A 70,575-nucleotide genomic window follows, 5' to 3' on the forward strand; every position below is an offset into this window, starting at 1 on the left:
TGTCATCGTATCCTGATATCCCAGCTCATGCTGTTCATCACTGGATTGTCAGGTCCAGACTCGATTATTTACAGACCGCCGCCATATAGCTAGAATATTGCTGAGTGCGGCGTAAAACTAAACTCACTTTTCCACTTACTCTTCTTAGCATGTTCTCTAATCACATGCATCTGAAGAAATAACATACGCATATATGTTTGAACACGCAAATTTTATTGAACAACAGATGGGTCTTAATGTCCATATTGATATCAACATTGTTGGCCAGGATGCTGACACGGCTTCATCTGCAGAAAGAAAAGGGAGCTACAGGTCACTAAACACCAGACGTTAAGAACATGAAGTACCGCCAATACGAGTGAGCAGAACGCTGTATATTATCATCAAAGGTCAGGTGGTTTAGTGTTATCCAGTTCGCTTTACATAGATGTGTCACGATTGTCTGCCCGCACAATCACCAGCATTGGTTTCGCCTATTGTTAACGAAGCGTAATTGACATGCATGTGTTCCTTTACTGAAGCTACCGTCAATATGCGGGTATTTACCTGTGCTTGCCTTATCAAAACTACGGTCAACATGCTTTTACTTACCTGTGCTTGCAAACTGAAACTACCGTTAATATGTGGGTACATACCTGTGCTTGCCTTATCAAAACTACCGTCAATATGCGGGTAATTACCTGTGCCTGCAAACTGAAGCTTCCCTCATTATATTTGTACATACCTGTGCTTGCAAACTGAAGCTTCTCTCATTATGTTGGTACATACCTGTGCTTGCAAACTGAAGCTTCCCTCATTATCTGGTACATACCTGTGTTTGCACACTGAAGCTGCCACGAATTTGATGGTACATACCTGTGTTATATTAATGAGACAACACGTACCTGTGTTCTTACACTAAGAAAGCACAGACACGGGGAAAGGTTTGGAGATGAGGTACACACCTGTTTGACCCCGACTTCCGTTAGCAAGCACTAGAACAGGTTTCAACCCGTGTCTGGTCAAGGGCAACGCCTGTGCAGCCAGACAGCTTTCTGCAAGTCCTGTTCCGTGTCTCCGTTATCAAGCCGTCGCAAGTATTCGAACAACTACCGCTAGCCAACCATTCAGACCATCGAGTAAGAGCTAGAGCAAATACAATAACATCTTATTAGCATGGTACAGAAAATATGTCTGACCGACGATGGTGTGTTCAAAGTATAGCCATGTCTAGATAATCGCCATCGTCCGTCGTCCAATATTAGTTCTGCGACAGGACGAGATTCAAGACAGTAATTCTTTGGTTCATTGGAAGTGTCGAATTATTCTGAGTGAGTGAGTAGTTTAATTGAAGCTGAATCCGGCGTGACATATAATGGAACGCCAGGTGATACAGGAATCTGATACTGACCACGCCATGTGCCCACAAACAACAGCGCCCACGTCAAATCAGAATAATATGAAAAATGAGTGCAAAAAAACACTCTTTGAAAATCAATTTGGCTCAATTATGATTTAAACTACACAGCCGGATGGCCATTTTGACACCGCTCTTTCCCTCCTTTTATAATAGCCATACCGATATGAGAAATAGTTGTGCAAGCATGCAGCCGTCTGATGAAGTAGAATTTGTATGTGAGTAAACATTGACACATTTGTCCTTTGATACATTACCAGTGCGTGTGTTACATTAAATGTTGGTGCTGTGTTGTTTATGTGTTTTGTGTCATTGTTTTCTTATTTGCATTACAGTTTTGAACATTAAAAGCAATCTTACCCTTCAGACGTGTACTAAATTACATTTGTATATTTCACTGTGTAACATGTTTCAGATTGGTTCTTTAGTCAAAAGAATAAGGCTGCACACACGATGTTTACTTACTTCCACGTGTCACGTATATACCTATGATCCATTGCCTTGATACTCTCTCTCTCTCTCTCTCTCTCTTTCTCTCTCTCTGTGTCTCCCTCTTCTTCCTCCATGTCTCTCTCTTCCTCTCTCTCTTCCTCCCTCCATCTCTCTTGCCCTCTCCTCACATGCAGTTCTGCTCCATCTCTGTGTCTCTCTACCTCCATCCCCTCTCCCACTTCTTCCCCTCCATCTCTCCCTCTCCTCTACCCTCCCTCAATCTCTCTCCTCTCTCCCTCGTCCTCCTCTCCATCTCTCCCTCCCTCCTCCTCTCTCCATCTCTCTCTTCCTCCCTCCATCTCTCTCCCTCCTTCCACCCTCCTGTAACCCTTCTGCTCCCTATCCTCCCTCCATTTCTGCTCCCTTCTACCTCTACTCTCTGCTCCCTCCTCCTCTGTTCTCTCTCTCCCTCCTCCCTCCTCTCTCTCTCCATCCTCTTCCTCCCTCCATCTCTCTCTCTCCTCTTCCTCCCTCCATCTCTCTCTCCTCCTCCCCCTCTCTCTACCCTCCATATCTCACTCTGTCCCTCTCTTCCATCTCTCTCCCTCCCTCCATCTCTTTCCATCTCCCTTACTCTCCATATCCTTCTTCTATCCCTTACCCTCCATCTCTCTCTATCCCTTACCCTCCATATCTTTCTCTCTCTATCCCTTACCCTCTGCACACATGCAGTTCTGCTCCATGCACACTGCTGTCCTGTTCTGTTCCAAGGGCTGGTCACAGGCGTTGTTGCCACAGTCTAGTAGTTCTCTGTTCCGCGTCTCCACCAGCGACCCCTGCCCACATGACACCGAGCATGGACCCGGCTTCCAGCACCCCCAGGGAGTGTAGCATTCTGACATAGCAGAAGATGATATAACAATGAAATATGGCATAAATGAATACACATAAACAACTGACGCACTGTCTGTGGTGAACTCCGCCTGACATCCTTGTTCCTTAACTTATGTTGGGAACGGTTATTCCTGTAACTCCCTGCTCATGATTCAGTAACTAAGCAACTGGTCAATCCGGACTATTACGCTAGAAATATGCATCGTCCGGTATAAATTGAGCGAATGAGTTTAGTTTTACTCCGCACTCAGCAGCATTCCAACTATATGGCGGCGGTCTGTAAATAATCGAGTCTGGACCAGACAATCCAGTGATCTACAGCATGAGCATCGATCTACGCAATGGGTATACGATGACATGTGTCAACCAAGTCAGCGAGCCTGACAGCCCGATGTCGGTAGTCGCCTTTTACGACAAGCATGGGTTACTGAAGATCAATTCTAACCCGGATCTTCACAGGTTCGTGCTGTATAAAATTTCGTCCGGGATAATGTCCCAGTGATTGGGAACTGGATAAACCGTCTGAATGCAAGAACATGATTACGTGCAATGGTCTCAATAAACTCATTGGCAAATGTTCTTTCAGTCACAATAAGGCAAGATAAGGTACCTGTGATGTAGCCTGTGTTGGAGCCTATGACGTTTGGAGAGGGTCACAGACATTTATAATGCAAGTCATTAACCTTAATGCACAGTTTCACTGCACCAACACACTGGCAAACCGAGTTACTTCACTTTACCTAATGCATTCGGGTGAACCTAGGTTCATCTCATTTGATTTCATACTTATGAGAGATAAGTAAGATACCTAAGATGTGTTCCGACTGATTTTGTCACTTAGCTCCAAAAGTTTTAACCCGGCTATGAGGGGGCTACCGGAAAATACTTGCCCGCTCCTAACCCAATCAAAAGCATTTAATGTAATGCAAGATAAATTAATCAATATGTATACCTTACCAAAAACTAATAGTGTCATCCCACGTGACCACGACCCTTTATCTTGATCCCAAGTACTCTGCTGATAAGTATTAGCGGTTCAAACAGTTCCAACGGTTTATCAGTTACATCATGCATAGAACTTAATTCCGAGTGTATCGATCACATCAACGACAGCGATTAGTCGCTGACTAGTCCGATGGCGTCCTGACACGCCACAATACTTGTAGCAGGTGGGTAGGGAGGTTGTAATGGATGGAATAGTCGTTGCCGCGGATCAGGCACTTCACGGACAGTGGACAGTAAACAGCTCCACAAATACTTCTTGGAGTTTCATGAGAATGAACAACTTGTATCGCTGTAGGTAAACTATGGCTTGCTTTCAGACAGTTATCTATTAAAGCCTAGTTTGTTGTGTGTTATAGACGAAAATGATGTGTACAATTTCCAACACACCTGGCGCGGGGGTTGTTGAAGTCGTCGGCATTTCTGTAGTTGTTGCTGAAAATATTGTTGAACACGTTATGAGGGAAAGAAATACAACCGAAATATAATGAAACATGTAATATTAATGCTCATACTGACTTACCTCGTCTGCCTTCCACGGACGTTTGCTAATTAAACTGAAATAAAAGGGTTTTACGAAACTGGATATCAAGTCGTCAAATCATGGCACCCTTCATCGTGCTACAGCCTCGAAACAGATGAATGGTACCTGCTGTCAGCTGGTTTCAGCCAACGGAGTGCATCACTCTCCACCCCCACTCCCCCTCCCCAAACACCCGCCACACCCCCACACCCACCCACAACCATACTACCCAATACCGTGACAGAGCTTGGAGGGTAAACTGACTCCTACGAAGCCATTACACCCAGGTCAGGATCACAGGTATGACTTTCGATGTGTTTCAAGAATTCTTTTCTTATACTGGATCCTATTTTATCTAGATGGTTAGTTTTCTTGTTCGATAAGCAGAATCATAAGTTCATTCGACAATTAAAATATTAATGTGTATTAGTACTTGTGCAAGCAGGGTCGCCAGCACAGGATACCGTGTCGATTATTGTGTCAGGTCCGTCGCATGTGCGCCCGGGAATTCCTTTGTTATCGCACGTGCGATTCCTGACCCGATCTCGCATAGCCGCTTCACAATTACAAGGTCCCTCCGACGTATCCCACGCGGTCCATACTGAAGTAAAAACAAATAGCATACAAATAAAGTTAATGCACTTCACAGAATAGTATTTCACAATCCATTGGCATTCCAAATTCTGTAGGCGAATATGTCCCTAGTAATATGATGTTCCAAACATATATATGAACTCACCTCCATCGTCATCAACCACAATGAAGTGCTTCACGTCAGACTCCGGTAGAGGTGCTTTATCGATGGCGGTTAACCTCACCACTATTGTTCGACTGGAATCACAGTCCTGAAAGAGATGGAGAATGAGTGGGTTATCATTGGAAGGTTACATTGACAATAGACGAGGGGAGGTAAAAACTTCATAGAACTCAATCTTTAATTGGCAGCATTAGAACTGTTTTGTTCTTATTTTTCAATGCAGTCAATCTGTACTTTGATGCACTTGGTCTATGTGTCCTGCTACTGATACCCTGGAATAAGAACTCGGATGATCGAATAAAAAAACGGGCCAGCCTTGGCCATCTTGTGATCATCATCACACAGGTGTGAATATAAATTATAAAGGAAATAACAATCACCGGGGCCTAGGTTTGGATTGTCTGGAGGATAATTCAGTTACTCGAATCCACATTCTCGAACAGCAGCCTTGGCAAATCGACACTGTAATAGCGTAATCTAATGGAGTAGCAAAACATTCTTCTGGGTTGTTTTCTTAATTGCGGTCTTCAAGTAAAAATCCCTAAACATCGTTGAAACGCTATTGGTGCTGTGTATGTGCTTCTACTGTATGGACTTGAGTGTGGTGTTCGAATCCTAGCGGCGAGTCCAGGTTTCATCCCGAGTTAACAGCTATGACTGAACGTTATCAGCATCTGCATTAATAACTCCTGCAGGTTCTCGAGTTGATTCTGATTCTGAGCATTAAGATATCATGGTACCATCTTGTCGAGACCTTGAACATGTGTAAATGTTCAAGGAGTAATTGTGTAATTACTTCCATTTGAAATGGCCCACTCTCCAGCAATTTCGTTCCCCATTACTCGACGACCATTCAGGATTAAATCTTGGAGGTGAGCAAGCTACTGTGCCATTACTCACGTTTTAGGGATTGTCTATGGGTTAACTCGGATGGCCTTCTTCGGCTCTCGTCTAAGAGTGAGTGAGTTTAGTTTTACGTCGCTTTTCGTAATATTCCAGCAGTGCCACGGTGGGGGGCACCGAAAATGTGTTTCACACATTGTGGGGCATAGAACTCGGGTCTTCGGCTTGACGAGCAAACCCCTTAACCACAAGGCTACCCCACCGCCCCTCGTCAAAAAGAACAGTTAATATGAACACGCAATGGTATTATTGTGAACAGTTTATCAATGTCCAAACAGGGAATGGTATTATTGCGAACAGTTTATCAATGTCCAAACAAGCAATGAACACATTGGAACTGATCTGAGACAGCTACTTCTGTGAAGGTTTTCACCACCAATCGTATTAATATCCTGTCTAACCAAGGTTTGGCGGTACACGGTCAGACAGGACTTCTTTCCACAATCATATAAAAGACCCAGCATTTGTAGGATTCATCTCATCCTGCCTATTAACAGTGAGGAATTCCAGTTTACACGTCATGATGAAGACCCGGGATCAGTTGTCACCCCTCTCTAGGTCTTGATTTTTGCTTTATTTGAGAATAGGTAATATAATGTAATAAGGTACAGTTCAAACAGTACAGTATCTAAACCACTTATACTGTAGAATGAGGACTATTTTTATGGATATACAACTTCTTTATTGTGTATAGGCGACGTTTCGACATAGATTCTAATGTCGTTGTCAAGCAAGTGGTGCATGAGAAGTAATTTTGGGTGATATATATATATATACATGAGTTGTTTGTACAACATATGAGGGATGAGGCGAAAATGAGTTGTTTATATAATAGAAGATGATGATAACACAGGATTAAGTAGGTTGATAGGAAGCCAGTAAAGAAGATGTACATGGTTGTATACATAAGAGATTAAGGATGTTGATGGGCAGCCAGTAGGGAACGACATTAATATCTATGTCAAAATGTCGCCTATACAGAACAAAGAAGTTGTATATCCAGAAAAAAAGTCCTCATTCTTCATATACCCAACTTCTAGAATGCCAATCAAAGAAGTCACTTATACTCAAACTGTAATAAGGTAACATGCATTTTGTTTAGTCTTGCAATAAAGAGCACAACAATTAATCTGTAGTTCAATACATGCAATCAATCAGAGTGTACTTACAGAGTTATCAAAAAGTCAATTGGGACCTTCAGTGGGACCGTATTACTAGGGTAAACAATTGAGAAGACCCCTCCAGTGAAATCATCTGGGGAAGTAATTCCAATTCCGCTGACGGTGTAGTTAATTGTGATATCCCCTACATCCGTACCAAACCGACGCAATGTGATAGAGTTGTTGGACTGTCCTTCGTAGATGTTCTCCGGAACAAAATCGAAAAAAATCAAATCTGTAATTCCTGTAAGAACAAAAAGAATTAGTTACATTACATCGATGCCCCGTGTTGCTTCACGTTAGTACCTCCATGTCAACAGGTCAACTTAAAACATTTTGCCACGAAGTCTCCAAGTCTCTCTGCAAAAGCTGGAAACTTGCTGATGTGGCGTAAAGCAATGAATATTCACCCCAACCACAAGCACATGCTTCTTGATGGCTGAGTGGGATTGTGTTCCAGTTTTTGGTACTTTTTACGAAACACAATTTAACAGCTTCGGATCAAAGATGTGTTGCCACTAAAGTTGACGTACTAGAATATTGTTTATGACACAGTTCTAAAACAGATTTACCAGGGCGCTGCGTCTGGAAACTCATCCATTTGGTAACAGTATTACCAAATCTGTTTCTGTCAACATTGCCAACCTACTTACAACAAGAAGGTCGATGCAGGAAATCTGTTCCTGTCCAGATTACCAACCTACTTCAGCAAGAAGGTCGATGAAGTAAACCTGTTCCTGTCTAGATTACCAACCTACTTCAGCAAGATGGTCGATGAAGTAAACCTGTTCCTGCCCAGATTACCAACCTACCTATGCAAGAAATTCGATGAAGTAAACCTGTTCCTGTCAGGATTACCAACCTACCGACGGCAAGAAGGTCGATGAAGTAAACCTGTTCCTGTCAAGATTACTAACCTAAATTCAGCAAGAAGGCCGTTGAAGTAAATCTGTTCCTGTCAAGATTACCGACCTACCTTCAGGGAGGAGGTCGATGAAGTAAACCTGTTCCTACCAAAATTAGCTACCTACCTTCAGCAAGAAAGTCGATGAAGTGAACATGTTCCTTTCAAGATTACCAACCCACCTACAGCAATTAGGTCGATGAAGCAAGCCTGTTCCTGTCCAGATTACCAACCTACCTACAGCAAGAAGGTCGATGAAGTAAACCTGTTCCTGTCAAGGTTACAAACCTACTTATGAAGTAATTCGATGAAGTAAATCTGTTTCTGTGAACATTGCCAACCTACTTACAACAATAAGGTCCACGAAGTAAACCTGTTCCTGTCAAGATTACCAACCTGCCTATAGCAAGAAGGTCGATGAAGTAAACCTGTTCCTGTCAAGATTACCAACCTACTTATCAAGAAATTCGATGTAGTAAATCTGTTTCTGTCAACATTGCCAACCTACTTACAACAAGAAGGTCGATGAAGTAAATCTGTTCCTGTCAAGATTACCAACCTACTTCAGGAAGAAGGTCGATGAAGTAAACCTGTTCCTGTCAAGATTACCAACCTACTTCATCAAGAAATTCGATGAAGTAAATCTGTTTCTATAATGATAATAATAGGCCATTTATATAGCGCCTTTCCACGTTTCCGTTGGTTTCTGTCAAGATTACCAACCTACCTATAGCAAGAACGTCGATGAAGTAAATCTGTTCCTGTCCAGATTACCAACCAACTTCAGCAAGAAATTCGATGAAGTAAATATGTTTCTGTCAACATTGCCAACCTACTTACAACAAGAAGGTCGATGAAGTAAATCTGTTCCTGTCCAGATTACCAACCTACTTCAGCAAGAAAAATTCGATGAAGTAAATCTGTTTCTGTCAACATTGCCAACCTACTTACAACAAGAAGGGCGATGAAGTAAACCTGTTCCTGTCAAGATTACCAACCTACCTATTGCAAGAAGGTCGATGAAGTAAATCTGTTCCTGTCCAGATTACCAACCTACTTCATCAAGAAATTCGATGAAGTAAATCTGTTTCTGTCAACATTGCCAACCTACTTACAACAAGAAGGGCGATGAAGTAAACCTGTTCCTGTCAAGATTACCAACCTACCTATTGCAAGAAGGTCGATGAAGTAAATCTGTTCCTGTCAAGATTACCAACCTACTTCAGCAAGAAATTCGATGAAGTAAATCTGTTTCTGTCAACATTGCCAACCTACTTACAACAAGGTCGATGAAGTTAATGTGTTCCTGTCAAGATTACCAACCTACTTCAGGAAGAAGGTCGATGAAGTAAATCTGTTCCTGTCAAGATTACCAACCTACTTCAGGAAGAAGGTCGATGAAGTAAATCTGTTCCTGTCCAGATTACCAACCTACTTCAGGAAGAAGGTCGATGAAGTAAATCTGTTCCTGTCCAGATTACCAACCTACTTCAGGAAGAAGGTCGATGAAGTAAATCTGTTCCTGTCAAGATTACCAACCTACTTCAGGAAGAAGGTCGATGAGGTAAATCTGTTCCTGTCAAGATTACCAACCTACTTCAGGAAGAAGGTCGATGAAGTAAATCTGTTCCTGTCAAGATTACCAACCTACTTCAGGAAGAAGGTCGATAAGGTAAATCTGTTCCTGTCAAGATTACCAACCTACTTCAGGAAGAAGGTCGATGAAGTAAATCTGTTCCTGTCAAGATTACCAACCTACTTCAGGAAGAAGGTCGATAAGGTAAATCTGTTCCTGTCAAGATTACCAACCTACTTCAGGAAGAAGGTCGATGAAGTAAATCTGTTCCTGTCAAGATTACCAACCTACTTCAGGAAGAAGGTCGATGAGGTAAACCTGTTCCTGTCAAGATTACCAACCTACTTCAGGAAGAAGGTCGATGAAGTAAATCTGTTCCTGTCAAGATTACCAACCTACTTCAGGAAGAAGGTCGATGAGGTAAACCTGTTCTTACTAAGATAAGCAACCTACCTTCAGCAAGAAGGTCGATGAAGAAAACTTTTTCCTACGAAAAGGTTTAACAACCTCACTACTTCAATAAGGTCACTTATATAAGTTACCTGTTCCTACTAAGATTAGCAACATACTTTCAGCAAGAAGGTCGATGTAGTAAATCTGTTTCTGTCAACATTGCCAACCTACTTACAACAAGAAGGTCGATGAAGTAAACCTGTTCCTGTCAAGATTACCAACCTACCTATTGCAAGAAGGTCGATGAAGTAAACATGTTCCCACTAAGATTAGCAACCTACCTTCAGCAAGAAGGTCGATGAAGAAAACCTGTTCCTACCAAGATTACACCCTACCTGACTGTAGCAGCATCTGAGGATGGCCTGCTCTTCTGGGACTATATCCTGTCACAAGTTCAAAATCATCAGAGTATGCGACATCGCTTTTCTAGATATAGTGATAGTCGTTGTTTCAACATAGCTAACGTGAAAGCAGAGGTTTTTTTTTTTTAACTTCATCATCTGCTAAGGTGATAATCGCGTCTGAAGCCAAGCGGGAATTGCACCTAGAACGTTAACCATACATGGTTTTGCGTATAAGTTGATGTTGCTTTTACTATCGACAGTGTTTGTGAATAAGCAAATAGAAAATTTCATATATTAAACATGCTATAATCGACTCACTTTTACTAAAAAATGCACCTGCTCTTTATTGTATGCTATTAGGGCAAGATCCTGTATTACACCCCTCTTGAATTGTACCAAAGATTAGTGTTAGATGAGATGATCAAAGCATGTCTATGCTCATTTAACAATTGTCCATTGTCCATGAAAGCCACTGATAGGTCAAAACTGAACAGCATACTATTACATTCACGTGTATGAAACGCAATCTTTAATTCGGTTTCGCATATTCTGTATTTGGATGGTTACGAATACTTGGAAAATAATTCTGAAAAAACGTCGTTGATGAAAGTAGTAACTTTTGGTGTGAATAAGTGAACCAGGCAGGTTCAGTAAAAGTTGACGGGTCAGTGAGCCTTACCGCCCGATCAATTATGGCTGCTCACTCGACCAACTCATACTGGGGACCAATTCTGATCAATCGTAATATTTATCATTTCCGAAAATATTGTCACTGTCTTACACTAATATTGATTCGTCAATGCGACAAACCGCTTCTTCAACAAAAATGAACTTTGTATGCTAGAGCTAAAGAGACTGAGTAGAGGAGATATTGTCCATCACCACGTACCCGGGAGAAGATCTGCTTGATTACTGAGTTGGGGCTGAGGCAAAAATTAAGCTTTGCCGGCAATCACTGCAGCATCCCTTCTGTGTTTAAATTATACACACTCAACAACACAAATCACTGAGTGAGTGAGTGAGTTAAGATTTAACGTCACATCGGCATTATCTCAGCCATATCGTGACGAGAACAATGTAATTCATATCAATAAAAAATAAATTGAGAAAATAAAAACCTGTCATCGAAGGACAGTTAAACTACTATAATATCACAGCTCTTAATTTAAAACTAGTACGCTATCATAAAACTGTATCACTATAGACAACAATACAATATAAAACAGGGCTATAGATCACCAGCAACTGAAGGCTGATCACCATACTAGGGACACACAAATCACTGTATTTCGAAAAGAAATCTTTAAATACAGAACTTCAGTGTAAAACAAAAATGACCATCCTCAGAAACACATTTGGTATGGTTAAAGTGGAAGTACTCGCCTTGGGCGTTAATGCTGCACACACAAAACACCACCGTCAGCAGGGCAACATACGGACACAGCATCCTTGCAAACTGAAACCAATGTAAACTGTGTGAGTAGAAACACTTTCAAATACAAGCATACAAATGTACCCAACATTGTCAACAAGTCAGGTATACCGAGTTATTCCATAGCAAGGTTCATGGGCCTTACCTTGACAGATGCTTCCTTACTCTATCTTTCCGAGGCTCACAACTGAATCCCGTGGAGAAGCCGGGACTCTTATGTATTCAAATACGTATTTAATAACAACTAGAGGTTTCTGCGTTTGCTTGATCACATTTCATGGTGCGATCAATAGCATACGCGGATAAAGGGATTACTGCTTAAAGACAAAAAGCCGCGATGTCAATTAATTTAGCGGATACGCCCATCCTAAATTAAACGGTATACAGAAGGTTGTGTTTGTGGAATGTCAGTGCATTTTAGTGCTTTGTGATTATATACTAAGTTAAAAATCAAACATTAGCGATTTAACGCAGTGATCATACTATTGCTGACACTTCATGTGTTTATGGCTCCAGGTCCTGCACGGTGTATTTCAGGGAACAATAGGTCCCAGCACCCAGTGAATCTCGACTAACGTCAACCGGTTAGCCGCAATACATGTACCTTCAAACATTGGCTTACGTGGTCCAGACATTATCACTCATCGTTGTTATAACGCTGAATCCACTTCAATAACACTGGGGCTTCTTTCAGGGCATATAGTTGTCATATTTCTGTTTGTAATACGTATACATTTAGCTTATTAGATGAATTAGAACTTATTGCAGTATTTGAACATTTGTCAAGGAGTTGCCAAGCCAAACCAGATGAATCTGACAGGAAACCAATAAGCCATATGGTGATCAGTGTAAAGCACGCTTAACACGATCAGTGAATAACACCTCTTCCGCCACACCCATTGATGATCCTAGCCAATGTCCCATGGATTGCCGGGAATATTCGGGGAGTCTGATCAGATCCTGTTTAGCATAAATGTGTCACGGCGGGTTTGATTTAGAAGGCAAAACTGTTGTATCAATCGATCAGTGAAAAAAGGTGATAACGTAAAATTGTACTTTGATGATCCAACCTTTCATCTCTGGTCGGTGTTCATGGTCTTACACCAGGTTAAAACCAAGATATTATGAACAAAAACATTGTACCTGTTTAATTGAGGCACTCATTGTCAGTTGATAAGCATAATTGTTTAAACTTTGCTAAATGGCCTTAACACAACCTTCAAATAACACATTCTTGTTCCACCGCTGGTGTAATGTGGCAGTGTTAGTACACATTGTAAACCTGAGTTGCTACTTACTGTGTGACGGTCACCTCACCTCATCTCATCTCACTTTACATCTAGACCAGCAGTTGTGTGACGATCACCTCATCTTATGTAATCTCACTGTACACCTAGACCAGCAGTTGTGTGACGGTCACCTCACCTCATCTCATCTCACTGTACACCTAGACCAGCAGTTGTGTGACGGTCACCTCACCTCATCTCATCTCACTGTACACCTAGACCAGCAGTTGTGTGACGGTCACCTCACCTCACCTCACCTCACCTCACCTCATCTCATCTCACTTTACATCCAGAAGATCAGCTGTTTTACGATCACCTCATCACACGTTACATCTCACTTTAATGACACCCCCAAATATAATAAGCAATAACTATATATTTACAAAATACGATTACGTGTTATTTTAATAAATTATTATTTTTGGGATGAATAAATTCTCAGCTTTCTAAATATATAATTTTTAAGTAGTTTATGAAGAGCGCTTAGCATTACGCAGCACGAGGAAGTGGCTCTTCACGAGTGCCGGGTACATGTGGAACTGGCAAGTATATACAGGGAGACAGGAGGGAGGGAGACCACAGGTTTGACGTACGAGGTTGTTACGTCATTGTATCAACCACTGTACGGTAAGGGCCAGCCATGTGTCCATGGTCAACTTTTTAACTTCTCCCTCTATTTTTCAGGAATTAAATGACAACCAGACTGGTGCATATTGCACACGGGGCCCCCCAACTGGATGTACGAGAGCCTGTCACGGATGTCCGACTAATTTCTGGCGATGATCCGCATTTATTTAGGGATAATACATTCTTGTATATCACATGTACTGATAAGAGAAAAGTAAACATTTTGAGCAGCATTCATAATGGTTGTTGCTTTTGGAAAAAAACAAGATCTAAGTCATCACCAAACAGCTTCAGAGAGGTACGAAATCCCAAAGTAGTTCAGCTCTACAGTCAGCACATGGGAGGCGTGGACCATTCAGACAAGCAGTTGCAGTACTACATGGTGATCCACAGGTGGGAAAAGGTGTTTTTGTACCTGATGGCAGTTTCGTTTAGTAATGCGCTGACAGTCGTCAAAGCTGCAGGTAAGAGGGTGAGTTCTGAAAGGTTTAAATTGGCTATTGCAACCATGTGCCTGGAAGGTTATTTGCGTCAAGGAAAAGCACGATCTGGACGTCCAGCAGCCAACCTGGAGCGCCAGGCAGAGTAACAGCCACATAACTCCCAAAGGTAAGATCTTCTTTCAACATGGTCAGTTTACAGTTTACTGTTACTACCTTTATTGTTGTTGTAAAAACAAATACCCAAAACAATTGATGCAAATCAAATGTAAATATGTTTGCAGTGTTTTTGTGTCTGGTTATTCTGCGCGGTGGGGGTAGCCTAGTGGTTAAAGCGTTTGCTCGTCACGAAGCCCATTTCTGGTGTCCCTTGCCGTGATATTGCTGGAATATCGCTAAAAGCGGCGTAAAACCATACTCATTCACTATGGTTATTCTGTAATTATTTATTTTAGTAATTATTCAAATGCATATAAAGGATATATATTTACTTGCAGCCAACCTGGAGCGCCAGGCAGAGTAACAGCCACATAACTCCCAAAGGTAAGATCTCTTACAATGGCTGTGTGGCTTGTTTGTTCAGACCTTCTAGAAGACCTCAGACCACCTACTTTGGCAAAAGCTGCAATGTTTACATGTGCCCTGTACCGTGTTTAGAAAGGTACCATTCGTTTATAAATTATAAAATTCAGTGCAACACAGATCTCCATGATTGAAAGGTTGTATATCATTGAGATAGATTTCTTTCAACATGGTCAGTTTACAGTTTACTGTTACTACCTTTATTATTGTTGTGAAAACAAATACCCAAAACAATTGATGCAAATCAAATGTAAATATGTTTGCAGTGTTATTGTGTCTGGTTATTCTACGCGGTAGGGGTAGCCTAGTGGTTAAAGCGTTTGATCGTCACGAAGCCCATTTCTGGTGTCCCTTGCCGTGATATTGCTGGAATATCCCTAAAAGCGGCGTAAAACCATACTCATTCACTATGGTTATTCTGTAATTATTTATTTTAGTAATTATTCAGATGCATATAAAGGATATATATTTACTTGAAAACATATTAGTCAATAATTTTTAATCATTCAAATGCTTCATCACCTTATACCAGCAAATATATATCATAAATTCCTTCTAACCCATTTCGCCGCGCCCACTTTCACGCCCCTGTCAACAGCTCATTATCTTGGGTCGTCCTTGCCGCTCGATATGAAAACGTAATTTGTGTCCGACACAAAATAATTTAAGACATTGTTCAGTTTTTGCCATCAATAATATACTCATAATCATCAGTACATCAACATTTGGTATTTCGTCTTAATAAATCTTCAAATAATTGATACTGACAAACTTTCATTTCGTGTTGCTAAATTTAATCAAAACTTCCGCTTCCGGGTCACGATCAAACTAGTTTAGAAATATGCGAATTTTATCATTTAAGCCAGTATGATTGATCTTATATACTTTTTCTGTATATTCTTAAAGATATATAGACGAATTACATTGCTCCAAACGTAATTCTCTATAATGAAGGAATAAATGAGTTGACGTCTCCCCGTGTGTGACATATCCGACAACCTTTGCCTGAATAGTGTCGTGAACATGCGCCATCATTCTTACCGTTTATTTAGCGTTCCAATAAACTGAAATACGAATGAAATATTAACTTCACTGGTGTTTAGATACCAATATTTGAAGTCGTGTACAGCACAACGCGGCTTGTTTGATCTTGTTACATCTGCTTGCAGTACGACACGGGTAAATCTGCTTGCAGTGCGATACTGGTAAATCTGCTTGCATTACGACACGGGTAAATCTGCTTGAATATGAAATATATGAAACCCCCTGAAACCTGAGCGGTAGCATTCGTTAACGTCTTTTAGTATATCCTGCATTTTCTTATGGCATGGCTCTGTAAAATAGGATAAATAAAGTCATTTCAGTAATTGACATGGTGGCCTCGAAAATACAATTGTATTTAGAGGAAAATTTGCGTGAGATATTTTCTTATGATTTATAATAATCCTTCTCGCTGGTGTCTTCTCAATCAGCCAGCGCTTATTTCACGATTCCTCATACGAAATTCCCGAATCCACCTACATGCACAATCACTTAGTTCTGGTTGAAAAAAGGTTGAAGAATCCCCTTTGAGCCAGCACAATATAACACAGTCAAATCTAAACTATTTAATAATATTTTGAGCAAAAATGAGCAAGCTACAATGAATGACAATACAGATATTTAGTACAATGCAATTGAGTCACAAATCTAAAATAATGAGTCACAAATATGAAATACTAACTCACCAGTCTTGGCGTTTACCATAAGAGCAGATTTTCCAATTGAAGGTAGTTCACTATGAGAGCGTACTGTCAATCTTGAATGTAGGTCAGATGATGGCAGATAGACAGACGACGACGGTAGGCAGGTGACATCAGAAAGATGTACACAACTCCAGGGATATGCCAAGTCCCGTGTAATTCCGTAGTCCCCTTGTGTTTGTCAACACAACAACCAACCGTTATATATACTGACACAGAGTCTAGAACATTCTTTATCCACTGAGAACATTCACGAAAGGCCTCGTAAACACGACATGATGAAAGCGTTAAATAAGATAGTCAATGGAGGCAACTCTTGAGCGCTATCATAAAGGCGTACCGCTAAAAATAGTATTGCCATTGAACATATATGATGCAAAATGTGACCCACAACCCACGCTCAAAGCTTTAAACATTGTGACCCATAATAACTATCACTCAATCAATGATAATATAAATTACAAAAAACACACTCTCGTAACACTCCCCCTTAAGGAAAAGCCTGAGATATTCATTGCAAGATAACTAACATAATAAGATGACATGTAATAATATGAAGAACATGAGAAACTTCTTGCAGAATTACTATGATATAATGCAGATATAAACATACAGCATTATCAAGCATACAGACTGGAAAGTGCATCAGCACAAACATTGTCTTTGCCTCTAATGTGTCTAATCACAAGATTGAACCCTTGCAAGGTCAAACTCCACCTCATAAGTCTTGTATTCTTGTTCTTCATTTTACGAAGAAAGGTCAAGGGATTGTGATCAGTAAACACTTCAATTGGCAAAGAAGTGGTACCTAGGTACACTTCAAAATGCTGCAACGCTAGCAAAAGACCTAATGTCTCTTTCTCAATGGTAGAATAATTTCTTTGATACCGATGCTTGTCAAATTTCTTGGAAAAATAACAAGCTGGGTGTTCAGTTCCTGAATCATCCTCTTGAATCAGGACAGCACCTGCACCTACATCACTTGCATCAATTTGTTTCAAATGCTGTCTGACAACTGCTATTCCACTGGAATTTAACCTTTTTCCCCAAAAGGTTGGTAGGTGAGGATACAACAGCTGAGAAATTTTGACAAAACTATAATAGACTGCCATACCCAAGAATCTCATGAGTTCTCTCTTAGACTGAGGTACTGAAAAATGTACAATAGCTTTAACCTTAGCATGAACTGGCTGTACCTGGCCGTGCCCTACAACATGCCCAAATTCACACTTTGCAAGATTCACAGTCAATTTTGCTTCATACAGTCTTTAAAAGAAAGCACGAGTTCTCTTCAGATGGTCTTCCCGTAATTGATGACATCATCCATGTGAGCTTCGACACTATCAAGACCAGATGTGACATTGTTGACATGTTCTGGAACGTCGCTGGTGGGTTCTTCAGACCAAACGGCATCACTTTGTATTGATACAGTCCATCTGGTGTAGCGAATGCCGATACTTTTTTGCATGGCCTGTGAGTGGAATCTCCAAGAAGCCCTTCAATAAATCAAACTTACTTATATATCTAGCATGACCAATGCGATCAATGCAATCGTCCACTCTCGGAATAGGGTAACAATCAGTTCGTGAAAGTGCACTGACAGCTTTCATGTCAGCACAGCAGCGCCAACCACCTTCACCACTCTGCGGCACAAGAACACATGGTGAACTCCACGGACTGTCACTTGGTCCAATAATGTCATTGTCCAGCATGTATTTCACTTCTTTCCACAGAATCTCACGTTTCACAGGATTTATACGATATGGGTGCTGCTTTACAGGCACAGCATCACCTATATCTATATCATGGCTAACAACATCCGTTCGGCCAGGCACATCAGGAAATATGTGAGAAAACTCATGAATCAAATCTGACATTTGAACTTTCTTGTCAAGAAATATATCTGATAGTTTCTCATCAAGGTGAGCTAACACATCAGAATTTCTTGACTTTGGTGAAGCATTATCACTAAGGTCATCAAACTTCACATTGCTAACACCATCATCAATATTGTCAACATGTTCACCATTGTCTTTAGTACAATCATTAACCGTAGAGAGTGTGGCAATACAACTGACCTCTTTGGTTTCTAACCTGTCATGGTATTTCTTAATCATGTTTACATGACACAATCGCTTTTGTTTATGAAGGTCATGCGTCAGGACGACGTAGTCTGTGTCACTAACTTTTTTGTCAACAACATATGGACCTTGATATCTAGCTTTCAGTGGTTGACCAGGAATGGGAAATTTCTCTCTTTGGACTTCCTGTTATAGTTTTGTTTCATTTTTGCTTGTGAAACTTTCATGTTTTGTCTGGCCAACTCACTTGCTTTTGAAAGTCTGTCCCGAAATGTAGACACATAGTCTAAACGATTGATCTCAGGATTGTGATTGAGCCATTGTTCTTTTAGATGTTTGAGTGGCCCGCGCACACTATGACCAAATACAAGCTCAAAGGGGCTAAACCCTAAACTTTCCTGAACTGACTCCCTGAGAGCGAACAACATCAAATGCACACCCTCATCCCAGTCTTTCTCTGTCTCAAAACAATGTCTTGATAATATTCTTCAAAGTTTGATGAAACCACTCTAAAGCTCCCTGTGACTCTGGATGGTAAGCACTAGACTTAACTTGCTTAATACCCAACTGGTACACAGCTTGTTGAAACACCTTAGACATAAAATTTGAGCCCTCATCAAATTTAACAACATCTGGCAAACCAACTAAGGTGAAAAACTTGATCAAAGCCTTGACAATCACAGGAGAAACAATCCTACGAAGTGGAATTGCTTCAGGAAATCTGGTAGAAGCACACATGATAGTGAGAAGATACTGATTACCAGACTTAGTCTTAGGTATAGGACCAACACAATTAATGATAGCTCTACGGAAAGGTTCCTCAAAAGACAGTATAGGTTTTAAAGGAGCGGTAGGAATTTTCTGATTTGGTTTTCCAACCATTTGGCATGCATGACAGGTTTTACAAAATTCAGCCAAATCTTGTCTCAAACTGGGCCAAAAGAAATGTGCCAAATATTTCTCACAAGTTTTGTTTACACCCAAATGACATGCCATGGGCTTTCATGTGCCAATGAAAGTACATGCTTTCGAAATAATTTTGGTACCACAACTGGATGATACAATTTCCATTCATCCTCCGCGGGAACATCCGGCGACCTGTATTTCCTCATCAGAACACCTTCCTTGAAGTAATAACTCTTCTCGTAACACTCGTATGTTTGAAAATAGGCTACTTTTGGATGATAATGTATATTTTTCTATCTAGTATTAGTGTGCTAAATATTGGTTCCTTATTTCGTTGTCCCTTACTTAATGACACACCGGCTGTTTGTTACATCATATATGCCAGGAGGTAGCGACATTAAACCAAATTACTGATATTTACAAGGGCATATAAACCAACAGTTTTACACCTGACGGTTTACATAGAAATGTATTCTTTCGTGCTCTGTGTATACCTGATATTGGGAGGAGCGCACCTCGAAATATTCCCCAAACAATGCTGGCGGTGTGAGGCCTTGCGTTGTCGTGCTGCAAAATGACCCCTCTTGGCTGTTGTCGAACAAAGGGCACCCCAGAAGGTCTGGAAACTTCATCCCTGTATCGCTGGACATTCAGATTTCCTCGGATGATAACCAGTATTGGTTTTGAACGCAGTTTCATCTGTAAAGAGCGCTCTCTTCCAGTCACGTCTCTGCCACCGAAGTACAGTAACTGTTCGTGTCCAATCAAGTCTGCGTTGGCGGTGTAGACGGGTCAAGGCCATTTGAGGGAGGGGTGGTAGGTTCGTGTACCAAGCATACCAAGTCGTCAAAGGACTGTTCGTCTGCTGATGGCGTGTCCTAGTGCTGTCGCTGCCGTTGACGTCGCCGTCACGAATCTGTTTTGTTCTGGAAGTGGATCTGAGGGATGTAGCGGTCTTCGACCAGTGTCGTGACGCTTGGTCTTACCGATCTTGGACGGTCTTGTGTGTGGCCTGTTTGCTGGTAGCGGTTTATCAATTTGCTGGTGCAGGCCTTGCTGCAGTTCTTGCCAGCTAACGTTGTGAAGTCTCCATATTGGCCATACCAATTGCCCAGTTTTTGAACAGCAGCGTTGTTATCAAGACCATGTTACGTTTTGGCGAATGTTTTCTGCTTGGGTTCAAACCTGTACCAGCACGGTGTTTTCGTTGTTTTTTGTTGTTGTTTTTTATGTAATTACTTTAAAAGTTATAACTTCTTTTGCCCGGTAATGTATGTACAGAACATGTGTTCAGTAGTCGAGCAAATGAACAGACGATATTAACAATGAACCAGTGCAGTATATCTTCATGTATATATTAGAGGCTTCCACCTTAAATGGGGTCGGTGGGCTAGCCTGGTGGTTAATGCAATGTGTGAAGCCCATTTCTGGTGTCCCCCGTCGTGATATTGTTAGAATATTGCTGAAAGCGGCGTAAAATTAAACTCACCCACTCACTCCACCTCAAATGTACTAACTATGTATATATATATATACTGTTCGTCTAATACATTGGATGTGTACAGTTTACGGAAGGCTTGCGGAATATCTTGCCATATTCTCTGCAAAACTGATGCCAAATCTCGAACATTATCTGGTGGACTTGGTACGCAGCGTGGACGTAGCTCATTTCATCCCACACGTGCTCCAAAGAAGAATTAACACGGTGAATTTGGAGCCAGCATTTAAACATTTGGCTGTGAAAGAAAAGCCATAGCAACCGCACCCTAGCTGTGAGTGGACGTGCAATATCCTGTTGGATAGCCAATATTGCCCCATGACGTTGAACAAACGGAATCTTGCCCGAAAGTCTGAGAGCTCACACCTGCCAAACTGCCCTGGGCAACAAATATCTGGTTTTGCTGACGAAGTCCACCCCAGATAGTCACGGGAACACCCAAAAGTGATTCCACTCCATGATACAAGCTTCAGCATAACGCTTCACAAGACGCCACTGCCGGAAAAGCAACACCTGGACTCAACAACAACAGTCCTCCACAACAACCGAGGTTGACGGATAAGATTTCGGCACCACCTTTGACGGTTTTCTCGATGACGTTGTGTCAGAATAGGTCTTATGATAAGAAAACGGGGCCGTATGATGTAATCGGTCCATGAGTGTGTTGGCATGGGTACGTCTATCCTAGAATTGTGTTGGGGAGTGGTTACTGCAGACTGGAACCTGTGACGGGGATGGGTCATCTGTGTCCATCTGTACAGTGTTGGCCTTGTGACGTGAGGACGTCCTGCACGGAAGCGAACGACAATTTTTATTATTGTTCTGATAACATCTCAACAGTGTTGGAATGTTTGGGTGACCGTGGAAAAACGCAACCACATGACATTAAGACATTCTCCGATAGACCATCCCAATAGTCTTATGACGTTGTGACATTCGCCGATGGACCATCCTAATAGCCTTATGGCATTAACATTCAACGATGGACCATCCCAATAGCCTTATGACGTAAAGACATTCGCCGATGGACCGCCCCAATAGCCTTATGACGTTAAGACATTCCCCGATGGACCATCCCAATAGCCTTATGACGTTAAGACATTCGCCGATGGACCACCCCAATAGCCTTATGGCGTTGTGAGACATGGTATGCTTTATTAGCCGGGTATATTTCGAGCGATTAACCGCCAAACAATTAAGCTTCCCCAACCGACAGCAGTTTTTAACATCCATTTGCCCCATTCGTAAAGCATGTGGACAAACGTGTCCGTGTCGAAACTCATGCCAGCACATGAATTTGTGTACAGTTGAATTCATTGATTACTGTGTTCATCTAGTTCCAATATATAGTCTGGTTTCCGTTTCTTTTCGAGGCTAGTATATGTTAGACTATAACGTAGCAGGGTTTAAGTATAACTATTGCAAAACCGAACACTGCGATAGTTGTCCCTACATCACAACAGAATCGAAAGCGTGTTTTATCTATAGGAATTATCGACATAGTCTTTTAACTCTATCAATACAATGTTAAGTGAGAAAGAACATATTTGAGATCAGTGGAATACTATGGTATTCAGTTCAGTTCTGTAGATAGTTTTGACACTGCTACCATAAAGTCTTTGTTATAATTATCTCACTTTCTGTGTGAAAGGCAAGGTTGTAAAGGTGTCAGACGATGTAAATAACTTGATGTGTAAGAGGACATTGTATTAATTCTCATGTTTTGGCATATGAAACTGTGTGCATTTCATCTTCTTAGCGATTTAACCTATCATGTGCACTGGTAGAAGAAACAACATACACATAAACGTTTAAACATGCAAATTTTAATGAACAAGAAATGGATTCCAATGCTCACACCGGCATCAGCTATGTTAGTCCAAATCTGCAACAGAAAGAAATGGGAACTATAAAACACTAGATACGGGCCATAAACACTTTACCAAAGAGACTTGGGGTTGCGAATTCCCTTCTCATGGCAGTGTTAGGGTTTGCTTGTTTTGGTTTGAAATACTAGATTCAAGACAAGTCTTGATCTTTTGAGACCATCAAATGCCTATTAGACCTTACCTATTACTATCGAAGCCTTCAACCGCCAGTGGGGATATTGGGACAAAAACTCATACAGACTTTATTTTACCTATTACTATCGAAGCCTTCAACCGCCAGTGGAGATAGCGGGACAAAAAGTTTAAGAGTCTCAGTAAAGCCGGCTTTGAAGGTTTTTTGGTTGACCATGGAGGCCATTTGACAAAATCCTATGCAAATCACTAGTTTGTGACTTTGATGTTCTCGGGTCTTCCAGGTGAACAATACAGTCGGAATCCTACAATCGACTCTGTGCTACAGCCTTTTGAAAATCTACAGTGACGTAGAGAACAGTGTGGTAAGATAGCCCCTCTTAAGTATATAAGGGTAGTTAACTCTTGCCTTTCATCTGACATTTCATCTGAAGTTATAAGAAGACCAGCATCGTATGCGATGATTAATCTGCCTTGTTGAAAGTTGTATTACCGTTGATGAGAGGTAAATATCACCATCAGTGTCTTTATTGCTGCAATCACTGCTCTCGATGATGATGATGATGATGATGACGACGACGACGACGACGACGACGATGATGATGATGATGATGATGATGACGACGACGACGACGATGACCACGACGATGATGATAATAATTCGTATTTCGCACACGGGCTGCTCTTCGATACTATTCCTGACTTAATACTGCCATGTTGCTGCCCTTGTATTCATATGTGAAGTACATGTAGTTCTTTTTAAATAAAGCAGCTAATTACATCACATTTCTTTGTTGTTGTTTTTCTTGTTTCCCACCTAGTTTTTTTAAGAACATTTTTTGGTTCAACTTGGAATCAACACGTAACATTACGACTGAGGCATTTAGTACTTAGATTATATAGATTTATATGAAGATGCATGGCTGTGTTCCTACAACCGTAAATGAGGAGGATATGCCCGATTACAGTTGTCATTGATGAATATATGCATTGTATGCACAGTTTCTGTGGAGGAAAGGCGTTTCAATACGTACGTTTCGAGGTTAAGACAAGCATGGAGCAGAACAGGCAACAGTCCGTGTTTCCTTGATGATAGACCCGGTGGTGCAAGTCCTTTTTCGAGACTGTGTTTGGATGCCATCACAGGTTGCTGAACATGGTCCACCGCACGCCCACTGAGACCATTCCGTAGTTCCTGGAGCAATGTCAGAGAAAAGTTAAATCTTTGAAACATATAGCGATTCCTGGACTTTCATATATTAACTGTCATCATGTAAAACAAAGAGCAAGCCTAATCCAGATGCATTCTGAACAACGAGGCAGTGTTTACCTTCGAGAACACTTCGAGTTATCCGAGTTTCAACACAAACATAAACGCAAAGGCGTTACTAAAGGATGACAAACGTAAAGTGATGACCAAAGAATGAATACGAAGGAACCGAATATATTTTGCGACACAACCGTAAGTTCGCCATTTTATAGTTTGACACAAAGGAGTTTGACAGTTGTGATGTGATGATAGTCGCAATCGTCTCTCGTGAAATACTCAACATTTCAAACGGCATCATACATCTCCTGCTTATGATGCTAAGTTGATGTCGCATTTAATTCTCGCTATTCCCCATAACTCTGATTCGAAGTTTAACATTGTCCGTGATTGTTAATATGAACATTCGAGTTGCCTTTGGATGTGTTTGTGACGTGTTGGGGAGGGATTTGCTGCTATAAATCTATTCATCATAATACCTGCAAGTAGTTTGGCTCAACGTGTATGGTCTGTTATAGATATTTTTATTGAAAACTAAGAGTGAGCTTCCTTGAAAGTCGATTGTTGTTTGTCTCTGTGTCCAGTTTATCGAACTATTGAAGTTTCTACATCTTCGGTAGGTTGTATGCTTCATTTATGTCGGATGGTATACATAACCTAAACCCTACACTTACAGATACACTGGGTGAATAGTGAACTCTGGCAAGCACGGATTGGGAGTTTAGTTCAGCCCCACTCCATACGGCAAGAGAAAAGAGGTAGACCATTACACAGAGACAACGACCATCACATAGAGACAACGACCATTACATAGAGACAACGACCATTACATAGAGACAATGACCATTACACAGAGACAACGACCATCACACAGAGACAACGGCCATTACACAGAGACAACGACCATCACACAGAGACAACGACCATCACATAGAGACAACGACCATTACATAGAGACAACGACCATTACATGGAGACAACGACCATTACACAGAGACAACGACCATCACATAGAGACAACGGCCATTACACAGAGACAACGACCATCACATAGAGACAACGGCCATCACATAGAAACAACGACCATTACATAGAGACAACGACCATTACACAGAGACAACGACCATTACATAGAGACAACGACCATTACATAGAGACAACGACGATCACATGGAGACAACGACCATTATACAGAGACAACGACCATTACCTAGAGTCAACGACCATTACAAGGAGACAACGACCATGGCATAAAGACAACGACCATTACATAGAGATAACGACCATTACATGGAGACAACGACCATTACATGATGACAACCACCATCACATAGAGACAACGACCATTACATAGAGACAACGACCATTACATAGAGACAACGACCATTACATAGAGACAACGACCATTACATAGAGACAACGAACATAGAGACATCACATGGAGACAACGACCATTATACAGAGACAACGACCATTACCTAGAGTCAACGACCATTACATGGAGACAACGACCATGGCATAGAGACAACGACCATTACATAGAGACAACGACCATTACATGGTGACAACCACCATCACATAGAAACAACGACCATAACATAGAGACAACGACCATTACATAGAGACAACGACCATTACATGGAGACAACGACCGTTACATAGAGACAACGACCATTACATAGAGACAACGACCATCACACAGAGACAACGACCATCACACAGAGACAACGACCATTACATAGAGACAACGACCATTACATAGAGACAACGACCATTACATAGAGACAACGACCATCACATGGAGACAACGACCATCACATAGAGACAACGCCCATTACATAGAGACAACGACCATTACATAGAGACAACGACCATTACATGGAGACAACGACCATTACATAGAGACAACGACCATCACATAGAGCCAAGGATTAAAACCTCACCACGTTCTATATGATATATCCAGTCACATCGGCATAGAATATTGTCAGTATATACATTATAGTATAACACTAAACACTATATTCACGTTATAAGGTAACACAAAAATACGGTCATGTGTTACACATGATTATCATGAGATGTGATACCGAGGCTTGGGCTGGAGATTTTACATTTGTTTCAGCTGTAGGCCCGAGTCTCAGTGACAGCCGTAACGTTATCACGTGGAGCTCTTTGTTTACATAATTTTATTATATTGACATGTCTCCATACGAGGATGTGATCATCTGCTTTTACGGTTTTCATTTCAGTCAGGTGTCACAGGTTACTTGTGGTGAGAAGACTGAAGAACATGATTTCCGTGATACAGTCAATAGCTAGTATACAGATGTGTTTGAGAAATTCACATGGTTCACTTTGGGGAAATGCACACCAGATGTATCAAGTCTAGTGAAAACTGTGTGTGATAAAGTAATCTTTGACTTAGGTGCACTGTGTATGAAACTAAAACGTCTTCAAATTGTCGCAATTCACAGCCTTTGTTCGATAAAGAATGTATCTTTCTCAGACATGAAAAGATTTTATATGGTTTGGACATTGTAGTGACAATTTGCACGAAACAAGTATATGGATTATTAAGATAAACTACTTTCAAATCACCGTAATTCTCAGCATTTTTAAGTTTCTAGTCTTTTAAATCGTAACACATTATTCCAAATATCACTTTAAATTGTTGGTGTTTCCGTTTTCAACAGTTGTCTCATAAAGCAACTACAAGTAATAATAACTCTGTATATTGTAATGTTGGCAATACGTATGGTGTTGTTGAGTACGGTATCAGTTCAGTCAACAATTACACTGGCAAATTATATAATCCATATATAAGCTGTATGTTACGGCAGTGACATTGTGACGGTATATAATGTCACCGTCGTAATGATCCTATCACAGCCGTGTTCTTCTACGTCAGACTCTTCAGGTGCATCAAGACAGAAGTACAGCAGAGTATTTTTGTTAACAACCCTGCCTTAATAAAAATATCAAATGTATCACAAAGTGATTGTTTGTTTCATTACTGATTAATGGATTAAACCATTACAGACTGAGGTGATCAGTATGCTAAAGTGTGTGCAGTCAACCACAAATGTTGTTGTTATAAGCTGTGGAAGTTTTGGGATGAGGAAGTTTTGGGAGGATACCAAGAAGTTGACATTCAGGTGTTTGGCTAGTGGGAAAATTGTATAATCGCATTCGTAACGGATACAGCACCATAGATAAAATCTTTGCCTTACAATTTGTAATTGTGCCGTATGTTCAAAGGAATATAATTAAATTATATGCGGATGGATGTGGAAAGGGTTTTGTCGCTTCTTTTATAATCATTTTAAAATTTTAGACTACGTGTATGTTAACAGGGATACATTGTGGTGTACAATAAGACTAAGAGGTAAAACCCGTGAAATGATGTTCTTCAATCTATCTACACCAGTGTCATAGCATGTATCAAGTTTAACAATGGCATATCTGATTTGGATTTTAAATGTTCACTTGGTCTACGTCAAGGGTGTATGTTTAGTCCTTTTTTAGTTCTTTTGTATTATCATTATGAATCAACATAAAAAAACTGAATGGTCTTGTACGTTAGGAGTTTCAGTTTATTTCTGACATTATATTTGGTTTAAAAAGAGATTAGGTAAATGGAAACAAGTTGTTCTGAATTTTCCTTGACTGTAAATACAGACAGAGTGTTTAGTAAGCCTTTAGTTTTATTATTCTAAAAAGGTAGTCGGTTTTCTAAATATGGAAAATGATTTCATGATTTTGTACAAGTTAAGTGTGGTTCTTTCTATAAATATTTAAGGCCTTTATTTAGTAATTCTTTATCATGGAATAAACACTTGGAGAATTTATATCTACCGGCGACACAAATTACGTATATTTTTTAACATTTACTATTTGAACTGGGTATATATTTACGGCACATGTAGTAAGGGGTAAACTAGGATGTTATCCAATGCATATATTGCGTTTGAGAGGTGTGTGAAATATTGGTGTAAAATAATGAAAATGCCTAATCGTCAAAACTTTATGGTTGAAACAATTTCAAACAATGACTTTGCAGAAAGATTAAGTTGGACTGGGCTTCTCAGCTTTGTTGAATGGTGCGAACACTTTTGGATACGTTATGCTTAAACCTGCCTTTGGTGTCGAATTACTCGCATTGCCTCCATCTCGAATAACAGAAGAGCCTTTGCTACATTTAGAACAAAAGTTCGCAAATTGGCAGATATATTGGGGAATACAGAAAAATAATAGTGTATGATTTGTAAATTAGCTTAATAAATAGATGAATATAATTTTGGTTTAATTTGTAACAGGTATTGCTCATGGCCCATTGTACAGCAACTTGAACGTGGTTGTATATACTCATGACAAATTGTACTGTTACTTCAACGTGCCGCCTCCGTGGTGTCGTGGCTAGAGCGCCCGAGGAAGGTCGCGGGTTCGATCCCCGACCGCGTCATACCAAAAGACTGTAAAATATGGTACTTGTGGGTCCCTGCCTGGCGCTCGGCATTAATGGGTACAACAAGGACTGGTCGGCTCGGAGTCAGTATAATGTGTCTGAGTGGGGATATTCATGTTTCACTGCGGCATGGTATCTCAGTGATCTGGCACTATAAAACCAGCTTAAGTCTGGGCTAGTACAAGCAGCCACACATACACATACACACGCATGCACGTCGTCATATGTCATATACGCGACGCTAAACCCCATTTCACCTTAACTCACATCACTTCCACGTGGTCGTATGAACTCATGAGTCACTGTCCTGTTATCCAGACAGGATAATCACTTTACTCGTGAATTCAAGCAAATATCTGATACATAAAATCATGTTGTTGTTATTAAAAATTTCGTCAATACACTGTCTAAAGTTCGTTCGATTTATCCAACATCTCGTCGACCAAGACCCATTGACACATTCAACAGACACCCTGAGAAGCTATGGTTAAATTCAAAAGTTATGAATTTTGAATCGACCGTTTGGACTTTCAGAAGTCCATAAATGTCACTGAGGATAGTCAAGACTGGGTTAGCTTGCATAGTGTTCTGTGTCATCAAAGTCTATCCGGTGCCGCCAACATCCGTGGAGAATAGTCACTCTTCAATGTAATACGACCAGCAATTAGGGTTTGGTTCGTGGTGGCTGTTGTTTAACGCCGCACTCAGCAATATTCCAGCTATATGGCGGCGGTCTGTAAATAATTGAGTTCGAACCAGACTATCCAGTGATCACCAGCATGAGCATCGATCAACACAATTACGATACGATGAAATGTGTCAACCAAGTCAGCAAGCCTGACCACCCGATCCCGTCAGTCGCCTCTTACGACAAGCATGGGTTTTTAAAGACCAATTCTAACCCGGATCTTCACGGGTCAGCAGTTAGGGAGTGCCTTGAACACGCCATCAGTACAGCTATTAGGCTTGCCGGCTTGCCGGCTTGACATGGTGGAGTATATTCCGATACTAATCAGATCGTGGCATGCAACGAAAACCTTCCAGTAGGACTGGTGCAGGAGGTGAGGGCATAAAATATGAAGTGCAATCAACTCAGTTGGATCTAGCCGGAGGTCTGTATTAGAATATACAACTTATTTCCACTCCTAGAGATGAGGCACAGACCGTTTTTGAAAAACAACTCTTCTTTTATCTACTCCCTTATATTCGTTCGTGTACACAGTAAACTAAAATATGTACTACTATATCGTATTTCCCACAAACCTGGGGGTGGCTGTTGCCAGGGTTGCCATGGTTGTGGGTGTGGCGAGGGTATCCATGGGTGTGGTCTTGGCCAGGGTTGCCATGGGTGTGGTCGTCTCCAAGGTCCCCATGGGCGTGGCCAGGGTCTCCATGGGCGTGGCTGTGGCCAGGGTCTCCATGGTTGTGGTTGTGACCAGGCAGACCAGGGTGTTGTCGTTGGTGTGGATGTGGGAGTGGTTGTGGCTGAACCAATGATGAGAGACATATACACGAATAATACACAGAAACAGATACCCTCAAGGTGAAGTGAGTGGGTATGGTTTTACACCGCTTTGAGTAATATTCTCGCTGGGACAACAGAATTGATTGATTGATTGATTGACTGAAGTATGAAACCAACCAAGTGGTAACGTCACAGAGAGAGAGAGGGTAGGGAGAGAGGCATACGCTTGGCGCTTGGCTAAAGATCTCCTGAAATCTTTAACGCGACCTATTTCACCACACCTTACCTCTTGCAACGAAATGAAATAACGTATATGAATTTGGCATCTCTGTAACCGGTTGGACCAGCAAGGTCGTACGCTTTATGTTGTTATAACTACTCTCAGTCCTGCTAGTTTCACTGTTCACACACAAAACCAAAGAATACATGCAAAATCTTCACCGAGTTATAACAGCTAAGACACACAGCTCATTCACTGTGGGTGCAGGAGGTGGGTTAAAGGCTGTAGTGGAGGAAATAGTCATTGCGGCGGATCAAGCACTGAGTTGACATTATCTAGCTCCACACAGAACCATCACCAACCTACAACAATTGGCTATCCCCGGAGTGTCATGAGAATGAACAACTCGCTGGTTATAAACTATGGCTTGCTTTCAGACAGGTATTTGAAGCCTGGTTAGTTGTGTGTATCACAGACCAAAATGACGTATACTATATCAAACACACACACACCTGTCGTTGTAGTAGTCGTCGGTGTAGTTGAAGTTGTAGCTGAAAATAGCGTTGAACACATGATGAGAGACATAAATACAAGTGGAAGACATTGGAACTTTGATGATTAATGCTTACACCAACGTACCTTGTCTGCCGTAGACGGTCTTGAAACTGACGTATTGTACCTCGTTCAGTAGGTTCCATTCAAAGGGAGCGCATCACTCCTTCCCATCCCTAACCCCCACCCCCACTCCCACCCTCAAGGTGTTGGCTGCCAGTCGCATCCCAGTTGACACCGGCTGTTCCATCATTTGCGGGCTGTCCCATCAATGTTGTTCTGCTCGGGGCGTGTTGATGTCGATCGTTATATATTATTTTAAAAGATATTTTACGCAAAAAGGGTTGATAAGTCGGAGAAACCACCCCTACTCGGGTTTACTAGAGATTGTGAACACTGAGAGTCGTGGTTTCTCCTATACATAAACTATGGCTTGCTTTCAGACAGACATTTGTTAAAGCCTAGTTAGTTGTGCGCATCAAAGTGAGTGAATTGAGTGTTACGCCGCACTCAGCAATATTCCAGCTATATGGCGGCGGGTGTATCATAGACCAAAATGACGTATACTATTTCACACACACCTGTCGTTGTAGTCGTCGTCGGTGTAGTTGTAGTTGTAGCTGAAAATAGCATTAAACACATCATGAGAAACATAAATACAAGTGGAAGACCTTGGAACTTTGATGATTAATGCTTAAACCAACGTACCTTGTCTACCGTAGACGGTCTTGAAACTGACGTATTGTACCTCGTTCAGTAGGTTCCATTCAAAGGGAGCGCATCACTCCTTCCCATCCCTAACCCCCACCCCCAAGGTGTTGGCTGCCAGTCGCATCCCAGTTGACACCGGCTGTTCCATCATTTGCGGGCTGTCCCATTAATGTTATTCTGCTCGGGGCGTGTTGATGTCGATCGTTATATACTAGCCACATAAAGAAACTGTGCATTGTCAAAATATGATCCCAGTTGATAAGTACGATAACAATGTCAAAGGTACATATAAACTTTAATGGAGGGATCATGAGACCATAACAAGTTGGGAGAATTTCAATTGAAAAGTCAATCACAATGACGTCACGAGTCCACAAGCGGGACAGGGGTCAAACGACCATGTCACAAGCTCAATAACGGGTATGTCCACCATCGGCATTGAGAACAGCAGTGCATCGACGATGCATAGAGCCTATCAAACTTACAAGGAAGGCTTGTGGGATGTCACGCCAGATTCTCTCAAGTTCTGTTGTAAGGTCAAGGACGTTATCTGTCGGATGAAGAAGACGGCGTAGATGTCGATCCATCTCGTCCCAAACATGCTCTATCGGGGAGAGATCCGGTGAATTTGCAGACCAAGGCAGTAGGTCAAGGTTGTGGTGTTGCTAGAAATCCATAGCAACCCTTGCCATATGAGGGCGGGCATTGTCCTGTTGGAATGTTAACCCAGGGCGATGACGTTGCAGAAAAGGAATTGCCACAGGTCGAAGAATCTGATCCCTGTAGCCCACACCAGTTAAGTTGCCCTGAACAATCACCAAAGGAGTTCTTTGGCGTGCTGTTATTCTACCCCAAATCATCACGGAACCACCACCAAAGCGATTCCTCTCCAAGACACAGGCCTGTGCATAACGTTCTCCCACGCGTCTATAGACACATTGACGTCCATCACTATGGGAAATGTTAAACGTGGACTCATCTGTAAAAACAACATTTCTCCACCAAAACAAGGGTCTGCGGACATGATTTCGGCACCACGTTCGGCGAGCTTGTCGATGACGTTGTGTCAGGATAGGCCGTATGGCGGGACGTCGTGGTCTGATCCCGTGATGACGTAAACGTTGTCGAACTGTGTTGGGGTCGATACGGCGAAGTCCTGAGATGGTTCGGGCAGTCATCATTGCAGTCTGGAACCTGTGGCGAAGATGGGTCACCCTTATCCATCTGTCCTGCCTTGGCGTTGTTACACGTGGACGTCCAGAACGTGGCCGGTCGATGACGTCATTTGTGTTCTGGTAGCGTCTAACCAGTGCAGAAATGGTGTTCCGGTGGCAGTGGAAATGTGCAGCCACTTGTCGTTGAGACATTCCCCCACGGACCATCCCAATGGCCTCATGACGTTGTGCAGACGTGAGCCTTGGCATGCTATACGTTTCAATAGCCGTTTAATTTTTTGAACGATCGCAAGGGCAGGGGTTGAGCTTTCCAAAGTGGCAGTATTGTGTGGCATTCATTTGCTCTGTTTCTCTTTCCCGGAATGCACGGGCAACAACGTATTGCACGTCTCAAGGACGAACCCACTGACGTCACGGAACGTGGCACGCGCATGCATGCTGGATACATGTCGCTAATCTCTGAGTTTAAATCCTTATGTGTCTATACAGGTTTGATAAATTTGGATTTTAAATTTTTGTATGCACAGTTTCTTTATGTGCCTAGTATATATTATTTTAAAAGATATTTTACGAAAAAGGGTTGATAAGTCGGAGAAACCACCCCTACTCGGGTTTACTAGAGATTGTGAACACCGAGAGTCATGGTTTCTCCTATACATAAACTATGGCTTGCTTTCAGACAGGCATTTCTTAAAGCCTAGTTAGTTGTGTGTATCAAAGTGAGTGAATTGAGTGTTACGCCGCACTCAGCAATATTCCAGCTATATGGCGGCGGGTGTATCATAGACCAAAATGACGTATACTATATCACACACACCTGTCGTTGTAGTCGTCGTCGGCATGGTTGTAGTTGTAGCTGAAAATAGCGTTGAACACATGATGAGAGACATAAATACAAGTGGAAGACCTTGGAACTTTGATGATTAATGCTTACACCAACGTACCTTGTCTGCCGTAGACGGTCTTAAAACTGACGTATTGTACCTCGTTCAGTAGGTTCCATTCAAAGGGAGCGCATCACTCCTTCCCATCCCTAGCCCTAATCCCCACTCCCCTCACCCCCACCCCTAACCTCACCCCAGTAAACCGTAAGGCTAACTGAGCTATAGTCTGTCTCACAGTCCCTGAACCACATTATTTTCCTACAGCTAAGCCCTCTCTGCAGTACTAAAGCCCTGAATAGAGCAAGTCTAGATTTCCTCAGGTTCTCTGAATCTTTGGTCTCCCTGGGGCTCCTTTTCGATTTAAATGGGCTTGTTTGTTACTATCAAAATTATATATATTCAGAGACTAAGAATTAGTCTAGCTGAGCTACAGCGCCTAGCACAGTGACTGAATGACCAGGTTCACAGGTATGACTTTAGAAGTAGTTCATCAATACTTTCTGTCATATCTGGAATTGGGGATACTCTAGGCCCCTCTGGTCATTCGACAATTAAATGAATGTGTTTCCGTACTTGAGCAAGCAGGGTCGCCAGCACAGGATACCGTGTCGATTATTGTGTCAGGTCCGTCGCATGTGCGCCCGGGAATTCCCTTGTTATCGCACGTGCGATTCCTGACCCGCTCTCGTATATCCGTTTCACAAACACAAGGTCCCTCCGACGTATCCCACGCGCTCCATTCTGAAACACAATGTCATGCATAAAAGGTATATGCTATGTTTCAGTACGGCAACATTTAAAAAGTACAGGGATGTACATTATACCTCCAAGTAGCTCGCAACTGTCATTGTATATCGTTCCATAGCAATAGTTCGCAAATCATTGCATATGCCTCCCAAACACTTTCACAATAGTTTCGTTGTTTTGTGTAAACCTTTAATGACCCACCAAGTGCATGCTCTCTTTTGTAGGTCAGACCAGTTCCAACTGAAAGCAATTTCTTACAGAGTGGCGCTACCCGTGAAGATCCGGGTTAGAATTAATCTTCAGTAACCCATGCTTGTCGTAAGAGGCGACTAACGGGATCGGGTGGTCAGGCTTGCTGACTTGGTTGACACATGTCGTATCCCAATTGCGTAGATCGATGCTCATGCTGTCCAAACTTGATCATTTACATACCACCGCCATATAGCTGTAATATTGCTGAGTGCGGCGTAAAACTAAACGCATTTGTCTTTCGCGGCAGTATGTAGGCCCAGTCGCTATGGTAAAGTGCGCCTTTTAAGAAAGACTATCTACTGTAAAGCCAAATCCAACTGTTTCCCCATCGGGGAAGAGAGTACCCAGAGGGCTACAAACACAGATGTGTAAACTGATCCTGTTAGGCTGATGCTCAAAGCTGCCACAACCAATATTTCAGCTATGTCACTGAAAGAAGAACCTACCTGACATTTCAAATTTGCATCTTTATCAGTTTACGATTCCTATGGAGATATATTCCTATCATATGGAGAAACATACACGCACGCACGCATGCACGCACGCACATGACAGCAATGTGGTTCTCATCGTGTTCTTATCACATCATAATGGTATTTCATTTCAACTCACCCCCATCGTCATCCACCACGATGAAGTGCTTCAGGTGACTTTCTGGTATAGGTACACATTTGTCGATGCCGGTGATGTTCACCACTATTGTTCGACTACTGTCGCATACCTTAAATAAAAGTGGAATTTGATGAGTTATGATTCACATGAAAGGGGCACATTTAGACGACCATCTCTCTATTCTTATGTATGGTGACAATACCAGTTTGCTCGTTCCGCTTAAGACCCAGGATCATTTGGACCCATGGAGTGAGTGAGTTGAAATTCAACGTAGCATTGGAATTATTGAAGTGAAACAGCTACTGACCCGTGGAGCTATAGTATACGATGTACTTGGCGTTATCGTTTGATAAAGACGAACGAAGCCCAGTATTTCTGTCAGGATGTACTTACGGAGTTATCCTTTAAGTCAATTGAGACCTTCAGTGGGTCCTCGTTATTAGGGTAAATAGTTGTAAAGTCCCCTCCAGTGAAATCACCAGGGGAATTCATCCCAATTCCGCTGACGGTGTAGTTAATTGTGAGGTTTCCATCACTCAAACCAAACCGACGCAATGTGATAAAGTTGCTGGGCTGTCCCTCGAAGATGTTTTCAGGAACAAATTCGAAAAAAATCAAATCTGTAATTCAGAAATGATAACAGTAACAGGTTTTCATGTTTGTTAAGTTCAGCTGTAAAACTGAAGGCATTTGTATTAGTGCCACAAGTGCTACAAACCACAGGTTTAGAATAGTGAGTGTGAGTGAGTTTAGTTCTACGCCGTATTCAGCAATATTCCAGCTATATGGCGGCTGTCTGTAGATAATCGAGTCTGGACCAGACAATCCAGTGATCAACAACATGAGCCTCGATCTACGTAAGTGCGAACCGATGACATGTGTCAACCAAGTCAGCAAGCCTGACCACCCGATCCCGTTAGTCGCCTCTTACGACAAGCATGGGTTACTGAAGATCAATATTCTAACCCGGATCTTCATGGGTCCAGGTTTAGAAGAAGAAAACCCCAACCACATACAGTGATTCATGCTCGAATCTTTACTCGATGGATCGAAACTATCTTTATTCATAAAGTGGAGACATTTGGCCAGCTCTGTGAAGCTCAAGGCCATCAAGCGCCAAGTGCTGCGATCGCACCCCACTAATAACCGGGTGCTTCAGCCGAAATGACGAGTTTTAGCCTGTCTTTAGACTAACTCTTAGTCTCTGAATATATATAACTTTGATTGTAACAAATGAACCCATTTAAAATTGAAAAGGAATCTATACTTGGGGCTTTCTTGATGAGTTGGACTAGGCAGCGCTTCCTGGGATATGTCCCCTTGCTGCCTGAGCGTAGAGGGGTGGGGTTGGGGGTGAGGGTACCTGCAGCTGGGCAGATAATAACCTTTAACGCCACGGAACAAACAAACCTCTCTGCTGCATCGTATTTTAATCTGTAAAACATCTTCACGGTTAAACACACAATATAGTGGTAGCGGAAACAGTCAGCTGTTGATCACTGGATTGTCTGGTCCAGACTCGATTATTTACAGACCGTCGCCATATAGCTGGAATATTGCTGAGTGCAACGTTAAAAACAATCAAAGCAACCAACCAATTATCGTGTGTTTGCCGTTGTCTGAGGCGGTATAAACATATTTTATTTCCCAGAAACAGTAACCTGAATTGGCGAACAAGCCTCTTAAGGCCATTGTCTGAAGCCATTCGAAAATATCTGGATGAGCATAGTGGATGGTAATATACTGGTTCCACTTTTGCTGCCGATTGTTCTCTTTTTTATAGGGTTAACTTTAGGGCCGTTAGGGTCTTCGAAGAGTTATAAAAGTGGAAAGTATACGTCCCCTCCCATTGGTAAATCTTGCTTTGAGTATGTCCAGATTGTTCAAAAGGTACTTCTTGATTTCCCGTTGAAGAGGATATACACACACTCTTCAAAAGCAATTTTAAAAGAGCTTATTGCGTTAGTTTAGGAGCAATTAATTCATGTAATTTCAATGGTAACAGCTGAACATTCACACGTCTATAGACAAAGATACAAGACAAATCTTATGGATAATAACTTCTTTATTTGATTCTCACGACGTTTCGGTGCTAATTCTTGTCCCTTCTTCAGGTGAATCATGTAGTGACCATGGTGAACAGTAAGGTGTGTATATACTCTTCAAAATAGAAACTTTACATGCTATTTTGGAGTTAGTTTATTACCGAGTGCATATAACTGCTTCAAACATGATGTCATTGCTCAATTACAGTAAAATTACCACTTTATTAATTTCCAAAACATGAATATGCAGAAAGTTTTTGGCAAAACCACAGAGGGCTATTAAAGCCACTTGGTTAGAGTCAAATGTCAGTATTTGGTGTCACCATAATGAGCATGGATAACAGCTTGGCAGTGGCGGCCAATAAAAGAAAGGTGATGCCGAATGTTTTGATACTCTTGCTGAAGTGCTGCGTAAAGTTCTTGTAGTGTCTGAGGTGACGGATTACGCTGGCGCAAGCGTCGATCAAGAGTATCCCATAGATGTTCAATGGGGGACAAATCAGGTGATCGAGAAGGCCATGGTAACACCTGAACGTTGTTTTGCTGGAGGAAGTCCTGGCAAACACGTGCAGCGTGAGGTCGAGCATTTTCATGCTGGAAAGATCTACCGTTGACGATGATGAAGGAGGTGACGTGACGTTGCAAAATCTGGTCTCAAAGCGAACCCCATTCAATGCACATGCCACGTGCACAAGAGCTGTCTGGCCATTATGATGGATATCTGCCATGACACTTCCACCACCAAATTTATCGACCTGTTGTACACGGTTACCGGCGTAACGTTCGTTCCGACGTCTGTATACACGTGAACGTCCACCAGTACGTCTGAGAAGAAACCGAAACTCATCTGAGAACAAAATTGTCCTCCATCTTGCCCGCGGCCATCTCACTCGTTTTCTGCACTATTGTAGACGTTCAGCCCGGTTACGTTGTGTCAAGACGTTACGCAGAACTGGTTTTCTGGGAAAAATCCGGCTTCCTGTAGCCGATTGCGCACTGTCTGGTCGGAGATTCGGTGCAGTCCAGGAAGATTTGCGTTGTTATGGATGTTGCGGTCGTGGGGCGTGAACGATGATGTCTCAACCGCATGTAGCGATCCTGGGCGGCGGTGGTAACTCTAGGTTGACCTGAACTGGTTCTGTCATTAACACTCCCAGCATTGTTGTATCGGGCCCCATAGGTTTTAGATGGTGTGTCTGGACACGCTGAAGTTCCTTGCCTCTTCATGCTACGATGCCCGCCCTTGTTATCGTCCGATTGCGTTGTGTCGTTGAGCTTCTGTCAGTCTTTGAATTCTCTCTTGTCTTCTATAGTGGCTTAAAGAAACACATGTGGAGTACCCTTGATGTGGCTTTTAAAGCCTACAGTAATAGTTTTCAGCTCGGGGTGATACACAATTTCATGATGCATGTTAATAGTGCGTTTTAGCGATTCACTACAAACGTGATTGTAACGTTACGTTTTGTTTTAATGATTCATTTTCAAACGTTTTGTCGTCGGCAACCATCCCCCATGTTGGGATTCAGCATGGATTGGTTTTGTGTCAAATATTTTTCCTATACAGTTTGTTTTGTTTTTGAAGAGTATATATCACTCTACCGAACGAGAATATCCGATCCGAACATCAACAAACGAATGGTTCGTTTACATTAACAAACGATTGGTATGTTTACGTTAACAAACTATTGGTATGTTCACATTATAACGATTGGTATCTTTACATTAACAAATAATTGGTATCTTTACATTAATAATTCACTCGCCAACAACCAAACGGACTTCACTAAACGCAAGCTCACAGAAGCCATTCATATCAAACGCCACAAGCCCACCATCAACCGTGACCAAGGATACTTCATTCCATCAGCTTATGATCCACTCCTCCACCAAGCCCAATCTATTGTATAAACCTCACATCTATTGTTCAAACATCTCATTGTAACTACATCTCTGGCTTCCATTCACTATCCTTTGTGTACTCACTGGCTTCTTCAGCTTACTGCTTAGCCAATCATGGCAATTATGTTGTTTCCTTTGTCTATTATGTTGTTTCATTGTTATATACAGTATATATATGCAGCTCCTACACTTCATGTATCACCCTTGCTTGACAACGGTACAAGAATCTGTATCGAAACGTCGCACTCACCAAATAAAGAAGTTGTTATCCATAAAACCTGTTCTATATTGTACGTCTCAACTTCTAAAATGCCACTCAAACAAGTCATTAACAAACGATTGGTATGTTTACGTTAACAAACTATTGGTATGTTCACATTATAACGATTGGTATCTTTACATTAACAAATAATTGGTATCTTTACATTAATAAACGACTAGTTCGTGTATATTTACAGACGATTTGTTCGATTACATTCTCAGACGGTTCAGTCGGCTTTTTCTGTGTGAAGGAAAACCCTTGTCCCTGTAATACAAAGTTTGTTCTTATTCAAAACAGCAATAAGCCAGCAATGTCACCGGGGAAAACCAGAAATGGACTTCACACATAGGAAATCGAACCCACGTTGAAACAAACCCCTCTATCACATCGCTAGTGGCAGAGACCATATATATGGCCAGAAGAAGGAGCTGATGGCTAATGCTAAAATTTGGGGGGAGGGCCCTCCCATTACCAAATGGCCTCTGCTGGTACACGTGTCATTACCGGTCTAAATGTTGACATGATGGTTTTAAGCTTAGTGTTTACAAGTGGAACATGAGGAGAGTTATTATTTAACGTCATCATCGGCAATATTTCAGCCATATCGTGACGAGAACACATGCCCATTTAAATGGAAGATATGTATATTATAAAACCTGTCGACGAAGGACAGTAAAATAACAACTAGAATATCATAATTACAACTAAAACTAGCGTGGAAAGTTAAAAACTGATAGCACTTTTGGACAATACAATATAAAACAGGCTATAGATCGCCAACAACTGAAGGTAGAACACCACACTAGGGGACCATTGGGACTTACAGTACCTTTGCTACCTGCATGGACCCTGGTGGATTAACACCATCCCTTCAGCTGTTGACGAGTGCAAGAAATGTTAGCTAAAATTAAAATAACCAGAATACAACGTTTAAAATCCTGGTAAGTTTGAATTGACTTTGAATGTTTTTGGACTTACGTACCCTCATCAGGGAGGACAAAAAATTACGCTACTTCAACCCCTTTGAGGATACAGCCACTAACAATCTAAGTTGATAATCTGAACTATCAATTATAAAACTTTATCTATTTACAAAACATATATCAAAATTCATTTAACATATCTATCTCTTTTAAACAATCAATGATTAAATGATAATTAACATTATTAAAAAGGTTCCTTACTGATTAGATATTGAAATATTTATCCCTAATGACGACGTGATGAGAGAGGTAAGGTGGAGCTTGTATGTACAAAAAGTGTCTCTTGTCATCAGTGGTCAAGTAAACAATACACACTGAAATGCATATTCTAACTCGACATTTTTTATACTCGATTCTGATTGGCTGAAAGCTCATCAAAACCGTACTTAAATGGCAGTTTTAGGACCGCTAATTAAAGTGACCGATTGACTGCGTATGAATACAATGAACTCGTTGAAACTTTGATGTGTTCGAAGTAAAAAAGCGAATGGTTTGAAGATGAATTACTTGAGCCTTATCCCATAGAAGAAGCTTCGAAGCAGGAATATTGTACAGGTAGCGATAATTCGTTTCACAATTGATAAATTGAAAAATATAGATCTAGCGGGTATGACATCGACAACACTCGTCCTAACCTGCCCGCTTCCGTATAGGCCGTAATGTCCAGTCCTTCCACTTCCACTGTCCATGTTTCCAACTTAAAAGCCGGCATGTCAGGTCTTTCCAAATTGGGAATAGTAGCGAGGCTATCAAAAACTACTTCCAAGTTAGCGGCTACCAAACTTTGTGAATTAACTGTTGAATTGGGGCGAGTCGATTGTCATACAGTAGGGGAGATTAATAATTCGTTTGAGAAACATCAAGTAATTGTACTTGCTCACGGTAGAAACTATATTTTTGTAACCTGTTTATCCTACTTGTTTTCATATATACAAGCATATTGGTTCCCTGAAATAAAAGCATTTTATGTTGTTGAAAATGTCCTATTTTGTTCATTACACAACCTGTCTCCTCATGATCAACTGGACGATTCCGAGCAATTTCCATGAAAATGGCCCGTTCATTGTGTTCTTGCGCACCAAAGATTCCGGTTTTAAAACGGTTAACGTGTTAGAATGAAGATAAAGGTACTCTGTTGTCAATTTCACTGTCCTTTATCGTTGATATAATACCGTTAATTGCTCAATTTAAATTACATTTAGCGGTCTTAAATCAACGATAAAGGACCGCAAAAGTGAAAACAGGGTAGCTTTATCTCCTAATTGTGACGTCTATGCATATCCAAATACATTATTCCAAAAATTCGACTTCACAGCAAATCAGTAGATGTGTTTGATTTTTTTTAAAATGAACATGTTTGCGGACCTGAAGTAATACCAAATCGATCCACACAGAATTACTACTTTAAAACAACCATTGTAGATTTAACATGTGTAAAAGACAAATAGTCAACGGCACAAGTTACTGTACTTTGAAAATAAACAAATGTAAATATGGTTCAGATTCTACAGTTTTGTGTGTGAATCCTGGAGTCAAACGGTAGAGAAATATAGGAATACTCGCCTGTGCTGTTAGGATCAGCGCTAACCCGGGAGCCCCACAACACCGTCGCCAGCAGGATAGCATGCAGGCGCAGCATACTTGGAAACTGGAAGCGATGCAAATTGTGTGAATAGTCATACTTCCAAATACATGCATGCACATTTCCATGGCGAATTTTCTGGGTTTCAACTTGTTTTAATGTTCGGCACAGGGCTTGTTCTGGCCCCATCATCAGGTAAATTCAAAACCCAGAAAATTTCTATGTTCGACAACATATTGTTTTAAAGATTTGCATGAACGGAATATTGGCAGTTACAAATGACACCAGGTGTTCGCGAAAAAGGTTAACATGTTCTGCCATCAAGTATCACTCGCCATTCACACCATTTGCCTAGATCTATTCGCAGCCCCTAACATAGCTCTACACATGGCATGCAATGACTGCCTGTTAACAAACCAGACAATCAAGTGATCGATGAACTTGAAATTCTTGAAAGATCAAAGGTGCCGGCGTACTTTATCAGGCGAGAACATACACTTTTGCGTTACGTCACACCGCATTGACTTTACTACGCTATTTTAGTCTGCCCCCTCGCAATCAACGACGTCACGGTGCATGTCAGTTGCCATTGCCAACTACAGTGTCCTACGGTACAACTGATTCTGTCGCACCCGTTTCTTGGTTTGCGGTAGAAATGCCTCAGCTCGACTTACAATTAAACAGCGACACGGCAGCATGAGCTAATTCAAACCTATGTCCACAGACCAACAAGAAAATATCTGGTGACCAGTCAGCTTCATTTGGAAGTACTGTTCCAATCTTACGTTGGCAGTAAAATGCGACCCACATATTGCCCTATATGGTTCACGATAATAACAGATGTAATTGACATAACATAGAGAAGATATTTAACCCGAAACGTAAACCCTCTTCCAACTGTTAATCTATTGTTTTCCTGGTAACGTGCGTCTAAGCGTAGGGTGGCAGACACGTCAATAGCCCTGAACGAGGATTGTTAATGGTTGCCACCGACACTGTCGCTTTTCTGTTTGATTCTGCCTGGAGTTAATCGTCAGTAAGGGTTTACTCCCAAAGTTAGACGTCCCAAAGTCAGACAAATCAATCAGGCGTGACTGTGATTACAACCTTGTCTTACCCACTCATATAATGAACCTGCCCCATACACTAATTAACGAGATGGTTTTCACATGGTACAGAAATACTTTGATCAGCATGCCACCAATGTTGACTGGCTTACTTCAATCCCTGTTTTCCAAATGTGTACTCGCAATGTTCACAATATAAAATATAGAAAGAAGTACAGGTGTGCATGATTAACATTCAATTATAACTGGCAAATAATAGGAAAAACATTATCCACTCTACCAAATTCAACACTTTCACAAAAACAACCTTCATCCAAACGGCAAATGTATCACTTGCCAAATTCCTGAAACAATAGCCAACACTATCTTTAACTGCTCAAAATATAATAAGCAAAGAACCCCATTTACCAATGCTTTGAAACTGTACCTCAACAATGCTAACTCTTCTGATCTCAACATTCTTACAAAGCCCAAATTAATTAAAACAATCACTAAACATCTTATTCATACAAAATTATATCAATCTAGAAACAAAACCAATAATACAATAATTCCACTTTTTTACCATTTTCAAAATTGCTATAAATATGTATATATATATATGTTCTTTTAATTTTAACTCCTTTATTAACCTTTTATTATGTTCATCATTATTCACTTATTGTCATTTTCCATAATCACTTTCTCTTGTGTTTGGATTAGTGTGTTTGGAGTAGTCCATTAATTAACGAAGATAACAGTGTAGTGAACCTCAGTACAACTAACCATAACCTTTGTTGTTTTAGCGCGTCTAACTTTTGGGACATCTAACTTTGGGGAGGTCACCTCAGTAAGTATTAAATTTGACAAAGAAAAAGAATACAGTTCGCTCTAACCCCAGGTATAATCCAATAAAGTATAGGGTTTGCCCTGAGCTATTATGAGGTTAAAGCAAACGTTCTCATGCTTTTAACTATAATAGTTCCGTTTAAAACTGTAATTCTTAGTACACTATACATGATGGTAGAGCGATTTGCATTTCTTAAATATAGCAATGTATTTCAAATGTTTGTTTAGTATATACAGTTTGAATTATGACTTATTAAACCTTACCTGAAGAGGTGCTTCCCTGTCTGTGTCACCCACAGGCTTACCAACTCCAACACCGTGAGAAACCGGTACATTTATATACATTCCAACTCGCATTGGGGAACGCAGGTTCTGGGCGTGGTTGATCACAGCGATATGGTGCGGTTCACTAAGGTGAATGAAGGGATTACAGTGTAAAGACAATAAGCTTCCATATCCATAAATGCAGGTGAGTACGCCCTCTTAAATAAAAGTGTTGGAAATTGCATTGACGGTTATATGGGTGGTGTAATTATAATCAACTACACTCGAAAATTAGACAAAGAAAACTTAGGCTGTCCGTATTGTTTTCTGTGTTTCTGTATCTTCCAGTTGCCCTGAATTTTATTCCGAAAGTTACGACTGATGAAATATGCTCTTAGCTTTGCACACACACACACACACGCACGCACGCACGCACGCACGCACGCACGCACGCACGCACAGACAGAGGTAATCTTGATCTTTCTCGATCTGCATTTGTTGAAACATACAGGTAAAACGTTACATATTTGTATTCTCCCACTACCTCTTGATGGTTGAAGTTGGAGATGTTTTGCTTGTTTGTTGTTTAACGCTGCACTCAGCAATATTCCAGCTATATGACGCCGGTCTGTAAATAATCAAGTTTGGACCAGACAATCCAATGATCAGCAGCATGAACATCGATCTACCCAATTGGGATACGATGACATATGGCAATCAAGTCAGCGAGCCTAACCACAGGTCGAAGTTGAAGATGAGAAACACATAATATAATACGGATAGCCTTACACAATTGTACAAGATGCTGTTGGCACTTTCATGTGTTTATGGCTCCAGGTGATTTATAGGTTCTATTTTAGGGACAATAGGTCCCAGCACCCCGTGAAAGTCGCCTAACGAGGAGTGTTTCATTTAGATACCAAAAGTAATCATTGACAAGAGCATTGTTTCCAAATACAGTACCATCAGAATATGTACAGTTGATCATGAAGCCGTAATTTCATAATAATGGTGGGCGGTGGGTAGCCTAATGGTTAAAGCGTTGGCTCGTCACGCTGAAGACCCTGGTTCGAATCCCCACATGGGTACAATGTGTGAAGCTCATTTCTGGTGTTCCCCGCAGTGATGTTGCTGGAATATTGCTAAAAGCGGCGTCAAACCAAACTCAGTCAGTCAGTCAGTCATAATAATGTACCAACATTATTGTATTCATGTAAACATGTACTCATTCATTCCATGCAGATGGAGTTCCACTCACTTAACTCACCCAATCAAAACAAAACAAACAAACACCCATCCACTCATACATTCACACGCACCAATAGGACTGCACGGTATTACCGGTATATCGGTATATCGCAATACGCTTTTCAAACGATACGTATTGCAATAAGTTTTTCTATAAACCGGTTTAATTGTTCTCGTCACGGTATGGCTGGTTAAATATTAACTCACTCTCTCACAAAAACCGGTATATTGGGTAGAGGACATATATGGAGTTTTTGTGATTTTCAATGTGGTATAAATTAAAATCTACACAGACTCTCATTCACATTTTTCCCTTCGTTATTCAATAACAAAAGGACGTACTTGTATTGAGTGTAATACTATACATTGTATAAAAGAGAAATAATAGAATCCCTGACTCCTCAACCTAATTTTGGGATTGTTGTTATCAGAACCATACCATATATGTTTAGGGTCTTATAATGTAGAAATAGGATTGACATGACCAATTAGTGTAACTCACTGTCAAACACTTAAGTTCCCAATACATCGCAATACGTATCGCAATACGGTCCCCTGAATCGCAATACATTTGCAATACAATTTATTTGCCAATACACAGCCCCCAGTCACCAACCCACCCACTAGCTAGTACACACTTACTCATTTCTCTGTACAGGAAATCAATAATTCGTTTGCTGTGTAAAATCACGCGTCGTAGTTTAACTGTTGCTTCATTTAAGAATTTAATATCCCATTATAGTCTGGTAGGGTGGGTACAGCATTCAAGTCCCGTGGAAGTTTTGTGGATGAAAGCAAGACGTTGTGTTTTTGTATTCATCAGACATGCTAGTTATATAAAATGTTTGGTTCCAAGTTAAAATATGGTGCAAATAGTACTTTTGAGCACTGTACAAAATGGTTGTGGAAAAGGTTGCTAAAAGGTCAGAAGGTCATAATGGGAGAGTTGAATAATTAAAGTTTGAGGCTATTAACTTTATCCAAGTGTGTTTTCTATTTCATGAAATATTTTATTAAAAGAAAACTCCAAAGCATATTTTTTTAAATTGAAAAAATATATATAATGAACGCTCCTCTCTCAAAAAATGGCAGCTAGCAGACGAATTTAAGCAGATGTAGGTTTTGTGCATTTTGTAAGTATATGATTGCTTCATTTCATCAACTCAATGTAAATCAAGTTATTAAAGAACAGTTATGTAGGAAACAAAACGAGATGTTTATTTTTGTTTGGTGAGACTGTCAGTAAAGGAGCAGTCCTTATTTCAAAATGTAGTTGGTCAATATCAAATTATGATTTATCAATTTCTTATTATTACGCTTGAAGTTTTTCTTCTAAAAGCAGAGTTCTATGAAAATAGATAAGAATATAATGAAATGATGGGGAGAAACACTATTTCCTGCTTCACACACTCTCAATTAAATCCCTTGAAATAATGTTCAAGTCATCGGATCGGATCATTCTAAAATGGTTATAATCTTTGAAAAGAAATATATACAAATAAATGGGGAGAAATCTTTTATCAGCAGGACAGGAGAAGACACGGTGTCCATATTTAGCTTGTTTGACTTTTGGGGATAACAAGAAGGTGTTTATTCCCCTGATCTGAGAGATCTAGATGGTGAATAGCCTGAAGAAGATCGGAGAGGTAGACTGGAGCCGTGCACTAGTATGCGAGACAGAATAGTTTGAAGGAGATTCTGTGTTTCACTGGCAGCCAATGAAGGTCCTTTAGAGTTGGTGTGATGTGCTTTTTTCTGGTGATTTGGGAGGTAATGCGAGCAGCTAAATTCTGTATGCATTGGAGTTGTTAGTGACACAAGATGGAGATCCGGCCAAAAGGCTGTTACAGTAGTCCATACGAGATGTGACTAGGCTGAGGCAGAGAGTTTTTAAGGCATCTTTGGTAAGAACGGTCTGGCCTTTGATATTGTGGAGATGGAAGTAGCAGTTTTAGTAACATACTTGACCTGCCCTGTCATAATACTTAGATCTTGATCAATGACAACACCCAGATCCTTGACAGCGGAAGAAAGAGGAATGATTGCTCCACAGAAACACACACTAGTAATGTCACACTGCTTGCGTTTTCCAGCCCGTCCCAGAAGAATGGACTCTGTTTTCTTAATTTAATTTCAAGGCATTTGATGACATCCTTGAATATCTTCTGGCAACAGTCTGATGTCTGATAGGGGACGCTCTAACTGACTCTGTGTTTGGACCAAGCACTGATCCTTGAGGGACTCTGCACTCAAGCCTAGATGCGGCTGACACAGACTCACCAACAACAACGGTTTGAATCATGTCCTGTAGATAAGATGCCAGCCAGGATAAAGCTGAATCCAAGTTCCGTATCAAGTCTTTTGAGGAGTCTCTGGTGATCAATCGTGTCAAAGGCACTGCTTTGGCCAAGTGATGTGAGCAGGCCCACTTGTCCTGTGTCAATACCACATCGTAGGTCATTCAAGATCTTCAGCAGAGCCGTCTCTGTGCTGTGGTGTGCTCTGCAGGCTGATGGGAACACCTCATAGAGGTTATGCAAGGAAAGTTTGCCCATTAAACGACTGGAGACTGCACGTTCAATGAGCTTGGATATAAATGCTAAGTTTGAAACAGGCCTGTAGTTTTTTTTGATCCTCCTAATCAAGGCTTGATTTCTTCAGATGTGGCCTAACTAGAGCTGACTTGAGTACACTTGGGACAAAACCAGATGAAGTAGAAGAGTTAATAATCACCACTATTGTTGATATCAGTGAAACTATCAATATGAGTAAGAGGCGTGCCATCAAACATTTTTGGAGTAATTTCAGCTTCATCCACAGCCGCAGAAGACGAAATTTTGTCATGAATGTTCTTGGATCTTTTTGTAGAAATAATCCGAAAATGTCTGTGCTATGACTTCATTGTCATCAGATGTCGAAAGTGTCGATTCAAAGTGTTTACCCAAGATATTGAACAAAAGTTTGAACAGCAACTTTGGACTTGACTCGTTGGCTTCAATCATAGAATTGAGATGTTGATTTATCTGATGACCGTTGTTGAGTGAATTTTTGCTGAGATATACATTTGGCGATGAAGCTCCAGGAAAGATTGTTTTCCCCTTGTCTTATTTCGCTTGTCGAACTTCAGGTGTGAAGTCCCAAGCAGATGTTTTAGTGACTGGTATGACTTTACCTTCACTGGTGCATGTATGTCTATACAGCAGCTCAGATAAAACTCTATTGTATAGCAGAACGAGACTCTCAGCATCAGATGGTGGCTCAAGTAAAAGGTCTGAGTTTAGCAAATTGTCTTTAAAAGTATCCATATCCAGGGATCGCATGTTCCTACAGCGAGTAATCTTCACATTTGGAGTGGGTATTGAGAGGTCCAAACTCACAAAGATATGGAAATGGTCTGAGCCGTAGATCCTATACAGATACACAACTGACACACGCGTCTGAAGCACGGGTAACTATCCAGTCCAGAGTGTGTCCACCTCTGTGGCTTGCCTCAGACACGAGTTGTACACAGTTGTGGACTTCAAGAAGATAAAGTATTCGTGTAGTGCCATGGTTATCCTTGTTGTCAAAATGGAAATTGAAGTCGCCTACAATGATAAGAGCTACTTCGTCAACTTATCCAGTCTGTGCCGAGACGGTGTCGAGCAGTAAATGCTGCCAATGGTGTCCATACAAAGAACTGACTTTGACGCCATCTTGTGGACTCAAGTAAACAGAAACACAACAGTAAAAAGCTTTGTCTATAGACGTTTGAATTTTCACCTTTTACCATTGGGATTACATGGAATAATTGCTCTTAAACTAATGCAAGAAATTCTTCTAAAAATGGCTTGTGTGTTTCTTTTTTTGAAGAGTATATTTCCGGATCGCGGTTTCAATGTAAAGACCTCTTCTATAGTTGATAAACAGGGTTAAAAGTATATTCCTTTCTCATTGTACTTTAGTTTAATACAAAATATATGCCTTGTGAAGAAATGGGGTTTTTATTCATCATTATAACTTTAGAGCTAAAAATAACTCTTTATGTAAATTTAAGACTAAAATCAAACTAAAAGATCTGGAGACTTACAGCATGTGAGATATATATTCTGTAACCAAATATGCATGGTATTTGATTTTAAAAACATTGTTTTGTTCCGAGTTTTGCAACTTTTCAGTTCCCGGTTAAGTTTGGGTGGCCATCATGGACTTTGAGCTAAAAATAGCGTTTGCATCAATATTCAGATTGGAACCAAACATATTTTTAAACCCCTTTAACATATAAGCACAAAAAAGAATATATGATTTGCTTTCATCAAAAAAACTTTCACGGAATCCCATAAGCTCCTTGACTATTAAGCAAATTATAGAAACACAGCTGACAATTTGTCAAGGAGTTGCCTAACCAAACCTGGCAGTAAATCTATAAAAATAAGTTATTGGTGTAGATTATACTTTTAGACGATTAGTAGACAACATTTCTTTCCACACCCAAATGTAATCCATAGCCAGTGCAATCCGTTCATGTACAATGTGCAGTGAAGTGTTTGTTAGTTCACAGATGGCTCTTGTTCACTATCACAATTGCTGTTGTATGTTGTGTCGAACAACACGAACACCGATGTGTCGAACAACACGAACAACCACGATGCATGTTCACAAATTCGTGGTCTCGAACCCCCCACAGGCACTGAAAGTATGTGTATGAATGTTCAACAGAATACATCTGTATCCATTGCAACACTTCATCAGTCTGCCATACTAATTATTACTGTAAAAGGGATCTGTCTAATTCTGCCGGTTCCACGCTGGTATTAATTACTGGAGGCGACAACGCTGCAACGCATATGAGCGGAATTCCTGTACGACCAGTCTCCAGATTCCATGGGTCGTAAAAAGGTTAACAGCTTGTGAAATGTTTAAATGGAGTATTTTATTGGATCATTGTAATCAGAGGTGACACAAGTCGTTCGAGGCAAATATTACATAAGGTCTTCCTACGTTTTGGGCCATCGCTCGTTGTTACTGATCACTAAAATAATTACAAGCATAGGCTTGTCATTGTGACTTGTGTATGTTATATACAGAGACATTGTATCTAACTTATCATAGTACTCATTGTCAGTTGATATACGTCATTGATTCCACTGCTAATTGACCTAAACATATCCTCCCGTAGACATATAGAATGAATAGATATTGGAGCAGGATTCAGTAGTTTCACATAACACGCTCCATTCTGGACATAAGTATCGTCCTACAATAAGTGTTTCACAAATTGCAATCTATGAGCGAAGGCATTTAATAGTCAAAGATATTTTTGGACATCAATTTCCGTATTTGTTAAGCACGACGTTTCGGAGGAAATTCTTAACGAAGAAGGAGTAAGCATTTGCTCCGAAATGTTGTGTTTAACAAAAAAAGAAGCTGATATCCAAACATTCCTTGAGACATGTTTAAATCTTCTAAATGCCCTCAATAGTATCGAAGGAATTTCTAATAGAAAAGGTGGAAAATTGGAATAAACATCTTACTGTCACAGCCAGCGGTCTTCCATGTCTGACTGTCCTACACGAAACTTTACAGTTGTTCTGAAAGGTTCCACGCCTTAAAGCATGACCAATATATGTGAGCATCACTACATTAATTGTTATGTGATCACAGAGCAAGGAATAAGTGGCATATCAAAATGCTAAAGATAAGGCTAATATGTCAGATGATGAAGACTAGCTACAAGTGGTTTTTGTCGAAAATCTGAAGACATGTTCTTTTCTCCTTTGTATTTGATTCCAAAGCTCCATAAAACTCAAAGAGAGATATATTGCTGGATACCAAATGTAGTACCAAATCACCGTCTCAAAGATTGACAATAACCCATATCACTATCATGGAAGGACTATATATTTCCAGAAATATTTGAGCGAGTGAGTTAAGATTTAGCTCCACATCGGCAATATTGCAGCCGTATCACAGCAAAAATAACTTGGTTTCCGGACCCCGGAAACCTAACGGAAACAAAATGGAAACTTACGTTTCAACTAGGTTTCCGGAACGTTTCTCTACATTTCCTTGAAGTTTCCGGAAAACGGAAACTTACAAATTACCCAGAAACCGGCATGGCTCCAGTGCGTTTCCGTTACCCAGTTTCCATATAAGGCTCCAGTGCGTTTCCGTTACCCAGTTTCCATATAAGGCTCCAGTGCGTTTCCGTTACCCAGTTTCCAGTAAGGCTCCAGTGCGTTTCCGTTACCCTTTTTCCTGTAGGGCTCCAGTGCTTTCTGTTACCCAGATTCTTGTATGGTTCCAGTGCGTTTCCGTTACGCAGATTCCTATGAGGTTCCATTGGGTTTCCTTATCCTCTACTTTCAGATGGTTTCATATACATTGTATTTACTTAGTTCAATTATGATTCCCTGTGAATTTCGTTTCTATTAATAACTTTTAAAATGTTCCATAAGTTTCAGTAAATCAGAATCTGTATGGCTCCATTTGGTTTCAATCATTAGTATTCAGTGATTACCATATGTCCATATTAAATTATGATTATTCAACTAAATCAACTGTAGTTGAAATGAGTGTATTATATATGTGAATGTATTAGGTCATATATTTTATTCATGATACATTGAAATATAAAATAAACTCATTTCAACTACAGTTACCTCAACACCACATGGACATAGAAATAAATAAATACAAAATCAGGCATGTCAGTCGATTTCTCTCTTTATTCATCATAAACATATCATATCTATGTTTCAATTAAACATTGACACAAAGCACACACACAGAGAGAGAGAGAGAGAAAGAGAGAGTGAGTAAGAAAGAGAGAGAGAGAGTAAGAAAGAGAGAGTGAGTAAGAAAGAGAGAGAGAGAGAGTAAGAAAGAGAGAGAGTAGTTTGTTCAAATAAATATTATGGAGGGATTGGCATTTTTTTAATTTGAGGGACATTAATCTTTAATCTTAGTCTCAGAAACAACAAATTTAGATGTTCTTGTCCTAAACAGGGTGACTACAGGAGATAATTGAATGTACATCTAGATATTCCATTCTATTCCTAAGACCTTTAGGTGGTTGGAAAGCATCTTGTTGGATGGTGTCGCAAGTTCTTCATTTTTGCTGCTGGAGCTTCAGACACCACTGGCGATGTCAATTCTAGGGTTAGGGCTGCAGCCAGCTTCTGTGTTCTTTTCTCTGCCCAGCTAGATCCTTCAGGAGGTGTTGGAGTTTCTGGGGGAAAAAATGAAATTTTGCACTGCGAAAGTTATGTCCAACATTTATTCTTGAGAGCGGCACTTGTTCTAATTAGATAATGGCACATTACGGTGATGGGTAATGGCATGTGATAAGGAAAGGTATTCTGTTACAGGTATATAGCGATGTGATAATATGTAGCACATCATGTCAGTGACTCAGGGTGTTTTAAATTGGTGTCAGGAAGTGTATAAACCGGTACAAATGATATTATATAATCCAGTTTCAGGAACTTACAGATCAGATTCTTTTGTTTCTTTTAGCATCTTTCCTTTGTTTTTCTTTCCTGTAATCTGCCGACGTCGATCGTCCGTCTTGCTCCTCCAGATTATCCAAAAGGTTTCTATTAAGAAAAGCAAATGAATTAATTTTCATTCGTCCAATAATAGATTATTACAATCCGACACAAACATTCATAAGTTTGATTATTATCATGTATCAAACCAAGTAATAAGTAATTGTGGTATATCAACTACATGTATATGCATTACTGCGGGGGGTGTGAGAAGTTTTCTATTAACATGACAGACATGATTATGCAGCAAATATGCACTACATAGTATGCTATGTCAATTCTACTGCTAGTACTAGATACCTGACAATGAAATAATTAGATGCTAGATTTACCCAATGGTGAACAAGAAACGAATTAATTGTATTTTGTATTACTGACGTCTCTAATCTTATAAAACCAAACATATATCTTGATTATGATGACGAGCAATAATAAAACTTGGGGTAAGTTTTTTTTACCTTAAATAAGTAACGTTTAATGGATTTTCAAGGTACTCCGGGAACTTTTCCATGATTCTTCTCACAATAGCCTAAAACAAAAAGAGACACACATTTGGATCATGAACATATGTCGATCGGTAATATTTTCCACCGGAATATCATGAACTACTGGTTTCATCTATATGTTTGCCTTGCTGGATACATGTATAACAATTTCTTAAATATATTTTATTCCATCAATAACCTGGAAAGGCGAACAAGCCAAGTGTCTTATATAAACGCCGCTCTAGTACACGGTTCCAATATAGCTGGATACATAATTGAAATAGTCCGACAAGAAAAGAATAATACTGAGACAAAATTACACTCAGAAAAATGACTGAAGAATAAATATTTGGTTATGGTGTTGGTTGTGCCCAGCAACAAAATGAGCTGCCGCATGAAATAAAAATTAAAAAACATCAGACTCAACGTACAGGAACACAAAGGTATACTTGTCTTATGGTTATATTTTTAACGGAATGTTCAGCTGGTATCAACAATAATGTTGTTTTTTAACAGATTTCACACCAAAATGCAATGTCCACATTAATAACCGTGGGAGAAATCGAAATGCGAGCGCACCGTTACTGTAAGATAAAGGTTCCTACCGAAAACGTTTAATTCGATGCAAAATGACTGCTCTGATAAGAAGAAAATAATTAATTTTATGTGAAACCTACCTGCCAATTTCTCTGTCTTGGGCTTCCGTTGAGATCGCTTGAGTTCCCGGATCCTTGTTCCCAAAGCTTCGATTGTCAAGTTTGTTACCATGTGTCAAGAAAACTATAGCAAGTATACAGACTGCCATTTCTACTACCTTACTCTCATAGACTTACTTGAAACAACAACGAAGTTTTTTCCAATCTCGCGCGTGCACATTTGAACAAAGATGGCGGCATTTCAAACAAAGACTATGGGTAGTCAATTAGGTTGTGTGTTTTTTCAGTTCTATTGTTAACATGCCAATAGTCTGCTTACCCTTCACAAGCTTGGAAAAACACTGATAAGTGCAATATGTGTTTATGTAAATTGTTTGTTTTTACAATGTCCGTCACATCTCGCGAGGCCTCATTCATTCCAAATCAAGCGCTTCCGGTTTCGGGACAACAATTTTAGTATGTGGTCTGACTGCCAGGTGGGGCAGCACATGCTACCTCGACCGTGACGGACCCAGGGACTGGGCAGCTGTCAACCATGGCAGAATTTCCTCAACCTAAAGAATGAAACAATAAGAACGGTGGATGTATTTCCCGTAATAAAGTACTCAAGTAGTCAGTATGCTTTCTTCAGATTTTCAGATGCGTTGATCGTATATGACCGACCCAAATTGATCCTATTTCTGTGTTTTGACCTGATATTGAATCATATCAAGAACAATGTGATGGTTGATGACCTATTATTTTAAAACCACAAAGCGTAGTTCCCTAAGATTCTGTAGGCAATTAATATTGCATGCAATACAACGATTTTACCCGTATATTTGTCATCATTCACTTGATGGTCATCTAGTGAACTTAGGTATAGTACTACATGTTATGTAATATATGCATGCAGGTGCAGCAAAAGGAATTATCAGCTGAGTTAAAAACAAACACAGATGAAAGGATTAACCGATAACACGCTAATTGATTTATTACTTTTATCTTGCACGACGTCTTTGTCAAAAGGCCCGTCAAAAGATAATCTTTATGTTTGTAGAGTTACTAACGTATACTGAAAAGGTTTAGTACCGTGACGTAGACATTTGAGATGTTGGTAACAACAATAAGGGCGACACACAGGGATTTTCAGGTTGACCGCACTTGGAGAACAATGGACATAATCTGTGATGATAGGCATGCAGGTAACACTAAATTCCCAAGTTGAAAACAAAATAAATTGTACAACGAAGTGATATCCGTAGAAAATACCAGATGTTAGATAATATTTTACATATTCATGACATGGCAACAACAATAAAATCCATTAAAATGACATCTTGGCACAAATTATTTTAATCATCATAATGATAAAACAATTTCATAATACATGTACATAGTACACATCCAGTCTACACTGCAGTTTCATTAAGTATGAAACTGCTTCTGCGAACGCAAGTACATTTATTCTTCCTGATTATCTTACATGTTGTATTTATTGTCACAGCGGATATTTATAAATTATGCCTTTATATCATTGTTGACACGTTCGTGGTTACGTATGTCAGGATGTTTGGTGACTATATCATCTACAGTGGAGACAGCTGAGACTCTACAACATACCCAGCACATCCAAGATGTAGCATTTCTCTAAAGCGTACCATCCATACATACAGCCTCGTGAAGTCGGAATGAACTTTTACTTTACACATGTAACTGCTGTTTTGCCATTATAATAGTGATGAATTATGGCCAGCATATTATGTACCAAAATTGATGAGTTGGTGCTTACTCATATCAATCAAAACATCATGTAAGTGAACAAGGGGTGAGTTAGTGTCACCTATTTCGCTAGGTATTTCAGAAAGCTAATCCCTTAAAACAACATGCACCGTTTTTAAAGAATTGTGACATTATGTAAAAACTTGTCAGGTGTATTATCTTTGGTGTCCAGTGAAACCCGGTCACGTGACATGGAACAGTTTTTGGGGGCAGCTGCCGATGAATGGCATATCGTTCCATTATGTGGATACTGATGGATACTTTTCTCGAACAAGGTAATAGCCCATTAGTTTTGTTATAACGTTAGTTGGTTTTAAGTTTGATATCTGTATTTTGTTTTCATTTTCTTGTAGCATTCAACAAAATTATTCCACAAACAACATTGTTCATGTGAGTTATAAGCCCCACCTCTCCTCTTCTGACAATCCAGGGGCGTACCCAACAAGATCTCTTAGTTTTTTCAGGTCGTAAACTGATTCCCTTATATTTTAGGTACTCTATGACATATCTAGAAAGCCATTTAATAAATTTATGAGGTTCCAAAGTGCTTATAAAAATGATAATGGATCAATAATGATAATGCTATAATTAAAAGGCAAAACGTTCATTGACTTTATTTTCTTCAATCCCAACATTTTCACCACTGGCAGATGACGTTAAACTTAAACATATTTTATATCTATAAGTCTACTGTGTAATTTGTTGAAGCCTGTATTATGTTCTTTATTGACATTTACGAAATTATTGTCCTTTTAGTACAGATATGTGTAATGTGCATAACCACTCCCAGTTAGTTGTGTTAGTATGTATCACTTTGAGAAAAACAAATGAAAAGCCAATGGGTAACTGAAACCTAATGGAGCCTTACCGGTTCTTCAGTAATTTAAAAGTTTAAGGCATCTGTGAGTGTACCTAACAAATCGTTAAGGAGACAAAGTAGAATCTTAAGTTTCCGTAATATGGTTTAACTTTTCCTGAAATTATTCTTCTTTCATGTGACAGTATCTTTTATTTGAATTCTGGTGTACAAAACACTGAGATCACTAAACTGAAACTTATATACATGGAATACATAGACAGTTTAGCGTAGGTTAATGTCGGTTATATGCTGTATATACTGGTATATATGGAGTAATTTCTGTTCGTTCGTTTCATTGACGGTCCCATCAATGATGGTTTCCAGCTGCTTTATGCAATGGAAACTACCAATGATACTTTACTTTAAATTTCCGTTTCTGGAAACTAACATTGTTGGTTTCCGGTTGTTTCCAGTCGCTGAAACTAACCTTGGAAATTTAAATGTGTGCATTATATAAAATTTTTTTTTACCTGTCTTCGAAAGACAGTAAAATAACTAGTCTATCACAAATGTACAATAAAAACATATAACCATAAACACTTTAACAGTACAGTATAAAAATGGGCTATTTCTTTTCCTCCCTGCATGAACCCAAGCTGGATACTGTATATAGAAATTATTTTACAAGTGTAACAGTAAATTAATATAGCCCCCAATGGAACAACACAAAGCTAAGTTTGCCATTTCATCTAAGCTGAAATCAACAGAATTGTTAGTTTCCGGGTACAGAAACCTAGCTGAAACCTACATTACCCAGTATCCAATAGGTTTCCGCAACAACGGAAACTAAGTCATTTTGCTATGAATCTTTCAGCGACCTGAAACTAAATGGAAACTCATAATGACAGTTTCAGTTGTAGAAATCAGACGGAAACCTAGATTTGTTAGTTTCAGTTTTGTAAACTACGCGGAAACTCACATTGTCTGTTTCCGGATGCTGAAACCTAGCGGAAACGTACATTACCCAGTATCCATTAGGTTTCCGCAAAAGTGGAAACGAAGTTATTTTTGCTGCTGTGTATCGCGACGAGAACAATAGAAGTATTTGAGACAAAATGAAGAAACGGCATGTGGAACATTTAAAACTTAACGGATTTGCTTGAAGTCTTACAATCTCAGAAACGGTCGACTCAGTTCTGTCAAAATACTTGATTCTGAAGATGTCACAACCAAACATACCATCTAAAACAAGAGAACAATTTTCTGATGCAATAAATTACTTAAACAAATACACACTACACACATAAAAATATGTGACTTAGTTTAACTTTGTAAACCTTAATACCACATGACGAACTGGCGGTAAACTTTATTCTTTGGTCCATGGGGCACTTATAAATAAACATGTGAACATAGATATAGTTACATACCTATTTTCAGAGTAAAAAAATTGTCAAAAACTTAAAGCAAACGTCATTTTAAGTTACTGGGAAAACAATATGTGAAACGATGGACGTCCTCGTCGATGACATCAAAGCAAACGTTTCTTGGGGAAATCATTTAGACAAGAAGTAGGCACCCTTTTGGCACCAATTGTGCTCCTATCCTTGTGGATCTGTTTCTTTATGCATTCAAGTGAGAATTTCTGTTCAGGTTTGCAAACTCGCAGCAAGGTAATTTGACAAAAAAAATTGAAGTAAAACGCAAATATTATGTATGGCAACTTCTTATTTATTAGTATGTTACAACGTTTCTGGGCTATTCTTTATCCCTTCGTCAATTCACCTGACGAAAGGGCAAGGAATAGCCCCGAAACATTGTGACATACAAAAAAATATGTATTTGTCATCCAAGATTTTTGCGTTTTACTTGAACACCAACTTCTAAATGCCTTTCATGAACCTAAAAAGAAGTTGAACTTAAGTTTCACGTATATCAATGATCTGTTATCATTCAACAGCAATCAAATAGCCAGTTTCCTCCTGAACCTGAAGTAAGGAAGACCAATGAGACCGCTTCATGTGTTTCATTTTTTAACCCATGCATAAAGATTAAAAAGTGCCCTCACAAGACTGCGCGACACGAGGGATTTCCAATCGTCAACTTTCCCATCAAGTCACACAGCTACAGCCCTTGGTGTTCACAGTTTTGCAGTTTTCGAAGTTCAATCGAGGATGATTTCAAAGAGCGCCATGCGACTCTTGCTCCGAAGTTTTTCGATCAAGGTTATTACTTTCAATGTTTCACTGATGTTGTCAAAGTTTGGTTTTGGTAGGGATGTGGGAAACATCTTCAAGTTCGTTGTATCAGTTGCAAAATGATGTCTGATGCAATTTCGTAATGAGTAGTATCGTTCGTTCCCGTATTTTCTGTTTACATGAATACTTGTCTAACCTTTGCTGTGTTTATAATCTGTGCCTCCTTTCGCAAACAGAGGGTATCATCACTTCTTGGGAGTCAATAATCACTTGCTCATGACATAGTTGGAATTGTCCAGTTGACATTGCTTAAAGCAGAGGTTTACCATGGCTGTGGAAAGGTTTTTGTCGCTTTTACTTGTGATCATTGTTATACAAATGGTGCTGTTGCTTATATGTCCTGGAGACCAATTCTATAAATTCGTTCTTCACGATTGTTAGGTTAGACTATTTCTAATATGGATTCCTCCAAGTGCAGGCCCAGATTACCTAGTGGACGTGGAAGTAGCGCGAATCGTCCCTCACCCTGTATGTAACAAGGCTTCGATCCAGCACGGAATACTGGATCACGTCCGATGGTAACGTAGCGGAAATACAGTGAACGCCTCTGAACGTTTGTATCTGTAGATTTTAAGATCCACTGAAAATAGCGCCTTTACGATAACGCCTTTACGATAACGTATTTTGTCACCTACGAATTATTTCATGATTGAACTTTCGTTTGTCTGTGGAATAGTAGGGTACAAAGGCAAAAGATCAGTTATGCGTGCTTATTTTACTGTGTAAACGTGTAAAGACAAACAGTTCTGTTGATTTCTTGATGATGTTTTGTCTTTTGCAGTAGATAAATATTCATTGCTGTAAAGGTTGTAAGGCTAAACACACACACACACACACACACACACCACCACCACCACGACCACACACACACACCATCACCACCACGACCACGACACACACAGACACACACCACCACCACACCCACACACACACCACCACACACACCACCACCACCACACACACACACACACACGCACACGCACACACGCACACACACGCACACGCACACACAAACGTACATATTATAGTAAAGATGTCGTCGAGTCCCGTACAGATAGACATGTACCAGTTTTGGGGATTTGGGCCACGACTCTCGCCCGACTCTCTAACCCACTGGACACCTCTGCAATCGCTCCCACAGGTCCCAAGAGACTTCCTCCTGTGGGTGTCACGGTAACACCGATCTGGTGATTCAGAGCGGGTGGTATAGGTTCGATTACCTATCTGTTTGAAGGACATAGACTTCACCATTTATAACTAGCTTGTCTCTGGAAAGTTGGGCAGTCTTATTATTCATACGCACTATAATCTTACAAAAATGTTATCTTTCTAACTCTCCCTATTAGCAAATCATGTCCTTTAATTTCTTATCCTCATAGGACAGGAACTTAACAATTGTGGACTTCCTTCACTTCTCAAACGAAGAGTTTGTTCAGTGTCGTCCATACCGAGGTGAAAATCCTTCACAAGCTTCTCAGTCTCCGCCCGAGACAACCCTGATGTACTGGAATCTAACAACAAGAGGGAGGTACTGAAGATCTAACAACAACCCTGAGGTACTGGAATGTAACTGCAAGCTTGGGGTACTGAAAATCTAAAAACAAGCCTGAGCTACTGGAATCACACAATAAGCCTGAGGTACTGGAGTCGAGCAACAAGATGAAGGTACTAAAGATCTAGCAACAATCCTGAGCTAATGGAATAAAAGAAACAAGACAGAGGTACTCTAATCAAACAACAAGCCTGAGGCACTGGAATCAAACAACAAGCCTGAGGTACTGGAATCAAACAATAAGCCTGATGTAATGACGATCTAACAACAAGCCTGAGGTACTGGAATAAAAGAAACAAGACAGAGGTACTGGAATCAAACAACAAGCCTGAGGCACTGGAATCAAACAATAAGCCTAATGTAATGAAGATCTAACAACAAGCCTGAGGTACTGGAATAAAAGAAACAAGACAGAGGTACTAGAATAAAACAACAAGCCTGAGGTACTGGAATCAAAACAAGCCTGAGGTACTGGAATCAAAACAAGCCTGATGTACTGGAATCAAACAACAAGCCTGAGGTACTGGAATCAAACAATAAGCCTGATGTACTAAAGATCTAACAACAAGCCTGAGGTACTGGCATTAAACACCATGCCCGAGGTACTCGCATCTAACACCATGCCTGAGGTACTGGCATCTAACACCATGCCTGAGGTACTGGCATCTAACATCATGCCTGAGGCACTGGCATCTAAAACCATGCTTGGGGTACTGGCATCTAACGCCATGCCCGAGATACTGGCATCTAACAACAAGCCTGAGGTACTGGAATCAAGCAATAAGCCTGAGGTACTGACGATCTAACAATAAGCCTGAGGTACTGGCATCTAACACCATGCCCGAGGTACTGGCATCTAACAACAAGCCTGAGGTACTGGAATCAAACAACAAGCCTGAGGTACTGGAATCAAACAATAAGCCTGAGGTACTGGCATCTAACACCATGCCCGAGGCACTGGCATCTAACAACAAGCCTGAGGTACTGGCATCTAACAACAAGCCTGAGGTACTGGAATCAAACAACAAGCCTGAGGTACTGAAGTTCTAACGAGAGTGGAGCACTATTTGTCGAATGGAGAGCCTGGGTATTAAAAATCTAACGATTAAAGATGCGGTACTACAAGTGTAGTGGTAGATAGTGGTGATTTCATTCTGTCCTGGACTAAAATCGGGATCATTTTGGATTGTGACAAACAGAAAGCGCTAACCAGTTTTTGTAAATTCCTCATGTGACACTGCACGGACCTCTGTAACATCACTTTCCGATGGCTAGATATGTCTTTGATACTGACTCCCTTGGCGCATGTGGAATTCCTCGGATTCATCTGTAAACTCCCGCTGTGTAAGTGTTTATGTTTGGTCAATAGCTTGGTGTATTCAATTTGTTTTGGGCTCTTTATGAAAAATGCATAAAACACACAAAAATATCTTGAACATGTTAAATTTATTCTTCTTGAAATGGTTTGATGCTGATAAACTGGAAGCCTTGCCTCTCCGATGACGTGATCTGAAAACAAAAATGTCATTCAATACAGACTTAAAATATCGCACAGAATACACAATACTGGTTCTTAGATAATCAATACGAGTTCTTAGATAATCAAGACTGAATATTCTCTGTCGAGTGAGTGAATGGCTGAGTGTGTGAGTGAATGAAACCGTGACCTTTCCGCACAACACTAGTTATCAAGACTAAAAACAACGGAGTACGCATTAAATGGAACTATCTCACGATTAAGAAAGGTTTTGATGCATTTAGGGCGTGTGAACTATATACCTTCGTCCTGACAACTCGACTACCAGCATGGATGTGAACATAACATTTGTCTGAAAAGGACTGAATCAGGGTCCCAAGAGCAGCCCGTGGTTACCGTGCACGCTCTGCGACGGTTCTGGGTCATATACCCACTGCAGGTTGCTGAGCACTGGGACACTCCAACCCATATGGTCAACTCGCCAACATCTAAAGCAAAACATGTAATTTATATGTACATATATTATTGAATGTCATCTCTATATTCATACTCTCAAATTCAACCCAAAAGAAATTGAAAACATCTTCTGATGCTGTTCTTTGTACATCGGCATCACTTGTTTTGTTCTCGGCAATGACATCTGGAATCTAAATATGCTCCAACTGCATTTCGCAATTATTGTTTTAACTCATGTTTTTAATAATATCTTATTATTATTCATATTTATAACGATATCAGTATATTTAGTATGTCACAAAACTAGTAACGACGGGGAGACCTTTAAGAGTATTCAACAAGCAAGTTAGTGCTCAGTTCTTTCCACTTTACTATTAACATGTTTGAGATGTTGAAATTCTCGATGGTCGATACGCTTATGGTTAGGACATCGTATGGTTAGGACTCTGTTCTGATAATACCCTGGAGCCCTTTGCCAGCATATTTTACGGTTTGGTCAACATTTCCGTGTCCGTGGTACTGACATCAATTTCTCTCTGGGCAAAAGAAGCGTTTAATAGGATAACTATACACATGGAAAAACGTATCACAACACCTATTATTTTAACCGCCATATAGCCATTTATATTCATATTATCATAATGTTTGTTTTATTACTTTGACACTGAGGGCATTCCATTAATATTAGACATGCACGTATTACAAGCAAAGGCGAGCCTCATGTGCAGGTACACGCCATTAAGCAAATATCGGTTTCAATAAACTGTTCTTACTGATCGATGACTTGTAATATCAATTGATTTCGTTGTTGATAAGCAAATATGGGGGCCTCCCTCAACTGACACTTGCTCAAAGATAGCAGGTTATTGGTATGCGGAACGCTGGCATGAAACTGAAGGCTCTTGCAACAGATGTTGGTCGAAACCATCAGCCAAACTAATGACGTTAATGGCCATCCAAGTTCAGATCGACCACAAGTGACAACTCCAAGGACTTATACAACCCTCTTCAGAATCACAAACCTTCATCTGTTCATGTCAGTTGGCTTTTAAAACAGAGTGGCTCTCGTGATTGTCGCTTAAACATTTGTCCAACAGAAATCGCCTAAAATCTGCCGGGTATAGAGTCAGACTCCCGTTGTTATCCCCTGAGAACAAGCTCCCCTGAAGTCAAGCTCGACGTCACTGGAATTTGACGTCATAGGAAAAGTTATGTGCATGACTGATGACCGAGCTCGTGTTTTTCCGCCCGAAAGACTGCATATGCACAGCGGAATGTCTTGGGGCAAGTGCTTGGGTTCATTGACGGTTCCGGGGTAAATCTAACCTGACTGTAAACTTGACCTTGTGACGATCAAAATCATCGTGATGATCAGAATCTTAATGGATAATGGTACACCACTGGCATCCTAGACGTTAATGCTAGGCCACAACGCGTCGTTGGTGATTGTTTCGTCAAGATGTGGTAGTTATTCGAAAGTTAGATGATTTCCTACAAAATGAGCTATAAATGGTCACAATCGGATCATTATTTCAAAGCTATACGCCACGACTCACCGAAACAGCTACCTCCACAATTCCAAGCCCAAATCATGGATCAGCGACAGCCGAAACTCACCATTTAAATTCGTTTATTAATTCCAGCCACGCTGACAGCACCTATGTAGGACAAGATTCGATCGGGCAGCCACATTCCCTACAAAACATTTTACCTGGTGAAATCTAACATTGATTGAGGAGAGGGTGGTTTCGTCGTTACATCCCTTTCCTTTATATATAGTACTAGGGTAGGGTCTATACACCTATATGTCTTTCTGACGCCCCATAGCTAGAATCTAGAAAATTGTTAACGCTCATACTTCGACCATGGTTATCGGCATTACGAAATGAGTCGTGTTTGTGCCATGGTTGCTTCTACGAATAAACCACAGTTCTTCGTTATTTTCGCGTTATATTTACCATGTAATTTTCCTTGAGGGTCATTTTATCCTGACAGTAAATTACATTGAGGTTTCGATAAGTTTGTTTGCAAAGATTGATGGTAATATATTTTACTATGAAAAATATGTGGTGTTGGGGCACCTTTTCCAAGTGTAAATTGTTTGTGCCGTGTAATTCGAATCAGAATATAAGCATATAAGGTTGCAAAATGAGTTACATGTAAGAGTTCTTCTTATTGTAACATAATGGAGATATAATGCCCGGAGAGTTATTGTTTCAGGCAGGCTAATTTGGTTCATGAGGAAGAAACTGATTGAGTGTCGCCAATCTGATTTCAGATAACCTACATCGTTTGACTTTGACAGGCAGTGATGGATGATAAAAAATCCTGAATCTTACCTTTCATCACACACGCATCCCAGGATGCTGCAGGCTACCTGTCTCTGCTCCTCTAGTGGGCCGTCACAGTCACTGGTCGCACAGTCCAGCAGCTCTCTGGTTCGCTTCTCGACCCCTCACGCCCTCTCACACGTCACCGAGCAGCTCCCAGGTTCCCAACACCCCAGGGGCCGTAGCAGCAGTCTGACAGGAGATAGAAGGGGATGACATAAAGCAGGTAGCATGGTCTGAATACACACATGTTGCACTCAAGGGAGGCCATAAGGTTTGGGCTTATCACGAGAGAGGAATACTAGTACTCGTACGCTTTGATGTTCCCCTGCCGACAAGGTAAACCGGAAACACAGAGGCAAATTAAACGTTCACCCGAAACGCGTTATGCGAAAACAAATCTTTGTTTCCATATTGCAGTGTGTGATCCGGAGCGACTCGTGTGTCAAGGTCAATGTGAATACAAATTAAGGGAGCACTTGTTGCTGTAAGGAGAGATCGGCATGTCATGACGGCAGGATGCATTTGGTTCTGTTTGTAAGGCGCTGAAATGTGAACACACACCCAGTAACTGGACCAAACAGTACGAAGACCAATTCGGTATTCTTGACAAGACTAGGGGAAACTCGGATTGTAACTTAAAATTTGCTAAACAATAAACGCATTTGGAAACACATTACAGCCTTTAGTGAAGAATGAAACATGACGTGTCACATGAAGAATGACAGCCAAATGTCTTTCAGGTAATTAGGAGTAAAGTAGGAAACGTAGACTGACGCTTAGAATCTGAATATATATATTTTTTGATAGTAACAACTAAATCCATTTAAATTAAAGAGGAGCCCCAGTGAGTTGGGAGATTCCCGAACCTGGGGAAATCTAGACTTGCTTCATTTAGAGCTTTAGCATTGCAGGGTGGGCTAGGCTGTAAGGAAAGTAATGTGGTTCAGGGACAGTGAGACAGATTACAGGAAATGTAACAGTTAAGGGTTTTGATCGGTAGTGCGTAATACACACACGATTTCTAAAGCATTTTTTCTCTCGATGGGGCATACTGGCGTAAGAGTCTCCAATAATGATTTGAGGCTCCACTCTCCTGCAGCGCCTCGCCGTGTTCAACATGCGTGATTGCCGGCCTGACGCTGTCTCACACGTCTCCCCTATCGTGTCAAGAACGAGTTCAGCTGGAGGAAAGGTCTGGGATCATTAATGGCAATATAATTCTGATGTTGAGCTTCTGGAAATGAGCATAGACCTACATCGTTCAACCCGGGCGGTGTGGCCCTTGAAGACAAAACGTCGAACCACACACCTCGCAAACGTGACAGCAAAAGGTGTCAGTATGTTGTTGTGTCCAGTGGCTCTTATATGGAGATGTCACCCATAACCTATCCACCGCTAAATCTGTCTCTTCTTTAGTCTCAGGTGACAATTGGATTGATCGCTCACTTCAGACGCCTCCAGACACAAAGTGAAAGGGAAAGGTTCGATGTCATCCACGTTTACCACGGCAACGTGACAATTTGTGAGGGGCGTCGCGAGCACACGGTCGTCGAGCATAGGGATGAATTGTAATACAATTCTTGTGCTTCGTACTTCAATAGCCTGGTGGTTATTTGCAGCGGTTTGATGCGTTTTATGAGCATCGATTTCGTAGAGTCTTTGCTACAACATTGTTCATCTTCTGAATAATCTAGTCTGGACCAGACAATCCAGTGATCAACAGCATGAACATCGATCTACGCATTTGGTATACCGCATGACATGTGTCAACCGGTCAGTCAGCCTGACCCGGAATCTCGATCCCGTCCGCTAGTCGCCCCTCTACCACAAGCATGGGTTACTGAAGACCAATCCTAACCCGATCTTCAATGGTTTAATTCCATTTGGGTATAAATATACTGAGTCAAAAAGAAACTTCACATTCTTTCTTCAGGGCACTATAAAAGAACAAGAGATTGTAAGATGGTTAAATTGTTATTATTTCATTGCTGAGATCTGTGTGATGTACTCGATACACTGACAGTGACATAATCAGTTCCATTAGGCTACACCGCCGTTCCAAAACATGGGTATACAGAATGTCAAGTCACAAGAATAAAAGTGCGAAATTTCTCAGTTCAATATCGTATGGCCGCCCCGCGGTATTCACCACTGCCAAACACCGTCCCTCATCGACTGCCTGATGCTTGTGAACATCGCGGGTTTGGGATTCTGCGCCATTGCTCTTGCAAGGCAGCCAAGTTCCTGTAAATTCTGAGATTGGTTCCTAAGATCACTCTAAGCCTTCCCAAGTGCATCCCAAAAGTGCTCTCTATTGGATTAAGGTCAGGGGAACCTCGATGGCCAGTCCATGACGTTGATTCCAGCGTTTTGAAGGAAATTTCGTGTCAACAGCCAGATATGGCGGTCGAGCATTATCATGTTGAACTGTAGGCCTGGGCCATGAGCCGCCATGAAAGGAACGTAGTTCAGGGTGAGCACCTGGTCAGCGTAAGCAGCAGCTGTGAGGTTTCCACGGATGACCAGAAGTCGGAACGGTTGTTCCCACAGAAAGCACCCCACACCATGCAACTTCCGCCTCGAATCTGTCGACTTCCTTTACACAACATTGGGCATACCGCTCAACGACGCCGTCGCCCAGGCTCTATGCCTACCGTCCCGCTGGGTAAACCTGGATTCATCGCTAAAGACCTACTCGATTCCAGTCTCTCTGGGTCCATCGAGGTGACGGTGGGCCCACAGCAGACGTTGACATACATGATGAAACGGCGTCAATATTGGCCCAACGATATGGACGTTGAGAATGGAGATTGGCAGCCCGCGAACCGATTTTTCGAATGGTCTGTGAGGACAGGCGACCTCTAAACATCTCAGCCCTGGTTCGTGTAGCCGGGTAGAAATCTGTCACGTAGGTGACGAGGGACGATTTGACGGTCTTCTGCTTGTGACGTCACACGTGGACGACCCGACCTTGGGGCGATCAGAAGTGGTGCCAGCTTGTTGTAGACGACCTTTCAAGTCATACACAGTATGGACGGCTTTCGCATCCCATTGTTCTTTTAATGTCAATAACTGATCTTCCTGCTTCCAACATGCCAACGGCGTTCACGCTGCACATTTGACAATTGTGGCATTTCTGGGTACCGTTAGAACTGTGGTTTAAAAGTGTTTTTCAATTCTTGAGGCCAATGCAAACACGTACATATGAAGAAAACTTCGATGCGAAGATCATGTGATCGACTGCACGCAAGTAAAACCTGATTTGGCACTAATATCATTTGCAATGCATCGAATGGATGGGTTTGAGTGGGTTTTGCTAACGTTTTTCTAGAAATCGAAAGATAGGGATCCCATTTCGGATACATAGCTGTATCATCAGAAACAATTATTCATTATTTTCAAATTACATTTTTGTGAAGTTACTTTTTGACTCAGTATATCTTCCGTGACTTATTACGTCAATTTGTAAGTCGACTCCGTAATAATGTCATAAATATTGTATTTGTAATTCTGCCCTTATGTTGTCATTGTGGATGCAAGACACAAAATTCTCTTACTCTGCACCAATAATTTATTCTGGTATACGTTCAATGTTCAATTTCGACTTCTTTCTTTGGCTTGGTGAGGTTCAGAAAAACTACAAAGCAGAAATACAGACTTGCTAAGTAAATTATTCCTAACAGTCAAACCATGACAAGTCTAAGTAAATTACTTCAAATTAACAGTTACAAGATAAATGAATAATATGTACAATTAACAAAACCTTCAAATAATATTACCTTATTGTGCCTTGAAATATATTACAATAGCAAACAATGCTACCTACATTTGTGTTCATGCCAACCAAAACAGCTGAATGTCTCCAACATGGAGGCAGTGACAAGCCATGTGCTCTGATGAGGCAGCAACACTCACAATCAGGGAAGTAATCTGTTATGACAATCATGATAATACTTTTTGGAAAACTAATAACAGTTATAGCTAAGCTAGACTTTCTGAACCTCATCTTGAACTAAATTTTACAATGAAAATTACTACACTATTTTAGAACTTTTGTACTTTGCAACATAAAATATATAACCTTTGACAAACAAATATCTTTAGTGCATGAAATTATAAACTAATTGAGTGAACATTTTTTCTGCATCAACACACTCGGCCTTCTAAAACAACATTGTTTAACAAACTTCTCACAATGCAGAAACAATCTAAAATAACATACAGCTCATAACTATGGCTACATATTCATACCACACAATGTCAATTTTCACAAAATTTCACACATCAGCATATTTTTCACTCTGCCTTTGGAAGTATGAGTACTAGTTTGTGTACAGGTTCATGAAGTTCTGTACTTTGAGTTTTCAGTATCACACTTCCTCACAAAGCCCCGTTTGTCAGGCTTCAACTCTGATCACTCGTCCCATGGGCCAGCATGATCTGTGTGCATTTTCATCTTTGATGAGTACAATGTCATCTATTTCAATGTTGCGTTTTGGTGTACTCCATTTTTGTCTCTCTGTAGGAATACAGGTATTCTTTCCTCCACCTTGTCCAAAATATACATTTTAGATACTGAATCCTTCTCCATCTCCGACGCATGCACATCATCATGTTGAAATTTACCTTGTGGAGCGAAGCGAAACGTTGGATTTTATCATGAGCAAATGGTTTGGCTGTTAGGGGGTTCAGGTCAGTGCGCCACTGGAAACTGTGGTGAGTGGACGGAGTTGACGATGGCTTCTACTTCGCATAGCAGGGTACGGTATGCTTCGTCATCCAAACGGTCCCCTTGAACTCATACAGCATGGGAGATAGAATCTTCGCATTACAGAACCTATCATATGCGCTCCCCATACCCCGCCCCATGTGACTGGCTGATGGCGGGTTAAACTTCCAGTCGATGTTGGCTTGCAGTAAGTGAGAGTGGATGCTGTTTTGATCAAGTTCTGCTAGTGCTTCTTTCAATTCTCTGGCAGCTCCAATGAAGTTGGTGCCATTGTCACACCATATTTCTTTGACAGGTCCACGTCGTGCTATAAAGCGACGCAAGGCATGTATGAATGAGTCTGTGTCCAAAGAGTTGGCTGTTTCGATGTGTATGGATCTACTCGCTAAACATGTGAACAGTGCTCCATAGCGTTTCATCTGTTTCCTACCTTCTTTGATGGTATGGGGCCAAAGAAATCTACACCTGAGTATGTAAATGGCGAAGCTGGATTCACTCTGCTGAATGGTAGGTCGGACATCTTCTGTTCACATGGAGGCATTTTCAGTCTTCGACAGGTGGTGACACAATGGGACAGTATGTTTCTCACGGTTGCGTTCGCTCTGATGACCCAATACTTTTCGTAGCTTGAAAGTACATGATTTCGGGTCCCACATGGCCAAGCTTCTTGTGTATGTCTTGTATGATCAGGCTTGTGACATGATGTTTGCTGGGTAGAAGAATCTGGTGCTTCATTTCATCTGGGATCTGAGACTTGGCTGAGTCTGCCACCCACTTTGAGAATTCCATTGTTGATGAATGGATCCAGCTTTGTAGACCGAGCTGTGCTTCTGGTACTCGGCCCTCGTTCAACTGATGGGTACATGGATTTCCCTCGTCGAAACTCTTGACTGCACAAACTTCATGATGATATTCTCTCTGCACATCTAAGTTTCTCAACTGTGAAAAGCGGTTTATTGTTATATACCCCGATTCAACTTTTACCTTTTCTTTTCCTGATACGAGCTTGATGTTGTTGATGAGTTGGAGATATGACTACTCTAACGATAA

The 70,575-nt window shown here is 40.7% G+C and overlaps 1 protein-coding gene and 1 long non-coding RNA gene across 2 annotated transcripts; both read right to left on the minus strand.

Moving 5' to 3' along the window:
• Positions 1–228: 228 nt before the first annotated feature.
• LOC124268399 (A disintegrin and metalloproteinase with thrombospondin motifs adt-1-like) lies at positions 229–8,128 on the minus strand. Its single transcript, XM_046703364.1, has 7 exons — positions 8,099–8,128; positions 4,987–5,092; positions 4,681–4,848; positions 4,115–4,159; positions 2,544–2,723; positions 945–1,125; positions 229–287 (listed from the first exon to the last, which is right to left on the minus strand). The coding sequence occupies exons 1-6, from the start codon at positions 8,126–8,128 to the stop codon at positions 965–967; spliced, it is 690 nt and encodes a 229-aa protein (XP_046559320.1). The 3' UTR covers positions 229–287; positions 945–964.
• Positions 8,129–61,955: 53,827 nt separating this feature from the next.
• On the minus strand, positions 61,956–62,390 carry LOC124268427. Its single transcript, XR_006896279.1, has 2 exons — positions 62,310–62,390; positions 61,956–62,039 (listed from the first exon to the last, which is right to left on the minus strand). It is a non-coding gene; the product is annotated as an uncharacterized LOC124268427 (long non-coding RNA).
• Positions 62,391–70,575: the final 8,185 nt, after the last annotated feature.

This window comes from Haliotis rubra, unplaced genomic scaffold (genome assembly GCF_003918875.1).
Source record: "Haliotis rubra isolate DU_JTF1 unplaced genomic scaffold, ASM391887v1 Scf138, whole genome shotgun sequence".
Taxonomy (NCBI): domain Eukaryota; kingdom Metazoa; phylum Mollusca; class Gastropoda; order Lepetellida; family Haliotidae; genus Haliotis; species Haliotis rubra.

Bases quoted from the DNA above. Each gene is read 5' to 3' on its own strand.
- LOC124268399 (XM_046703364.1), bottom strand. From the start codon at position 8,128: ATGTTCACTTCATCGACTTTCTTGCTGAAG. The intron at 5,093-8,098 runs GTAGGTAGCTAA...CATCTCTTTCAG, and splicing joins CATCGACTTTCTTGCTGAAG to GACTGTGATTCCAGTCGAAC. The intron at 4,160-4,680 runs GTACTAATACAC...CAATATTTTCAG, and splicing joins TGGCGACCCTGCTTGCACAA to CAACAACTACAGAAATGCCG.